This window comes from Culex quinquefasciatus, chromosome 1 (genome assembly GCF_015732765.1).
Source record: "Culex quinquefasciatus strain JHB chromosome 1, VPISU_Cqui_1.0_pri_paternal, whole genome shotgun sequence".
Taxonomy (NCBI): Eukaryota; Metazoa; Arthropoda; class Insecta; order Diptera; family Culicidae; genus Culex; species Culex quinquefasciatus.
The window spans coordinates 101,791,798-101,844,663 of record NC_051861.1 but is presented as its reverse complement, the minus strand read 5'-3'; the positions used below and the strand labels follow the sequence as shown (position 1 = coordinate 101,844,663).

General features: G+C 37.6%; 1 protein-coding gene across 6 annotated transcripts; it reads right to left on the bottom strand.

Annotated features, from left to right (window-relative positions):
- Nucleotides 1-379: 379 nt before the first annotated feature.
- On the bottom strand, nucleotides 380-52,411 carry LOC6042687 (MAP kinase-activating death domain protein). 6 transcript variants are annotated; one of them, XM_038255549.1, is made up of 20 exons: nucleotides 52,078-52,411; nucleotides 28,101-28,702; nucleotides 22,806-23,155; nucleotides 21,882-22,739; nucleotides 21,690-21,816; nucleotides 21,275-21,307; nucleotides 20,213-20,328; nucleotides 18,835-20,149; nucleotides 18,514-18,585; nucleotides 17,622-18,392; nucleotides 17,361-17,561; nucleotides 17,057-17,299; nucleotides 16,553-16,681; nucleotides 15,379-15,888; nucleotides 15,040-15,312; nucleotides 14,806-14,973; nucleotides 10,127-10,135; nucleotides 7,378-7,450; nucleotides 3,842-3,888; nucleotides 380-2,037 (listed from the first exon to the last, which is right to left on the bottom strand). In XM_038255549.1, the coding sequence occupies exons 2-20, from the start codon at nucleotides 28,281-28,283 to the stop codon at nucleotides 1,246-1,248; spliced, it is 6,270 nt and encodes a 2,089-aa protein (XP_038111477.1). In that variant the 5' UTR covers nucleotides 28,284-28,702; nucleotides 52,078-52,411; the 3' UTR covers nucleotides 380-1,245. The 6 variants fall into 6 exon arrangements, with proteins under 6 accessions (XP_038111477.1, XP_038111527.1, XP_038111637.1 ...); XM_038255599.1 differs by having other exon boundaries at nucleotides 21,882-22,730; XM_038255709.1 differs by lacking the exon at nucleotides 18,514-18,585.
- Between the last annotated feature and the right edge of the window lie 455 nt (nucleotides 52,412-52,866).

The following is a 52,866-nucleotide window of genomic DNA, read 5'->3' as shown; positions in this document are numbered from 1 at the left end:
TTTGGATTTTTCTTAGTTAGAATGTTTACTTTCGAGAAAAAAATACCAAAAAATATTTGGAGATGGTCACTTTTTTGAAACTTGGCCACCCAATGTACCATAGTGCAATGGCAGCTGATGGTGCTTGATTGTCTCAATGATAAATAGCACTGAAACGATAACGGTGTACACTTTGTTGGTCAAATATGATACAGTGTTGCGTGTGTGGCCGTCCATAGCTCTGGATAACACAAGGAAGACTAGATTGATTCTATTTTTTGAAATGTCTACGTGACACCACATTTGCGAATCACTTTCTGGTCACGGTTGTAAGAAATGCGGAAGTAATAATTGAGAAGTAAAGTAAATGGGTTTTGTGATATTCAAAAGCAAAACACAGTTTCCTTTTCCAATTGTTTGATATATTTGAATTCATAGTACTTCACTATATTCAATCTCTCTGATTTGTTTCTCGTTTCTTCAATTACATATGCTTCAGTAGCTTTGTCAACAAGTGTGTAATTCTACGCAGTAAGAAGGGGAGGGACCCTTTCCTAAAAAGCCTTCGTTCTTTTCACAGTCTAATAAACTTAAAGCGATTCAACACTGAAGACTCTACAAAAACAGCATCGCCGTGGGTGTGTGTTTAGAAAATAGTGTCTATCATTAAAGCATCTTTCCTGGAGTCTACTAAACCTAACTTTTTTTGTAACTGGTCTAGTTTGCTACTTATAATAAGTACACACGGATACCGGTCGGCAACAGCGAACACAAAAGTACGTTACGTTCTTTGGTCTGAGGTTTGACGATGGGGAAAATCGGAAATAAAGGTGCAAAACGGCATAACATCAATATTGATTTATTTAGTAACAGCTTGATCTTCGTACTATCCAAATACTATTGGTAGGGGTGTTTGTGAGTGTGTGCCATCAGTACTTTACATGTGCTTGATTTGCTTAGTTTTTCTATCTACAGTTTTGTAGTTTGGTTGAAACAGTTGTTTGCGTTTTTTATTTATTTCTGGCAACACCGTCCAGCGATATTTGATACAGAAGTGTGATGGATATGCTAAAGTTGTGTTATTTACAGCCGAAAGCTAACGTTCACATTGATACACAGATTTCGATTGATTTCCAAATTTTCAAAATGTTCGCCAAATTTCGTTGTAGTTGGCATCACTGCCACGCGTGTCGGCCATTTTCTTCAAGATGGCGACGTTTGACGTTTCCAAACAATTCCAAAACAAGCGCAGCTTGCGAACGCTCCTTATGGCTTCCGGAATGTGTTGATGGACCCCTTGGAGTTTTGCCGTTGCTGCAGGTACGCGGCCGCTGCCGAGGGGGGCGACGATTGGTTGGGCGGAGACGCCGCCGATTGTTGACGTTTGAGCTGTCGGCTCATCGAGCTGGAAGGAATCTGCACCGAGCCGGACCGCTGGCCGAGACCGACGCGGGGTGGAATGGCCGGCGGAGGACCCCGGTTGGGCAGCGACTGCTGCTGCGGGAGGCGTCCCGGCGTGGCGGATGGCAACACTGGTGCCTTTATTTTGGGCGGTTCCGACGAGGAGGAGGAGGACGAGGAAGACGAGTTGCTGCTCGGCGTGGACGAAGTGATTGAGGATCCGGACGAGAGAGGTCGCGCCGGCAGAGATGGAGGCTGTTTTGACGTTTGAGCAGCGGCAGGGTTGCCAGCGATGGTCGGGGGCTGCTGGGGGACCGGTTTGCCGATGACGGTCTGCAATTTGGGGGTCGGCTGTTGGGGAAGGTGCGTTTGTTGCACTTTCTGAGCGTTTGATGTCATCGTGGTTGTCGTCGTCGTCGTCGTCGGGGGCGGCTGGACCGGTTGCGTAGCCAGTTTGGCCGCCGGAGGGTGCTGCTGCTGGATTGCATGAGGTTGTTGCTGCTGAGTGATGGTGGCCGTAGTGGTGGTGATGGCCACCTGTTGCGCCCCTTGACCAGTCGGGCCGGCTATCGAGATTGCGGGGTACTTCTTGTGCCACTCTTGCCCGGCGGCCACGTACGAGAAGACGCACAGCACCGAGTAGCAAATGTCATCGGCCTTCGGGAATAAAGATGGCAGACAAAGAAACAACGTTTAACACGCGGCGGTATTTCACAACTTGAGTCGAATTTTCGAGGGCTAAAGTTTAATGAGCATGAATTTGCATTTTGTGTGTCTAAAATTAGCCACGACAAGAATGTCTGACACAATTCTATTTCGAAAACAGGGATTTCATACACGCACCCAAATCTTGATCACCTACGGAGCAGGCCTTAATAATTTGACAATAATTGCATTAAAACGGTGACTACGTAATTTTTGGATGACACTCTAACGACGAACTGTTAATTTAATTGAGATAATTTTGACAGTTTGTAATACCTTAATTTTGACGGAACTTAGATATGCTTTGAATAAAAGCAGTTCAATGTCAATCACTGTTAAGGTAAAGTAACCCGCTAACTGTCAAATTCACACAAAAATAAAAAATAAAAAAGGATAGTTGTGCTAGTGAATGCAGCGCTAGCTGTCACACCATCGAGGTTCTACTGTTTTGGGATTTTTAAAACATGCTCATCAAACCGGAAAGATCGGTGGATCGTTTCGCTACAAAACCAAAATGCACATCATTTCGAAAAGGGCTCAAAAATATAACGAAACTATATACAAGTAGCAGTAAATCAACTCTTAAATCCGTCGCTATTCAAAACCAAACAAAAAACGAAAAATACTAAAAAATGTAAACTTTCAACAACAACTTACTTTCAGCACAGAAGAAGGGACATGGATAGAACACACACACTGACACTGACTCAACAAACACGCTTCCGCACCCACACCCACACACACACACACGCGCGCCCACCTCTTATCATGCAGGATTTCTCCCTCGCTCTCTCCCCCGCTTGTCAGTTGGCCCCAGGGAGTAGCGCTAGCAAAGTGACAGTGTGTGTGTGTGCGTGTGTGCGTGTGAACGCTGTGGCACGCGCGTTTGTTTTGTTTACACAACCACAAGCTGATGTAGTAGGCTAGATATAGGAAGCGCTCACGCACACCAAGACAGATAAGCTTTCGCTATCATCTATTCTACACATGGTAGCAACTGGAGAGTGGTAGTAGTAGTGGTGGTGGCTGTGGTGTTGGTGGAGTCAGCGATTTGGGGCTCCCGCCGGTGGTCCTTCGTGGCGGTGGTCCCGCAGGAGTCTCTGGGCATGGCACACGGAGAAAATTCGATGCAGACAAAGGGCGGCCTCGTTCGCCTTGGAGCGTTACACGGTAAGCAATGGTGTTTTTTGATTTTTACATTATTGTTTGGTAGTAGTAGTAGAAGATAAGTAAATGGTCGAAGTTTTTTTTCGTTTTTTTTTTACATGGAACACGGCGATATATTAAGGTAAGAGTAGGATTAACGTATGTGTTTTTTTTTTTCAATCGGGTACAATCACCAAAGAAAGGGCGCGGAAAGAGAACGAAGGAAAGAAAAGCATGAAAAACAATTTTCAACACACAATTCAGGGTAAAATTTTTGGATCGCCTTCACCGGAGGGGACAGAATTCGGAAACAAACTCGTAGTGTGCCAATTGGGTGAGAGTCGCGCCCTCCTGCAAATTTGTTTAATGTGGCAAATTGAGAGCGAAACAAAAAAATATATATTCAAATAAAAACAACAACAACAACAACTTTCAATCAAATCAACCACGCAAAGTAACGGCAGCACAACATGCAAGGAACTCAAAACGAATCGTCTCGCCTGCTTGTGTTTCGGCATACATCACACGTAACGTAACACATTCCGGTTTAACGAATCAACAAAAGAAAAAAAAGTGTTTGCGAAAAAGCCTGCTAGAAAGATATAATTACCAGATTTGACATGAACTTCCGCTGGATTAGCTGGCGAGTTTTGGGGTCTGAAAGTTGAAAATAGATGCTGTTTATGAAAGGTCGTAACAACTGAAAAATGTTATGAAATACTCTGATTGTACATGATTGTTTAACAGTAGGACACGTTACCCTAACGTACAAAATCCTCATTATTTTAACATCCAACTGCACCCTAATGCCTAAACGTTTTCATAGTGTGCGTGAGCGCCGGTAAAAAGTGACAGTTCGTCACTTGTGAGGTTGATTTTGTCAAACCAAAACGGGGTACAAACTAAACTGTGTCAAACGACCAATGTTCGTGATATTTTTAAAATATTGTTCAACAAAATATCAAAAACATTTTTAGATGCAAAATAAAACCGTTCATTCGAGTGTCCTGTAAAAATAATGTTTTTAGATAATTAAAAGACCTTTCAAATGAACCTAAAACATCGAAGATCTGATAACCCTGCATTGACTAAATGTTATCGCTAGTATGCGATTTTGTAGTTACAGTGTAATATTTGAATGCGACGAAGGCACCAACCACCTAAACTAAAAAAAAAAATCATAAAAGATTCTCGGTAAAAAAGTTTCCATTTTTTATTTAACTTTATTAAGTTAAAGTTGAATTTCCATAAAACATATTTGTTTTATAATCGAAAATAAAAAATGAAAAAATTCGATTTTTGGAAAAATAATCTTTTGGAAAATATCGCAAATCTGTACAAATCAAATATATTTTTTAAGGCAAAAACGAGTAATCAATCGAAAAATGCTTTACATTTTTTGATAAAATGTACCATTTTCAAGTTTATGTAGCTACCGTCATCAAGGGTGACATTGGGTCATACAAATTTCTGCATTTTTGTATGATCCAATCTCACCCCCAGACCCAATGTCATCCCTGATGACGGTACTTTAATTTGCAATTTTACATTTTTAAGGTCTTAACAAAATAATGAAAAATATGTTTGAAGGTTGAAAATGAATATAATTTCCCATATTTATCCTTCTGAAATGTTAAAATAAGTTAATGAGGCTGAGATACAGCCTTACAAAGAATTCACATCGATGAATATGAATGCGTCACCTAAATATGTAGCATGATATTTTTAACAGACGATATCTCGGAAACTATTGATTGTATTTTCAATGTTTCAAATTGAAACCTTTGTGAATTTTTTTTTATCTTTTCTTAAAAAATAATTTAGAACTTTAATATTTTGGTCAAAAAAATTAAAAAGGGAAATAGTAGTTTATGCAACAAGTTGCAAAAAGAGGATTTTTTCAGCACGAGTCGTACATTTATCCAACGAGGTTCACCGAGTTGGATAAATACGAAGAGTACTGAAAAAATCAAGTTTTGCAACGAGTTCCATACAACATTTTTTGCAATTCCAAAAAACACACACTGAGTGAAAATTTAAGTAAAATTTTCATGTATTTTGTCAATACATCGTTTAAATCAAAAAAATGTTGAAAAGTGTTACTTTTCGAAACAAGTGCTGAAAAGTTCAACTTTTCAGCACCCATTTGAGTGCTGTAAAGTAGAACTTTTCAGCATTTATTTTGAAAAGTGTTGCTATTCGATTCTGTTATTTTTGGTACAGAAAAGTAGGCTATTTGGTCGTTCAAGAATGACAGCAAAAGTAAGTAGTTTCACGACGGAATTGCAAAAAATTACTTTTTGCAATTCCATCGTTAAACTACTTACTTTTCCTGTCATTCTTGAACGACCAAATAGCCTACTTTTCTGTACCAAAAATAACAGAATCGAATAGCAACACTTTTCAAAATAAATGATGAAAAGTAACACTTTTCAACATTTTATTGATTTAAACGATTTATTGACAAAATACATGAAAATTTGACATAAAATTTCACTCAGTGTGTGTTTTTTGGAATTGCAAAAAATGTTGTATGGAACTCGTTGCAAAACTTGATTTTTTCAGCACTCTTCGCATTTATCCAACTCGGTGAACCTCGTTGGATAAATGTACGACTCGTGCTGAAAAAATCGTCTTTTTGCAACTTGTTGCATAAACTACTATTTTTTTAAACCTTTTCAACTGTAGTGTTTGATTTAAAAATGTTGATATTATAATTTTTTAATTGATCAGAAAACTTCACAAAAGTTTCGATTTTTAACATTCTAAATAGGCCAATAGTTTTCGAGATAACATAAGTTGAAGATATCTCGTAAGGCTGTATCTCATAAACTAATTGCATGATTTCCAAAAACCCCAGAGAGAAAATTGAAAGAAATTTTAAAAATAAAAGTAAATCGAAAATCTATACCTAAAGGTACAGTCATCCCACATATTCGGAACACCCACAAATTCGGAACACTTACGTGATAATTTGTCAATAGCATGCCAAATGCAGCTTTTCTCTCGACCCTACTATTTTTAGGACCTTTATTTGGACATTCTCTTGCTATTTCACTAGTAAAGTAGTACTTTTTAAACAAAAACTGCATTTCAAGAATATTTTCTTCCGAGCAGCAAAAAACTGCCTCCAAATTGCCTGTTTCATAATTGTGGTTTGTTATTGTGCCTCCCACAATTGTGGAACACCTGAATTTAACTGATATTTTCACAAAAATGTTATCAAACCATGTATAAAACATCACTAAGCTTGAGTTTTATTGGTTGCAGTGTGTGAAGTCATTATTTTGTTACAAATATGTACTCCTGGAGAGATCCAAAGTTTGTTTACATTCGTAAGAAAAAAGTGTTCCGAATTTGTGGATTTCAAGGGTCGAAGTTTTTCTTCAAAACTTGATATAAAAGTTAAAATTTGCAGTTGTTCGATACAGCATTCGATAGATCGCAAGAAAAGCTTTCTTATGAAGGTAAAAGCGAATAATTAAGTTCAATAATCGATTTGCTATGATTTTTTGAACATTGGCCGATCTGTAAACTGTTCCGAATATGAGGGATGACAGTAGTTTAATCTTCAAAAATGTACATTAAAAAAAAAATATTAAGTTTTAGTCGTTTAGAAATATTTTAAACTTTTATGGAATTCCAATTTTAAATGTTCACCGCAAAAACTTTTTTTTTCTCACAAAAATAAAATATTCGTCAATACTTGTAAATGTTGGAAACTTATGATTTCATAACAACTAGGCAGGAGTATAATGCATTTTTGTTGCCCCCCTCGACTTTGATCTGAGTCGAGGGACATAAACTTTAAAAAAATATTTGTCTCGGTCTTACTTAAATTTAAACAAATATTCGAATTAAAAAAACATTTCAATAAATTCCACAAAATTTCAAAATTGTCCTAAAATAGGGTATTTGTCCCTTTTTGGGCCTACTAAGCCGAGCGCACGTTTGATTTGATGCATTCGCAAATGCTGCTATAGGCAGCCTTGCATATATTACATGAATAAGTTAGTTTTCAATGCTAATGCTCATACTTAATCATACGCGAATCTTTCAGACAAGTTTTTCTACAATAATTGTTAAAATTTGACAGGCAATATTCAAAATTTTCTTATACGGTAAGCCTAGAAAGAAAATACTCACTGTACTCCTCCAGTATGAAGACGCCTCCCTTCTGGGTGAAACACTTCCGAATGTGCTCCAGTCGTATGAAGAACTGCATTTAGCGAAAATTAACAGCATGGAAAAAGACAACAGAATTAGTACGAACAAATTCAAATGCACTTCAGCACACTTTTGGCAAGTCAAAGAAAGGGACGGATAGTGTATGTTTCAGTATATTTTTTGGTCATTGTTTTTTTTTTGTGTTGCGGGACAGGAAAGCATATCGTTATCGTTATCAAAAACGGGTTGTGTTTCTACCAGTGTTGAAGTTGTACAAAAGGTGTGGACAAGTTGTCACATTTGCACCGTAAATTGTGTTTTTTTATACGATGAAAATGCAACTTTTTGAGTACCACCCTAATTTAAGTAACATTTTCATGACAGATGACAGCTCGCGTGACTGCTTTGAAACCATCTGTCACGGGCACGGTTCAAGCGGTGTGTGACTTATTTAGAACGGACATTTTCAAAGAGGAAATGAAGTTATCTACACTGCTACAAAGAAAGCTCGGAAAATTACACTTGATCTTAAAAAAAGCACTACAAATAAGGGAGGAAAAGAAGATTATTTGCAAACCAATCGGAAGTAGCACAACAACAAAAGATTTCTAGGTTAAATGTTCTAATTTGAACCAAAATAAAAAATGTCAAGCACATTTTACGCTCAAAAGCTAGATGAAAGCTCAGTGTGTGTTTTGTTGTTGTTCGACAATCACTCGTTTTTGTTTTAATTTGATTTATTTTTCTCTATGGGTGAAGGGGGCAAAACGGGGTAGCATTCGACATTCACACTCGCGTTCTTCCTATCAATGCGTCGAGAGGTTAGGTTTTTCATCGCCGCGGCTCGATCGAAATTGGTAGTTTGAAAATAAAAATAAACAATCACTTGTGAGATGGTCTCTAAACGAAAACGGAAGAATAAGAAATCGATCACAAAAAGGAGATTTTGTTGTTGTTGTGGTTGTAACACGAAGGAGAAAAAGGAAGAGATTGAATGAATGGAAAATTAGTAAAAAGTTAGGGGCGATGAGCAAATCCTAAACAGTGAAACGAAATGGATTTTGAGAAGTTAATTGCATTTTTTTTTGTTTTCCTGATTCTAGGAGGGAGCGAACTTTGAAGACACAGATTTTTGTTAGAGGTTGTCTAATCGAGCATCGTGTCCAACGAATTAAATGGAAAGTACTGCTAAGGAAACTCATAATTTTACAGTAAAACCTGTTTGATTTGTCACCTTCATTGTTTTTGAATGCGACCAATGTCAACATAAATTTGGAATTTGAAAACGCCAGAAAACAAAACATTTTTGTTTAAATCATTCTCACAAACACTACAAAACCAACACCAAAACAAATCAAACAAGAGTGATCGGATCAATGAGAGTTGCTCTCTTGCTTACTGTCTTTCTGCAAGATTCTAGTGCTGTGTCATACAAAAAGGTAGTCCTCACTTTTCCCAACAAGATTCAGATTGGACGATTGCTGATTTGTTTTGCTCGTGGTGTTGGTGAGATCGACTTAAAAGTGACAGCTCCATTCAAATATTTGACAGATGCGTCTAACTGATAGGTGTCAAACAAACGGTATTCCACTGTATCTGTCAACTAATCGTTGAAAATCTCGAAAAAAGGCTAAATTGGTTTCACCCCAAAACAGTTTCGTTCTTCCAAGGATGCAGGATTTCGAACCATGCGCGCTTGCCAAAATAGTACTAACGTAGGACTACGCTGTGAAAAATCATTTGCTAGATTTCTACGCTTTCGAAGGTGGTGCCTAGCATCAAGCTAGTCTAGACCTAGTTTGAATATCATCAAGTCAATAATAAAATCTATTCTCAAATCTACAAGAGTCGCACTAAGGATTTCCAACGGTAACACAAAATAAAATCTAACTAAGAAAGTAGTGGAAAAGTTTAACTAAAAAAAAAACTCGAATAGATTGGACCACTACGGAAGAAAGAGGTGGGAAAAATTCACTGCGCGACCGTAACATGAGTTGCTCTTTGTACAAAAAAACAACCGAAAATCAAACATCTAGCTTCAGGTACTGGGAAAATCAAACCAAAAATTAATGGTGACAAATCTACGCGTTAAACTAAAAATAAATTAAGATAATTCACTATAGTTCAACTACAAACAACTACTATTCAACTATCGAAAAGGAAAGAAAAAGTAAAACAATAAAACTAGAACTTTGGTAGAAGAGAAAACTGTGGCACAAAAGAGGTTTTAAAAAATCAAGAATAAAAAGGAATCTACCATTTGTTAGTTTGCAAAAAATATTGCCGAACTAAAGAGATATATGTCGCAAAGTGTGTGTGTGTGTGTGTTTGTGTGTGTGTGTGTGTGGGTGGAACCGTTCCGGAACTATGCAATCTAGAACAAACAAAATGCGCGTGTATTACTGAGTGAGTGTGTGTTGGTTACGGAATCAACTGTTGGTTCCAATCTAATGTAGTGAAAAATACTTTCAAAGAAACCGAAAACGAGAAACAATAAATTAAGAAGCTTCAGTTCGACACACAAAAGTTTTTTGCAACAACCATTACGCTAAAGATATCGATTGTCAAACGAGTTTTTTTGTTTGTTTTTGGTATCAGGTTTTACAGGATTTATTCATTTCAATACGTTTGCGTTTGTGTGTACGTGTGTGTGTGGTGTTAGTTTCAAGTTACAGCTTCTTTGACTTAAGTATAGGTAAGTAGTAAGTGAAATTAAATTTGACTGTACCTCAAAGTCCTTTTCATCCGCATTTTTTTGCAAAATGTTCAAATGATAGATGGCATTGTTTGTTTTTTTTTTATTGTGCAAGCAATCGATTCAAAATGGCCGCAAGAAGTTCAGTTTTACGACAACAGATGGTGTTGTTTAGGTTTTTTTTTCATTTTATTTATTTTTTTGATTTCGACAGTTAACAGATGGAATAAAAGAGAAAAAGAAAAATGGAAAACATGATTAGTTGCTTGCTGTTTTTTTTTTTTGCGAAACAGTTTCAGCGCGAAGTTTAGGGGCATTTCGCTACAGGAATAAAAGGTAACGAAACGAAACGAAACGAAAGAAAAAGTGAAGAAAGAACAGACAGAACAAGAAAGTGACAGCACTGAGAGAAACTGACAAAACGGAAAAGAAAAGAAAAGAAAGACGGGGAACGGGGGAGCAAACGAAACTCGAAAACAACGGCAAAAATCAACATAAAACAAAACACATAAGGACCATCTCAAAAGTTTATTTGCTTGAAAGTACAGTCGGCGGAGTTTTAAACCTAAAAAATGTTCGTTTCGCTTACGCTACGATGGGTACAAATACCATTACAGACGAGGAAAGTTGTGATTAATGTTGTTAAATTTACAAAATAATGTCATTAAGTCGGTTCTTTTGCTGATATTTAAGGTTTGAAGGAAAAATAAACAAAATAAAGCCAAAATTGAAACGAAAGAAAACTAATTTTGTGACAGAAAGTCTAGCCCAACTCTTCGAAGGGAGGACTTAACCCAAAAGAGCACATTTTTGAAAAAAAAATCTAGATTAATGGATGCTTCACTCAGAGTTCTTGAAGTCTAAGTATTAACGATGTGTCCGCGAAGAATAAGAAACATCAACTAATCTAGGAAAGTCTAAAATGGTATCGAAAAAGAGTTAAAAAATGTTAAGAAGGGGAGATACTATATGGAAAGATATTATTTTAAGGAAATAGACAAAGAGTAATACGGTGAAATGAATTTGACGGAAAAGGGTAAACGGTGAAATAAACATTTAGGGCTATTGTACAAGTTTTGGTTTGTTGGTTTTGGCAACAAACCGAAACTAGTTGGTATCGTTTTTAGTCATGCAAATGAGGGATTGTATTTTAAATGCGGTTAAAACTGTGGTTAAATTTTCCCCAAAAGTAACGGCTCGTTATTGCATCAAGTTGCAGCAATCATTGAATTGATAACACAAATTAATAGAAATTTTACTTTGGTCAACTTAGGCAAGGCAACAAATTTCAATCCTCAAATTATTCATCCTAAGCCATTTTTGAATTTTTGAAAAGAAAATTTTGTGCAGAAATATACGAAAATTACATTTTTCTGGACCACCCTAAGAACGGCGTTTGTCACCTTAATGTCTTATCAAAAAAGGCCAGTTTTGAAAAAGATTTAATTAAGGAATGTTAAAGAAAATAATAAAGTGTCAATTATGCTTAAATAAACGCAATTGATGCTGGGGTTCTTTCAACTTTGCGAATGTCGCAATAAAGTAAACAACAGAAAAAACAAAATTACACCTCTTTTAAACATCATCAACAAACAATTAAACGGCCAATTCGAATGGTCGGAAACTTCACAACCGCTCATTTAAGGGAGCGTTATTTTATTACGTTACGCAAAAATATGATTTTTGGACCCCTTCCCCCTTCCTCGTAACAAAATTTCCACACAAATTTCTATAAATTTGTATGCAGCGTAACATGGCCTCCCCCTCCTCCCTCCTCTTACACTGCGTTACGTAATAAAAGAATGCTTCCTAAGGTCATTTAAGAGTGCGAATTTAACTAAAGCACAAAGTTTAGTGGGATGATATCAGCCATCCTATTTTTTCCTTTATTTTTAAAACTTTTACAAAACTACGTATTGTTGAAAAAAAGTACTGAAAACTTGAGTATATCACAATACAAACTTTTCAAAAGTAAAAATACTTTTTTTGAAAATACTCAAATTTTGCACAAAACTATGTATTATCGAGAAAAAAAAACTCAAAATTGTAATGATTGCACTACTGCCCCTGATCGCATAAATGTCCCATATGCATTATTGATGCTGTTTGGTTCAAAATTGTGTGCTCTTTCAAAAGAGCCTGATGTAATGTAATTGTCTGCTCTACATCTTTGTAGAACATTGTTACACTCTAAAAAATAACCCTGCAAAGTTAGAAAAAACGCGAAATTTTAAAATGAAAATTTTTGTTCTAAATGAAAAAATGACCCTTCTGGGTCAATGTAGATTCGAAAAGTACATTAAATTTCCCATAAAATGACATGTTACAAATTTTTTTACAGTCGAGTAACGGAAAATGGGAGGATTTTCAAAACTTTTTTAGTGTTTTTTCGATGAAAAATACGTTTTTTCGGAATTCTGAGTACGCCATCAAATCGGGCGTCTAATTTTACATAAAAGTCCCTTTGACACCTAATTTCTATCTCATCACCGTTTCAGGCTGCAAATTATTGAAAAACACCTCTTTTTTTGCATGTTCAAAAATGGAAGGGGTCGTACCGCCCCTCCGTCACGAGATATCAAAAAACGAACCTCGGATTCGTGACCTAAATTCTCTAATCTTTAATAATTAATTTTAATAATTTAATAAAGTTTACTAATTTTCTAAAATACGTTTTGCGAATATGTTTAGAATTTTAAGAATAATAATTCTTGGGTCCTTAAATGAAGCTTAAATTTGTGATATTATTGTTTACAACGATAAAGTGTATTTTTCTGAGTACAATGACCCTTTGTACGACCGCAAAGGACTAACAATGGATTTTTAAATCAATTTGAAAAAAAATAGCTTTGGGTTTTAGGACCATATTATAACTTCCGATAGGTATGACACAATCATTTGATGCCCATATTGTCAAAAACTGAAATTTTTATTACTTTTTCAATAATACTGCGTTTTGTGTAATTTTTTGAGCATTTCCAAAAATTGTCTTATCACTTTCGAAATGTATAAATATTCCCGATCATTTGATACTCATAATGTAAAAAAAAACAAAAACTTTGAGTAATTTTTCGATTATACGCAGTTTTCGGAAAATAGTTTTTTTTTTCATATTCATGATGATTTGTAAAAATTTAAGTACTTGAAAATTATTTAAGTTTTGGATTCAATATATTTCATTTGCTCGTAACATTTCTAACTGAAACCAATACAAAACATAAACACAAAAATGTAAATTTTTCGTCTCAGTTTTCAGGATTTAAATATGTATTGAATTTTATTGACAAAATTTCACTGTCATCGCACAAACACGTGTTATTTTTTTAAAATTTAGGCTATAAAACATTACTTGTGACACAGATTATACAGAACCAGGGATGGAATAATCGCAAAAACAATCATTTTCTCTTGCGAACATTCTTCACCCGCGAAAAAGAGAGGAAGCTTATCAGGTAAAAGAAAATTGCTCCCGAACTTCTCCGAGAATATCAATCTGTTGTGGATTTCCTTGTCAGTGCAACTTAAAATTGTTATTTCGCTTTGTTTACAAACATTGCACATCTACAAAAAGTGACTGTGATGTTATACTTGAAAGAGAAGTAGTGAAAAAGATGTTCCACCGGATAATCAAGATGATGATTCTTGGAGATTCCTTTTACCGATTTTTCGTGCGCGAGAGAGGAGAGCCATGCTCCCTACGCATTTTTTCTCTTGATGAACGTCAAAAGATTTTCTTTTGATAAAGATTCTTTTTTGAATTTTTTTGTCAAATTTGACCATATTTCACTGTTAACGAAATTTCTCCCGAAAATCGCGAAACTCATTCTTTGTTTCGACATTTCACAGATAGCTTGCAGAAAAGAGAAAAGAAGCTTCTCTTTCAAGTGCTCTCTCTCAGTGAACGTCGCCTAATAAAAATTCAAAGTGTAAATTTATAAGGATTGATCTGAGACGAGACAAACAAATGGAAGTAAAGTTATTGTCAAACTAAATCACCCGCACCCAACTATCAAACCTAAACCAGATCAAGAAAATTTTAATCGAATTTGGGTACTGAAGCCCTATGTAAATTTTTATTTACAGCGGTAAACAAAACACGATTAAAAACCATTTCTGATCACTTTCTTTTTTTCATTTTAATGCAAAAAAAGGATTGACAAGACAACATTTTTTCGATGGATCAACTATGGTAGGAACTTTTCTGTCAAGAAGGACCGTGAAGTTATTTTTTTAAAATTGAATTAAAAATCCATTTCAATCCTTTGCGGTCGTTCAAAGGTCATTGTACTCAGAAAAATGAGCTTTATCGTTGTGAACAATAATATCACAAATTTAAGCTTAATTTTAGGACCCAATTGTTTTTACCGCTGTACATACAAATTTACATAGGGCTTTAGTACCCTATTTCAAGCTGATTGTTGGTGATGAATACTTGTTGAACATAAAGAATACATCTTTCCATTTGTCTCGACTCAGGGATTGGACTTTGTTGATCTGTTTCATGCGTTCGTCACCACTTTTTTTGTGTTGAAATCTGATGATCTCAAAATTTAAGGTTAAAAAGTTAAACGATAGACACAGTTACCACTTATATAAAAAATAAACAAAACAACGAATAGCAATAATAAGTTATAAATATTGAAATATAAAAAAATACGAAGAGAGAGAGAGATTTTAAAAAAGAAAGGATTTCAAAATGCGTTCCATCTCACCTTGCTGTTGGCAAACAGTAGTCCAACTCCTTCCAGACAGATCTGCATCAGCCCTCCCTCGCCCGTGTTCAGATCTTGCACCGGAAACTCACCCCCCAGCTCCGGTCCTTGCCCGGTACAACCTCCGCGCTCCATGGCCTCCTTGATCGCCGTGTACAGCTCCTTGCACTGAAAAAAATCGATTGGTTGATTTTATCCTGCTTCCGCTACAAATTTTGCGTCAATCCAACTCACCTTCCGGGTGTAGTATTTGTGCAGTTGCGTTTGACCTCCGTTGCGGCGCCACAGACAGAGGACGCGCGTCTTCGGCGAGTAGGTCATGTTGACCAACCGCTCGAACCACCACCGCTCGACGATGGTTCCATTGACGGATCGCAGCACCAGCCCGTCGTCGCGGACCTCCATGAAACGCAACGGTCCGGTGGCGTCAACGCCCTGATGCACGGTGAAACTCTGTCGGTGCAGAAGCCGTGACCCGAGAGGTTTCAGGTCGATGTCGTTACCGTGCTGTTGGGGGAGGGAGGGTTGTTTTTAGCTGATGCTGAACGTATTGTGTCTGTGACCAAATCTTACCAGATTGTTCACTTGGTCCAGCAGCAGGTTGACCTCCTGCGAGTAGATAAACCCGATGTGGCTCTTACCGAGCAGCCGCCGGATCTTCCGCTTGATCTCCAGCTTGTTGCAGTTCAGCATAACCAAGGTCGCCGTCAGATTGTAGAGCATCGTCGACAGAAGCCGATCTTCATCGTGCTCCAGTCGCTTCCGCTCCGAGTCCGACAACGACTTGTACCGTTCCATCATCTCTCCGGGCCCTTGGTCCATCCCGATCATGTCCCGTTCCTGGCTAACGGCATCTAGGAAGGCATCCTCCCAGAACTGCATCTGGTCCCACACGTTGGAGCGCTCGCGTCCCAGCAGGCCCTCGAACAGATACACCCGGGGAGCGTCCGGCGACGGGGAGTTCGACGTGGGGATCAAGCTGCCGCCGGTGTACCGGAAGCCGGCGCTGAGCGATGACTTGCCGGTGAACAGACCGCCGGCCATCTTTTTGGCGTCCTTCAGCGTTGAAGATCCCTTTGGATGCTAGGGAAGGGGGAAGGTTTTGGGTTAGGGATGCCGATCTTGTACCGGAGAGATCTTTTAAAGTTGAAAGGGAGCTTGAGAGCTGCTTTGTATGCTATATAAGTTCAATTATTACAGATAACGTTGCATGTTTTTGGACATATCCAGAATCAATCTAGATCTGCAAGCTCAGAACAAGGACAGACATAAGCAGACACAAACGTAGACGCACTAATCAGAAGAAACAGATGAACTTCTTATTATTATTTTTTTTTTTTTTTTGTTAATTCGATGGTAGTAATCATGCACAAAACAAGTAAACCAAGTTCACCGTGTATGCAGAGAGAACTGGCAGTCGAGCGAACGAACGAGAGTGGAAGAAAAATGTCAAACGTTCAGTTGAATTGGGATTGTAGCATCGATCGGACGTGTTGTCGGAGTGATGATCCTTAACCAGCTTGACTGATTTTTTGACGGTTTAGATACATTTTAATGTTTTGTTTTGCCTCGATTCAGAATTAAAGTTCAACGAATTATCTGTGCGGTAAACTTTACGCAGTAGGGCTGGCCGCTTTCCTTTATAAAGGAAGTTCATCTGCTTCTTCACAAGTTCTTCATACATAAAAGCAGCTTATTCCCGTAGCTCCAAAAGCATGACTTGACTTCTATGCGTGAACACACTTACTTTTTCGTACTCCGTGTCGGAGACGGTCGACCGACAGGAGATCGACGGTATCAACGGGCCGCCGGTATGCTGCTGCGGTAGCACATCACTGGCCACGGACAGCGTGCCGGACGAGCCGTGAACTCCGGGCTGCTCGCAGAGCGCGCACATCCGGACGGAAAAAAAACACAAACATTCAAGAAAAATACACACATTTACAAGAATTTAGATCACTCGCTAGAGAGAGAGAGAGGTTGGAGGAGTAGGATGGGATGACTCAAAAGTAGGCAAAGAGAACTGTCAAAATCACCGAGATCCATCAATTTAAGGGTTATATAAATGTCTCTGTTTTGACAGCTCTCTTGGATCAATGATTTTCGTTAGGAAAGGGAGTTGGTATTAAAGTGGAAGGAGGAGCAAACTAACAACGAACACAAGAAGCCTAATTTTGACGCATCCAACTCAAACTCAGTAACGCTTATTTACAGAAAGGGAAGTTTGTAAAAGTCAACATTCGTTACTCACCTCCGAATCGAACGAGGTCAGCTTGCTCAGCAGCATGTTCCGCTTCTGGGTGAGCATGTCCTTGAACATCTCCGTGGTGGACTGGTTCTCGTCCTCGCGCTCCGATGCCCGCCGCGATATCACCGGCTCGTGCAGCACGGACGAGGAGTTCTTGCGCGAGCCAACCACCGAGCTCCAGTCGGCCGGTTCCGACGGGCTCTGCGGAGAGCGCAGATTCTCCCGGCTGCCCATCGGGCTGACCGACTGTAACGGCAACGCTGTTTAAACACAAGGTTGTTGAGTTTAGAGCAACGGAGAAACTTACCCGGCTTGATAGCAGACTCGCCGACAGATCCGTCGTGTTGTCCGTCAGATCCTTGCTCCAGTAGTGCGTGTGGGCAATCTCCATCATCTGGAACACGGACGCCATCCCGCCGAGCCCGAAGTTGGAGACCGTGTGCTCCAGCCCGTGGGTGATCGCGAGCAGGCACTTGAGCGCCCCCTTGTACACCGGCTTGGAGATGCACTGAAAGCAGAGAATGATTGTTAAAACATCGTTTTAAGAAGTTGAGTTCAGAAGACTCACCACGTCGTCGATGTGATCGTCCGGTCCGATCTTGCGCTCCAGCGTTTTGTTCAGCTTGCCGAGCACCAGCATCCGGTACGACTCATCCTCCATCAGCTTCTTCAACCGATTCAGCTTGAGCCAACCTACGCCCTCGCCCGCGAGGACCTGCTGCACCAGATCCTTCAAAAAAGTCTGGTTCTCGGAGTTGCTTGACGAGCGCTCGGCGTTCTGCAACCGCTGGATCTCCTCCTGCGTTTGCTTCGGGCCCGAGTGCTTGATGAGCGGCGTGCGCTCCACCAGACCCTTGCGCCCGTGGAACGGATCAAAGGACAGCTTGTCCTTGAGCTTGTTCTGCGCCGACTGGGTCTGGCTGGGCTGCAGATTACCGGCGGCCGAGCGGGTCTGCTGACCGGCCCCCGCTGGTTTGCTCTGCTTGCTGCCAAACAAGTCCGAGAACATACTAGACGTAGACTGAGCGATTCCGTTGAAGTCGCTGGTGATTGAGGAGAATAGGGACTGGTTGGTCGTCGCTATGGCGCTTCCACCGCTTCCGCCACTCCCTGACGGGGATGGGATTTGTGGGTTTTGCAGGTTCTGCTGACTGCCCTGCTGGAGCAGTCCCTTCTTGGCGGCTGCCTCTTTGGCGGTCTTGGTCAGGTCACCCAAGGTTGATTTGCCAACGTACGTAAGATCATCCAGGGTGTTCTTGCTGACTCCTGCAGCCTGTTTGGAAGCCTCCAGCGCTTGTTTGGAGGCTTCCTCAGCCGCTTTCTTTGCCTGAAGGGTTAGCTGTAATCGAAAAGATCGCATGAGTATCGCGCCAAGACACCGACGATCAGCGAATTACGACATCTAGACTGCGGATATTGTTGGTTCAAGCAAAAATAAATAACGATCGTGTCCTACAAACCTGTTCCAGCGGAGCAAGTATCTTAATCTCTTCTTCGGCATGCTCTTTCAGCTCCTTGGCTTGCTCTTTCAACTGTGATTCGTTCGTGTCGTGTTGTTGTTGTTGTTCGTGAAAGGTTCGTGTTCGTGGTGTTGTTCAGGCAACAAAATAACCGAAAACATCGAGAATATGGGGGTTTGTATTGAGAGAGGGTTGAGGTTTGAAAGAAAAAGAAAAGAATACGGTATCTCGTGTAGAAAACAGACATCAAATAGACAATCAAGAGGGACAAGGGGGACAGAATACCATGCTGTAATGGACACGGGTGGTCCGTGATCCTACCTTATCGACATGCGCCAACAGTCCGTCCTGGCTGCTTTGGCGAGTGGTCTCGCGGACGAGTTCCTTCGCTTGCGAGGTTAGCACCTCGAACAGTGATCCCTGGGAGCTCTGCCGTTGAGATCCTGCCGATCCCAGTGACGGAGGATGTCCGCTGGACCCGGTTGATCCCGAGCTGGAGGTTCTTGCCAAGATATTGCTTCCGCTTTGCTGGCGAGCCAAGTTGGGTGACAACGGCGGTGGAATCTTCCCCATGCGCGTTCGTCGACCGCCGTCCGCATCCAGCGAACCTGCGCTCTCCTTAGACATTATGGTCTTCGGAGTGGTAGTGGAGTTAGAGTCGGACTCGTTCTCGAAGCTTCCCTGCTCCAGCTCCTTCGCGGGTTTGACGACGATCTGAGCCTCAGCACGAGCCTTCGGGTTGAACTCAAACTCGGAGTCCCGGTTGAAGCTAGGACTGCTCAAATCAGACCGGCTGGATGAGGTCGACGCCGGTGAATCGGGCCGCTCAGCGTCATCCGCTGCCTCAGCTTTAGGCGGTTTCATACCGTCGGGATAGCGCAGCGAGCTCGGCGGTCGATACACCAGCTTTGGATCGAGATTGGAAGACATGGTTTTCGGTGCAATGTGCACGTGGTGTTGGTTACCGTAGACATCGTGTAAACTCGGTGACAAATCAGAAGACGCCATCTCTGACACAAAGTCACTCAACGAAGAGTACGACGAACTCGTGCTCTCCGCCCCCTCCGAATCCGAGCCACTTTCATCCGTCGGTTGCGTCTCCAGCTGCTTCATCCCCTTGAGCGCGACATTCAACGAGCTGTTGTCGTCCCAAACCGGGAACTTGATCGGGGTCAACGTGTGCGCGTACCACTTCGGCTTATCCCCAACCTGGGACGGATCCAGCACGCCCGTCTGAACCCGCAAAAACGCCACATTGGTCGGCGTAAGCGACCACTCCGCCAACCACTCGACGGCCTGGGTTCGCGCGAACCGGTTCAAGAACGCCGACGCCCTCGGCCGCGACCGCAGAAAGCTGTTGATCTGGAAGGCCACCACCGGCCGCGGGTACAGCCGCAGCGTGCGCGTATGCTCGGTAAAGTTGGCCAGCGTGTTCTGCGAGTTGAAGAACCGCACCATGGCGACCCGAGTCGCCACGTCCACCGAGTCCACGTCCGAGCCGTACAGAAAGGGGTTCGGCGGGGGAGGACCCACCGGCGAGGGTTGCCTGGTGGTTCCGCCGCCGCCGGCCACCCCCGAGAACGAACTCCGCTGACTATTGCTTCCTGATCCGGGCACTTGTAAAGGCTGGGCAAAGCTGTAACGGAGAGATGCTGAAGCGTTAGACAACGGTCGGGGTGAAGAATCAGAATTTGCTTACTTTTGAGGCGTAGTGTTTGGTCCGCTAAAGCTCTCGCGGTTCGACCCCGGCTGGGACACATTGCTGAGCAGTGGTCCTGGAGTTTGTTGATTGCTTGATGTCATGGAACTCAGAGCCTGAAGTTAGGAGTGTGATTGTTAGTATTGGACAAAATGTTTTGAAATTTAAGCTAACGCTAATGTGAATGTCTAAGAACGATTAGGTAGCTACTTCTGATTTAGTCGATATTATTTAGTTAACATTTGTCTTTAAAAATGATTCAGGTACCTTTCTAAATTATAACACGAAACAATCTTAAAAATAACGGTTTAAAATACTCTTCACAATCCTATAAAATAAATTGATCAAGTCATCTAGTTTATTTACAACGAATCGCTTCTAAAATTTACAATAAGTATTTTTATTGCTACACTCAAACCAATCACCACTGCAATTCAGTGATGATAAAGCTACTGACATTCATTTGCAGCTCTACTGCAAAGCAGTGATGAACTGCACTCAAACGAGAGCGGCCAAACCCTCTGGCAAATTTCACCGACTTGTGGTCAAAACAAATGGGTGTTAGTAAACAACGCTCTGATATCCAATCGAGTAATTAAAAGTGCAACATGGAGTTAAACTTTCTGTCAAGCTGCTGTGAAGTTTACCATGACAGCTGCGAAAGTTTCACTGCATGTTACCGGCTCACATCTCTCTTTTTAATTTCTCATTCGAGAATTCTTTGTTTTTGCTGTCCGCACTTTTTTTTTTTTGAGTGTGAGTGTGAGAGTGAATGGTTATCGCGAAGTTCGATTAACTGCCGCTAGTGTCGCTTCAGTTTTGATACCTGTTTTTTGCGAAAGTTTAACCACGAGTTTAACGTTGTTTTAAAGTATTTTTTTAAGTTTTTAATAACAACCAAAGTTATTTAACATTAATTCAAACATATTTAATAGTAAACGAACTATTCTAAACGCTAACAAAGCTAATAAAATAGAAACAAAATTTTAAAATGAACCAACATAGAATGCTAAGGCTAAACGAAACTAGTTCGAACATAAATCGAAAAGAAAGGATATTTACACCAACTCCTGCCTGATCGATTAGCTGCATTGCCTGTGTTTTTTTGTTGTAAGTGTGTCGCAATCATATGTATGTGTGTGGGTGTGTGGCAACATGATGGAAAAGATTGGCGGAAGATGCAAGATGGCGGAATCCAGGATAAAAAGCGAATTTTTAGTTCGGGTGCCGTAGACGTAATTTCGAATATGGTTTTGATGGGGTAAGATTGGTGGTTTCAGGATGAGAGAGAAGTTTGAGTTAAGGAAGAGAAAGAAAGAAAGAGAGAGAGAAAGAGAAGATTGAGCGTCTCAGAGAGATTGGTAGGTACGTTAAAGGGGTGCACTCGATGACCAGCGGTGCTGATACAACGTGATGCCATGGATGACGGTGGACGGAGGGGTGCTAGTCTGGGTTTATTGACTACGAGATTGGTTACCTGCTTCAAGTGGTTCTTGAGTATGGTCCCTTCGGGCTCCGGCAGGGGAGGAATCTGTTCGGGTTCGCCCGATGTTGGCGTTAGCCGGTTGGAGTCTAGATCGACGAGCCAAATGTCGTCTGGAAGTCTGCAATTTGGAAGAGGGAGAGTTGAAGAGTTTGGAAATGACTTCTAGTTGAGATGGTTTCTTACCTGAAATTCTTCTTGTACATCAAGAACGTCGCTGGTAGACCGATGATGTATGGCGTTGGTGCCAGGAGCAACTGTTCGGCGCTTGCCATGCAGGTCGGCAGCATCGGAATCACCGGGAACATGTACTCCAGCGGGTAGATCAAGTACACCAGCGCCATGACGGACATCGAGAGTGCGTTGTAGTCCCGCGACTGGATGATGATCTTGTACTCCAGCAGGATCAGGGTCAACACCTTGAGGCACGTCTCGACTCCCAGAAGTTCCAGCGGAAGATGCAACGGGAAGTCTACCAGCGAGAAGCGCGTATGATCCGGAAGGGCAAACACCAGCGGTTGATGAATCAACGGTGACAAGGCTTCAACCTCGACCCGGGTAGAGCCCGGAATCGGAACCGGTGCCGACAGCAACCTCAGAATCCACGTCTCAATCGCCTTGACGTCGTGCAGCACGAGGGAGGGCGTTGATTCGGTCACCTGACTGGTCAGCACATTCCACACGCTGTCGCGACTGCTCTGCCGCGAGGCACCGACCCGCTTGGGACTGGAAGAGTCGTTGCACGCGTCGATCAGCTTCTTCAGGATGAACAAACACTCCCGGAACGTCGACAGGAACGGATGATGCGACAGAATGCAGAGCGACGTAAGCGAATGACTCCGAATCTTGGACCGCTTGCGGGATGCTCGCGGAGACGGCGAATGGCTTCCACCGGACTCCGAGTCCGCCGAGGGACCCGTAACGCCCAGTCGAACCTGCTGCTGCGGTCCTCCGTAGTACGACGAATTCGGCGGATCCGAATCCCTCCGACTTGGACAGTCCCGGTCCGACGAATCACTCGGGGCCACGTTACTTCTGTAGTCACTAGGATGCAGTTCAAAGGTCAGTCAGTTACCCCAGCCAAACCCCCCTCCTCCCCCAAAAACTCACCTCGAAAACGCCGAATCCGAGCTTTTCTCCATGCTCTTGCGCCAGCTCTCCCGCCGGAACGTCGAGTTGCGTCCCTTGCGGGCGTTCGCCGAGCTCTGCCCGCCACCTCCAACCCCCGCCACGTACTTCTCCACGGGGCGGTAAAAGTTGACGCAAATGCCGTACCGCGTCTTGCCCGAGTCCTTGTCGGTGAGGGCGAACACGAACGAGGTCGCGTCCCGGACGGCCGACCCGGTGCGGCGCGGCCCCACGCTGACGCAACCCTCCGGCTGGCAGAAGTACACCATGTCCAGCGGAAGTGGGAAGTCGGCGTGGTCCGTTGGGGGGTAGCGGCGGAGTAGTTCGGGGATCTGGGATTGAAAGGGAAACGAGTTAATTTGGTGTTTTGGTAATACTAGTATATTTTCAAAAGTATTAAATGTAAATTAATTATATTCTGTCAACTACGATGATTTTTACAAAGAAATTCTCTACGAAATCAGTATTTTTTTAATTTTAATTTTTGTATTTTTTTAATCCGGCTGAAACATTTTTGGTGCCTTTGGTATGCGCAAAGAAGCCATTTTGCATCATTAGTTTGTCCATATAATTTTCCATACAAATTTGGCAGCTGTCCGTACAAAAAATGACTCTCTATCTTTTGAAGGAATTTTTTGATCGATTTAGTGACTACATTGAAAAAAAAATTGTGATTTTTAATTTCACTTTTTATTACTAAAAATTGATTTGTTAAAAACATTTTTTTTATTTTCTCGGACTTTTCACAAATTTCCAGTACGGGCAAAAAAATCTTTGACCGAGTTATGAATTTTTGAATCCACACTGAATTTCTTCAAAAAAAAAAAAAATACTGGTAAAAATAAATAAATGTAAAATCAAATGTGCAATAAATAAGTACTTTAGAGAAATTTTGATGAAGTGCACCGTTCTCAAGTAATAGTCATTTTCAGGTATTTTTTTTTTGAAAATAGTCGCAGCTATTCATTTTTTTTTAATTACTGTCCATGTTTGTCAATTTTTGAAAAAAAAAAACAGTTTTTGAATCCACACTGAATTTCTTCAAAAAAAAAAAGTACTGGTAAAAATAAATAAATGTAAAATCAAATGTGCAATAAATAAGTACTTTAGAGAAATTTTGATGAAGTGCACCGTTCTCAAGTAATAGTCATTTTCAGGTATTTTGTTTTTTGAAAATAGTCGCAGCTATTCATTTTTTTTAATTACTGTCCATGTTTGTCAATTTTTGAAAAAAAAACAGTTTTTTGAAATACCGAGAAAATTTTCTATATTTTGCTCTTTTGAACTTGATTCGACCTTTACTGCCGCTCCAATCTAGTCCGTCCCATATGTATTTTTGTCGATTTTGAGATAAACCTGACAAAAGTCTTGTTATAACATCTACTTCAAGCCTATTTAATAAAATAGTCATGTTTGTTCTAAAAATTCCAAAATAAAAATGACTATTGTGCTGTCCCATATGCAAAATAAAGGCAAGCCAGTTCTTGTATAGAAATGTCTCTCAAATCGATCATATAAATATTTAATAATTTAAATAATACACAGACTATGTCTCTAAGAGCCTGTTGAACTTAAAAAAAACTAAAATTGTTGATAATTAATTAATGTTTAAGAATTTTGAGGCGCAAAATAAGTTACCTATTTTGCATTTTTCTCATGCGAGGGACAACCACGGCCAGAAAAGAAACTACATACCATTGTAACTAATATTTAAAAAAACAGTTCTGTTACAGTCATCCCACATATTCGGAACACCCACAAATTCGGAACACTTTTGTGGTAATTTGTCAATGACATGGCTTATGCAACTTTTCTGTCGACCCTACTATGTTTAGGACCTTTATTAGGACATTCTCTTGCAATTTCACTAGTAAAAATAGTACTTTTTGAACGAAAAACCTCATTTCAAGACTATTTTATCCAGAGCATCAAAACTCTGCCTCCAAAATGCCTGTTCCATGATTGTGGGATGTTTATGCCTCCCACAATTGTGGAACACCTGAATTTGACTGATATTTTCACAAAAAAAGTTATCAGACCATTCCTAAAACATAACTAAGCTTGAGTTTCGTTGGTTTCAGTGCGTGAAGTCATTATTTTGTAAAAAATATTTACTCATGGAGTGAACCAAAGTTTGTTTACATCCGTAAGAAAAAAATGTTCCGAATTTGTGGATTTCAAGGGTCAAAGTTTTTCTTCAAAAACTTGATATAAAAGTTAAAATTTTCAGTTGTTCGATACAGCATTCGAAAGATCGCAAGAAAAGCTTTCAAATGAAGGTAAAAGCGAATAATTTAGTTCAATTATCGATTTTCTATGATTTTTTGAACATTGGCCGATCTGTAAACTGTTCCGAATATGAGGGATGACTGTACTTCTTGGTTGAATTCCCTTGATCCCGGTTCTGGATGAGATTGCCTTCCAACGCAGATTGTGGATAACTCAATTTCATGGGTTCCATATGCTGAGACTTGCATTCAAATATTTTCCACTTTGCAGCAAAAGAAATTGCTTGTCTCGTCGCCGTTTAAAGTTTCATACATAGGAATTTTACTAAAACTATTCGTCAATAAGATTAACCTGAAACAAACAAACTTTTAGATCATTTAATAAAAATTACTTGAAAATCCACCAAAACAAACCAACAAATGACAGGTAAATTTCTGTTGTAAATGTTCAAGCCTTGATACCATCACTGCCTTGCCTTTATTTATGGACAAATAAAGTCAAGTCGGTCTCTTGCTGAAAATTTCACGAATTTACCTCCAAATTTTAAGTTTTAAAAATCAAATTTATGGTAATGGTATTCTTTAGACTGATATTGAAATAACTGTTTAAAATAAATTATGGAAATTGTTTGTTTAGAATGGGAAAAATGGTAGACTTTTTTTTGGGGCTTCTCACAGCGTTATCTCAGCACTCACTTTTTACATATGGGACGGACTAGATTGGAGCGGCAGTTTAGTTGCTGAGATATTGCCATGCAAAAATTTAAAAACAAGAAAATTGATGTTTTCTGAGTCTCAGCCAAACAACTCCACCATTTTCTTCCCTATATCTCAGCAATTATTGGTCCGATTTTCAATGTTAAAATATGAAACATTCGTAAAATTTTCCGATCTTTCCGAAAACAATGTTTTTTTTTTTCAAAGAAATCAAGACTAACATTTCAAAGGGGCGTAATATTGAATGTTTGACCCTTTTGGAATGTTGGTCTTTATATAATAATTACACTCTTCGGCTAAGTTATTCCCTGGAACGCGGACTATGAGCTCATGATAGAGCGTCCAATTTCCCGTCCCGGGAAAAAAATTCCCGGGAATTCCCGGGATTTCCCGAAAAAAAATATTTCCCGTTTCCCGGGAAATTTGTAAATTTCCCGGGAATTCCCGAAATTCAAGCGGAAGTATACACTTTCTTAAATTTTTGGAACTATTTTTTGAAATTACTCTGAAAAAATATTAAATGAACAAACTCAACATGATTTTGTTCAATTAAATGTATTGTTTGGTTTATATATAATTATTCAGATTATCAGAAATTTTGATATCATAATTATTTCTGATTATATTTATTTTTGGATGGTATTTGGATGGTTTTTGGTATAAAATTATTACAATTAGGTAAGCTTTTAACAAATTGATGTTATTTCATCAAAACATTATCAACTCCTTAAATTAAAATTGAGTTTTTTTTACGTTTTTGTTTACCATGATCAAATGAGATGAAAATCGAATTTGTGCAAAAAGAATTAATTCAATTGGTTGAATACCTAGTACTAAAGAAATTATAATTTGATGTAAAAGAATTATGGAGCACTGGAGCAACTACAGGTGTTAGAGGATTAAATGTGAAAAATAGAATACTTTTTGTGGAATGATGTTAATTTATCGTATAATTTAAATCATGTTGCATAATAATACAAAAAAATCATTGAAAAATTACTTTCTATTGTTTGTTCTCAAAAAATGCAAAATTATATTCAAAGCTTGATTCAAATATTTGAAAACATTGGGTTGTTTAGAGTAAAACCAACACTAAAAAGCTTTACCATTTGTTCAAGAGCTGAAACCAGTATTTGTCATGAAAAACGCTATTTCTGCATGTTTTTTTCTCAGTTCAATAAACTGGTCACAGAGGCAAGTTTAAAATTTCTCATCAAAAAATGCCAAAAAACATTTTCTTATAGTTGAATGATTTTTTGCAGGCAGTCAAGCTGTTAATTGATCTTCACACTTATTTAAACCATTAATGTTGGTGTCATATATAATTTTGTTGCATAATATCAATTAACACCAAGATCATAACAATTTTCAATAAATTTAAAATTTCCCGGGAATTCCCGGGATTTCCCGGGAAATTGGCTGAAAATTTCCCGTTTCCCGGGAAATTTGTAACCCCGGGAAATTGGACGCTCTAGCTCATGAGGTTTTTGAAAAATGCAAAAATCGTTAAGGGGCTCAAAACTGGCAAAAAGCAAAATGTACCGATTTTACGGGTTAAATCCAATTTAAACTTCAAAGTCAAAGCGCCAGGTCCTGTCGCAACCAATCTGAAACTCATTGTTTATTTTATGAAAATTGGGCTTGCACTTTGGAATTAAGTCTTTTTATAACTTTTCCGATTAACTTTGCAAAAGACAAACGAATTGAGCCTGAGTGGTTGAAACTACTGATTTGTGGGTGCCAATTGATAATTGTTCCCCGTGTACCATTGATAACTATCCTAACCTAATACTATTTTGCATTACACTAAAAGATGTATAAAGTGCAAATACGTAGAAGGGTTATGTCCACCGCTTCTCGTTAGGACGTTGAATCGACCCTGGATTACTTTTTTTCTCACAAATCCGCGCGTGGGAGGAAGGCTTCTAAAAAGTGGATTAATTATGGAAGACGTCATACACCGAACACGCCAGCGAGATCGTTTCATTTTTCTTTTTTTTATAATTTTTTGTTGGCTCGGATGAGAATTCTAAAATTGGATTTTGATACCGAGATTGCTGCAAACTTATTTATTTTTATCACCTTGTTTTTTTTGTTATTGGCTCTAGTCATGATGACGTAGATACAGGACCAAAAAAGTCACGAACAGAATTAGATAAAATTTGCACGCTTTACAAAAATTAGCTACATCCACAACAGACGACCAACGGATTAGAGTGGCAGCGAAAAACAGAGACAAGCTGTATCAGCATAACCCAAGTTGGATACAGATTATACTTTCCATATTTTCATAATATCAAAAAATAAGATGCTTTTGACTATCATAACTCACCTGAACCGGTGGCGGCGAGTTCGGCCCGGCCGGTTGCAACCCTCCAGGCGGGCCACCGCCGGCACCTCCCCCTGTTGCCACATTGGCCGGCGGTCGGCTGACCACGGCAGCCCGGGCGCCCACGATGGCCAGATAGTCGATCAACCGTGGACATAACGAGTCCCGCTGCTGCTGTTCGGCCATTCTGCTTAGTGGGAGTTGTTGTTGTTGTGGAGTGGTTTCGAGTCAAGTCAATTGGTCCAATCAAGGGGCGGCGCCCCAGCAGTCGTCCCGGGATGAGCTCCTTGATGGTTCCTCGAACTCAGCAGTCGCGGTAACTAGGTTGCTCTGCACCGCCGGAAGCACGTCGACTCGACATCCTTTGGTGTCTCTTTCTAGTTTGGGGTTTTCTTACGAAACTGCTGATTGATTTATCTCCTTGGTTTTGATGTGGGTGTGACTGTGAGTGTGTGTTCTAGGCGGGGGTGTAAGCAGTTTTCGTTATTTTGCTCTCCTTTTTACTTCAGGAGATGGGTTCTTTGTTAGCCTTAATTGTTTTCCCTGTTGGTTCGCTGGTGGGTGGTAGTTTATGCTCGTTGAACGTCCGGTTTATTGCATTGTTACTGGGAAGCAGAAATAAAGAGAAAAGACACAAAGGATTGTCAGTTTGAACGGGTTCATTGGTTGGTTTGAAATAATGAAATGTCTCAATTAATAATGCCATTGCAAGTAGTTTTCGCCAAAATGCATAATAACCAGCGTTTTTCCAAAGATCTTCATTGTTTCGAAGGTTTTATTATTCCCTCTTCAAACTAGCAGAACCCAAATCTAGAGAGCTTTAATTTGGCTCAGATTTGGCCTGGGAGTTTTGTTCTTAATTTTTGTTGCGATGGTAAAAAATCAGTTTTTTACGATTTTTGCAAAAAAAAAACACCCTTAAACATTCATATCTCCTGAACGATTCAACCAGTTACTAAAAAAGACAACAAAGTACCTTTCTTCTCCATAGACATAAGTTAATAGTACATTTTAGTGGAGACGCGTGGTGCTTTAACTTCCGTCAATGAACAAAATTGTGATATATTTTCTACCTCATCTCAGAGTACTTTTAATAGCTTTTAATGAATATTACCGATAGAAATATTGTTATCGTGATTATTAAAATTCGATTATTTTAATCGACGATATCAAACGATAACTTTTAACAATGAACTAAACCCCCCCCCCCCCCACCTTCAAAGTCGGTTCGAAAAATCAGGCGGCAAAAAAAATATTTTTCTAAAAAAAAAACAACAATAAAAATCTCCTAACCAACTGAAAACAATTAGAAAAGCATTTTTTTTTGCGTTTAAAATCATATTTGGCATGTACAGCACCGGAAAAGAATTTGTTCGGCGAAAAAAAAATCTTTTCAATTCTTAAATATTTTTAAAATTAATGATTGCAAAACAACTGGGCAGGTGTAAAATGCACTCTTAAACACTTTTTTTATTTAAATGATGAGAGCATGGCTTGTTGTTTCAATTTTCATATATTTTGTTTTATTTTAATGCCCCCTACCCCCTCATAAACTTCTAAAAAATATTTGCAACGGCCTTATTCAAGAATAAATATTTAGGCTTTAAAAGCAATGAAATAATAGAGCAATTCCAGCTCAAATCAGGATTTTTTCTGGTACTTTTGTACCCGACCCTCTCCGATTTCAATGAAACTTTGTAGACATGTTATCCCAGGACTATATTAGTCATTTTTGTGTATATGGAGCCAATAGGACTCGAGAATAACGTTTGAGAAGGGCTTAAGGTATTTAAATATTTTAGTATTTTTCAATTTAAAAATTACTGTATCTCGAAGCCGTTGCATCGTAGCAAAAAGTGGTCAAAGACAAACTTGTAGGAAATTGGACGGGCTTTCTGATAAAAATACACTGAAACAAAAATACACGCCACTTTTATGTCATTTTTCAATTTTTAAGTTTAAAAGTTAAATTTGAAGGTGATGTCACGATTTTTTTCGCTCAAAATTTTTGAGAAAATACCCTAAGATGTTACCAAAGGACTGACGAAAAATGCAGGATGGTATTTCTCTCCTAAAAAAATACAAAAATCATTTACTAAAACTGTTTTTTTGAAAAAAGGTCTAAACGTCAAAATTTTTAAAAACCGGTAGTGGGAATCGATTTTCCAGACAATTTTACATAATAGTCTCCATATTGACCATTGTCCTATGTCCAATCCTTGGGAAGATACAGCGGTTTTAAAAATGAAAATGTTGAAAAAAACGGGATTTTTGGTGGTTTTTGGCATTTTCTATATGACAAACTTGGTTTTTCAGTCTCGTAAATATTTTTACCGGAAAGCTCGTCCAATTTCCCATAAGTTTGCCTTTGACAGCTTTTTGATTTATATCGTTTTTATGTTTACGTAATCAAATTTACTGTACTGGTTTCTACCACACTGAAAAAAATATTCTATTTTCAGTTATAAGCAATGTAATTAAGCTTATATCTGTAAGCCCTTACATCCAATTGAAATGCTGTCAAAGGCAAACTTATGGGAAATTGGACGAGCTTTCTGTTAAAAATATTTACGAGACTGAAAAACCAAGTCTGTCATATAAAAATTGTCAAAAACCACAAAAAATCCCGTTTTTTCAACATTTTTATTTTTAAAACCGCTGTATCTTCCCAAGGATTGGACATAGGACAATGGTCAATATGGAGACTTTTATGTAAAATTATCTGGATAATCGATTCCCACTACCGGTTTTTAAAAAATTTGACGTTTAGACCACTTTTCAAAAAAAAAAACAGTTTTAGTAAATGATTTTTGTATTTTTTTTTAGGAGAGACATACCATCCTGCATTTTTCGTCAGTCTTTTAGTAACATTTTAGGCTATTTCCTCAAAAATTTTGAACGAAAAAAAATCGTGACATCACCTTCAAATTTAAGTTTTAGACTTAAAAATCATAAAATCTCATGGATGTGGCGTGTATTTTTGTTTCAGTGTATTTTTTTCAGAAAGCCCGTCTGATTTCCTACAAGTTTGTCTTTGACCACGTTTTGATACAACGCAACGGCTTCGAGATACAGTAATTTTTAAATTACAGAATACAAAAATATTTAAACACCTTACGCCCTTCTCAAATGTTATTCTCGAGTACTATTTGCTCCATATGCACAACAATGGCTTATATAGGCCTAGGATAACATGTCTACAAAGTTTCATTGAAATCGGAGAGGGTCGGGTACAAAAGTACCAGAAAAATTCCTGATTTGAGCTGGAATTGCTCAATAGTATCTTTTTTTTGTTAAATTAATATATTTGAAATTATGAGTATTCAATATTTTTTAGCACAACTTACAATTTTCTGAAAATACTAAAATTTTCTGAATTTGCAAAATTGATATCAAACTATGCGAAAATTGGTAGCGATGTTACCTCCATCATAATGTTTAAGTGTAAAATATTGAAATTTTAGTGAGTATTTAAATCATTTTTTTGTTTTCCCATAATACACAATTTTGCGTCATTTGACAAACATATTTTTTTCTAAAAGCATGCGGTAGATTTGAAAATTTAAACGTGTCATTTTAAACCCATACTGCAAATATTGAACAATTTAGATTTTTTTCAAACACGATATTTTGTGATGTTTTAAGTATTTTGTACTTAAAATGTAACATAGTCTAATTTTACACGAATACAAATATTTAAGTTTTTTTATGTAAAAAAATCAAAAATAAAAAAACTGTATTTTTATCCATTTTTCTATCAATTGTCATACAGTAAAAACTATACAGAATCATGCGGCATTTGACTAATATTAAAAGTTATGAAAATTTGATTATTTTCCAAAAGAACTTTCTATTTTTAAAAATTTCGTTAGAAACTCATATAAGGCTTTCTCGGCCCAGTGAATAAAATATAATTTAACCCAAAAATGACGAACTCCTTGTCACAGTGTCCTGATACAAACAAAGATCGAGCTCGAGCTGTCACATACAACGTTGCCAGATTATTTGATGGGAGATCTGTATTTTCTTGAAAATAAATCTGTATTTTATCTGTATATTGTCGAATTCGAAGCAATAGAAGACATTTAAAAATTTTAACAACAGATTTAAGCTTTTTGATCATAATAAAGCAAACATTAATTACTGAATTGTTGAAACTTTCAAATATAACCATTTAAAAAAAAATCTGTACATACAGATTTTTGGAATTTTTGGGATCGAAAAATCTGTAAAATACAGATTTATCTGTATATCTGGCATGGCTGGTCACATATCGGGCGGTCAATTAAAAAAAAAACCAGCTAGAAGTCGCCTTACAAACAACTTATGCTAGAAAGAGATAGGAGATCTGATGCAAACAAACTTTGAATGTGTTGGTAAATTTCTGTCTAGAAAGCCTTATAGCAAATTACGAAAACTTAAGTATTATCATAAAAAATACGGTATTTTGTAAAAGTTTCAATATTTTACACTAAGAAATGTATTTTTTTTTAAATTTTACTGTTTTAAAAAAAATATGTAATTATAGAAATTTACACTTCCAATTATAATACAGTTAAAATATACACCCAATTTTGCGTGGTTTCATTTTGAATATTAGAAAAACGATAATTTCAGGAAATTTCAATATTAAAGCTAGCTAAATTATTCAAAATTATATGGTTTTAGTCAATACCTGGGTTTTTTTTTTTTTTTTTGAAATGGTCCAATAAACCAAATTTTCAGTTTTTTTATTCAATACCCCTGACTTAAGGCGGTTTCAAAAACACCCAAAAAGCAAAATCTAGAAATTTGGTTTATTGGACATTTTCCAAAAAAAAAACTCCAGATGCTTTCAAAATTTTAGACGATTTTTGCTGAGCAAGTTTAATTTAGAAAATCACTTTAAATGAGTTATCGTCGGTTACTTTTATTTTGATAACGATGTTACTAAATTACTCATCTAGTTTCTTTCGCAGAGGAATGCATTTTTCTTAAATTAATTTTGAAATATTTGCCCCCTGACTTTTCCGACATTTTTGAAGCTTGGAGGAATGACAATATTTGCTGAAACAATAAGCCAAAAAACTAAAAGTTTCGTAAACTGAAGTGATGGGTCAATTAAGGTACATATGTTCTATTGATAATGATCTCATTGAATGTTAATCAAAAGTGAATAAAAAGCTTTAATTAAAAGACTCAGATGTTAATCGCCTTAAACTTACTGAAAAGACAGTAAATCTATTAACTTTGTCCACTCTGTCATAATTCGCTTCGCAACCTTGCCTCATAAATTACGCCATAATCCTGCCGTGCCGTGCGTAGAAATAATGATTAATATTAAAAATAAACTTCCCTCACCCCCACGTGGAACCTAACCTAGCCAAGCCAAGAGCACTTTTGCACCAACACTGCTGTGCAGTAGAAGCAGCAGTGGCACTAATGTCATTAAACCATTAAGCTTTCCCTTCGTTGCGTTGCTGTGACTCTACTAAATATACGCGCAAGGTTGCCCTTTGTAGCTTTAATCTTCATGCCGCTGGCAGGTCAATCTCTGTCACAATGCATTTCCCTGCACAAACACACCAAAACAGAAATACGAGGGAAATTCCTGCCGAAGGGCATCCCGGGTTATCACAATAAGATAAGATAACCCACCCGTCGATGTACGTCATTAGCCCCCGACAGGAAAAAAGCCTGTTTTCCCAGATTTCTGGCTCCCACAAAAGGGGTACAGTGAAACCTTGGTAGTTTGACACTATTTGAATTCGACTGTGTCAAAATGGAAGCTGTCAAACGCCCGAAGTTATACTATACTGCAAGGCGTGCAGAAGCCTAGGGCGGTGGAACGGAAAATTAAATAATCGATAATACAGCACAATCTGAGCTCAGCTGCAAATGCTGTCAGTGTAATATAAAGGTGACAGCTTGCCGCAACAAGACAAGGCAGCTTCCAAAGGAAGCTGCAGCACAGAAAAAGTGCAATTTTTGCTTTCTGGGTTTGCTTTTTTGCAAAACAGGCACAAATCCGTGGAAGTCTATTCAAATCTGCTTTTGACAAATATAATCCAGTTTTTCGAAGAAAGTGACAGCTTTTGTCCGTAACTGCCATAATGGCGGCGCTTGCTCGTAATATATTTGACAATCATGATCGCAAAAGTTGGCACGACCAAATAATGCTTAAAACTTTTGCAACCGCACGTGCACACACACACAGACCACTTTGATAGGAAACTTTCAAACAAGCCGTAAATCCCGCGGAAAACTTTCCAACAATCAACAGCTAAAATCTAGCATCAAGTTCTTCAACTAAGTTATGAACTACCGAGGTTCGAGCTTCAAACGCGTGGCGTCGTTGTGCACTTTTGTCACATTTACATGCAACGTTTCACTTGAGTGCAAAAATAAACAAAAGATGTTGAGGTTATGTTCAACTAACATTATTAATTTTCTGTGGGTTTTTCTCACAGAAAATCTTCAGAATTCATGAGATAAATCAATCTTGTTTAGACTATTTCACTTAAATTCATGTAAGACGACTTGTGGCTATGTTGTTGTTAATTACTTTATTTCCGGCAGCTTTAACCTTTCGGTCATTCGCTGCCCCAACTTGTGGCTATGGTTTACGCAGTAATTATTTTTCTTTTGTAAACGTCAAAACCCGCTTTCTGACAAGCAAGCACAACGGCGACCGGATCCCTTGCGCGTTCCAGATAAGCTCTGCAAATATAACCATCATCGTTGTGCCCGCCTGCAGACTCCTCCTAAAAGGATGAGGACCTACTTGGAAAGATAGAATTTCTGCCGCGCGCCAGCAAGTTCAATGTTTGAGCTGGGGCAACATCATCCCGTCCCGTCCCCCGGGGAGCTTTCGCTCCTCCAAGCCAAGTCTGCAGGGATGGGGGGGTACATCACATTTATCGATTAAATTCCAAGGTCGCTGCTTCGCGAAACTCCAACGTCTGCAGATTTTTGTTCTCGTTTTTTTTGTCCCGCGGAAAAATCCGACGGCAATTTTTGTTTTACATTCTTTGTGGAAAATGATGAAGGAAATTACGTCCCTACTCATCTTTTTGCCTTCAAAATGGGATTATTTTGGGGAAATTTTAATCCAACAGGTGGTTTGGGTTGTAGATAAGGCAAAAGATAAAATATCTCAAAGATGAACTTTTAACGTGTAATTAAATTTGAGATTCGCTTACGTCGAAACATTTTTGAAATCGGTATTTCCACCTCAATCAAACATAAAAAAGTTCAACATGAAAATCAAATGAATTTGTTAACTTTATGAATTACTGCAAATTTCAAAGTTTGATATTACGGGAACTACTAATTGACGCTGTCATTTCAACGTTCCGAGAAAAATGTTTGACCTTGAAAAAAAACGAGAACGCACTCAATGTAAACAATAACAAACACGTTTTGTTTGGTTGATAAATCTGTGTCCCGAAGTTTAGTTGAATTTGGTTGTCGGAGTCCCGGCTCGTACGTGTGCCAAACGCGTGCTGACCCGAAAACCCTTTGGCCAGTTGTCGCACTTACATCAATTTTCAGGGTATGTCAAGATAGCATGACAAGATTAAAACTTCTTTCATATGAAAAGTGACAACAATGCACGGAGTTTTTTTTCGGTTTTTATTGAATATCTCAGGTTTGAAATCGAATTTTGGGGATCTGTGAAGGTCAAAAGGTGAGGTATTGTGAGCTGCACAACATGATTTCTGAAAAATTTTGCCATTCTGGAGCATGGGGTCGCAGAAGATTTGCTTTTGGCTTGATTGAAAATTAGGATGATTGACGATTAGGGTGTTAAAAAAACCTAACTTTTCTGGAATATTTTTAGATTTTTTTTTTCTCTGCTAGATATTGTTGGGCGTGACAATTCAAGCTACTTTGTGGAAGACACCAAAATTTTATCCTAGAATTTACGCATTCTACGACCAAATTATGAGAATGCATCTGAGATACCTTCAGAAATTCGTTATTTGAATGTAGCGATTCACGGTTAAGCTTCGGAAAAAAAACTGCATTTGTATAACCTTTCGTGTATAACCTGCCGCTAAAAAAGTGACAGTCGCTTCTTCGAGATATTTGAGTTTTGAAATTGCATCATTTTAACCTGAAAATGGCTTTAACTTTTGACTGGTTCTGGAGTTTGTGACAGTCCATGTAAAATACGTGACAGGGGGAGGAGTCTGAAATCTCCAAAATCTCTGAACGTAATGTTTAGGGTTAGTGAAATTTCACGATTTCGCGGACAGCGTGAAATCCGTGAAATTTGGCTTTTCCGTGAAATCCCTTGAAATTTTATGTTTGTGTGAAACTGTAACATTATTTCTTATAATAATTTATCAAACTCAAATAGGAATGAAAATAATCTTATGAACTACTGTTGAATTACGCGAGTGAATACCCTGGTTTAATTACTAATATAAGGTATTTTTGACGATTTTGTTGACGGCGTGAAATTCGTGAAATTTATCAATTTCCTCAAATCATTTTTTTAAATAACAACATCATTATATCATCCATAAAGACATATTAAAGTAAATTTAATTACATTTCAATTGAAAAGCATGCTACGTATCATCTAAAGAATTGTTCAGTTTTTTCAGTTTCTTTTAGAAACTAACTAAATTTATTAATATCTTCATTCGCTGCAATACAAATTTTACTGCTATTTTATTTGAAACGAAAAAAATTAAATAAAAAAATGAAGAGTATTTTTTAAAACTTTTAAAAACATTTCAGATTGTTGTTCTGAGTCCTGTTTAATTTTAACGATATTTGCTTTAACGGTATTTGTTAAAAAATACTACATTTTATGTTTTCTGTTCCTATTTGGAATAAAAATTTGGACTTCGTTGCAAATCACATTATTTTGGCCTATTGACTTAAAATTTAATTTTTGATAAGTTAGATGAAAACTTTAAAAATTATTTTTTATGTGCTAAATGTCGCTGAAAATTAAAATTATTTTACTCTTTATGGCTGGACAAGATTTTTAAATCTTGGTTTGATATGAAATTTAAAAAAAATGTAAAATGATAAAACAGAAGCAAATCAGCAAAAAAAAATTAGCAGTTAAGCAGTTCAGTAAATGAGAATACGCATGCCCTAGATTTTGTTTCAAAAAACATATAGAGCTCATCCATAAACCAGAATAACATATAATGAAGCATAAAATATAGTTTTTGTGATTTAAACACAAGATTATCAGAGTTATTTTGACTTTTTCCACGTTCCGTGAAATTTGCGTGAAATTTGGTGTTTTGAAATTGAGGTCCCCGTGAAATTTGCTATTTTCAAGCGTGAAAAATCACTAAGCCTAGTAATGTTCGAACAATCCCTTGGAAATCCAGCACGCCACTAGTCGAAACCCATCACCTTCCGCTTACAAGGCGAAACCCGTATCCTCACGGCTACGGAATCTCGGCAAAATAAACTTCAAAGTTTGATAAATACAAAAATTCACTAACATTCACCATAATAATGTATTCTAAGGCATATTTTTGCTGATTCTAAATAACACTTTTCAACGCAATTATCACTTGATTATGGGTCATTCCAGGTCGGCTGGGATCACTTTTGGACTCAACATCACCGATTTGGACCAAACTTGGAGGGAACGTTCATCTATCGATAGTTAACAGAAATCCCAAGTTTCGTCCTGTTTGGCACATCACTCTATTTTTGGCACATCACTCTTTTTTGATAATTTTCTACATTTTTTTTCTTCTTTTGATCATAACTTTGCAACTATTTGAAAAAAAAAATACTTTCTTCAGGTTGCATTTTATAGAAAATTGTCCAAAAAATTCGATAAAAATAAATGCTCCCTAATATAAATAATAATAAAAATAAATGCTCCCTAATATTATATTTTAACGTTTTAAGTAGTTTTGACCGCTACATAAAATCGCTGTATCTCGCCAATAGTTCATTTTAGTTTGAGGTTTACATTGATTATCATGTAAAATTGTTCGGGGAACACGATGGTGATAAAAAAAAATATAAGGAATTGGTCAAAACTGAGTTTTAATACTTAAAACGCTAAAATATAATATTAGGGGGCATTAAAGGCTTAACATTTTATTTTTATCGAATTCTTTGGACAATTTTCTATAAAATGCATCCTGAAGAAATTTTTTTTTTAAATAGTTGTAAAGTTATGATTAAAAGAAAAAAAAGTTTTTTAGAAAATCGTCAAAAAAAGAGGGCGACGCCAAAAACAGAGGGATGATCCAATCAGGACCAAACTTGGGATTTCTGTTAACTATCGATAGATGAACGTTCCCTCCAAGTTTGGTCCAAATCGGTGAAGGTCAAGTCCAAAAGTGTACCCAGTTGACCTGGAATGAGCCTTATACAAACTGGAAAAGGTAGTTGAAGACTATTTCCGACTTTATTTCGAGGTCTAAAAAACGAAATTCTTCAAAATGTTGGCAAAAATGTTGGCAAAAATGCCAAATATATTTTTACCCATTTAATGATATAGGGGAAATATACCCATTTTAATCACACTAAGCCATTCAACCAATTCTCATCACTTTTGCCGTTTTCCGCTATTAAATCCACATTTTCAGATGTATCAACAATGAAGAGTTGCTTGCTCACTTTTATTTGAGCTATTTATTGCTTTGAAACAGTCAAAAACACTTTATTTTAGCTGTAATTCATGACCAAAGTGCTGATAGGCCGATAATAGAAATAGGCTGAGAAAGGGTATAGTTCCCCTAGCTCATGGAATTTTTCATTTTTGATAATCCAAAACATATCCTATTTCCATTGAATTTTTTTTTTTTTTTTGAAAAAAAAAATTTTTTTGCCCCTCGATTTTACGGACCTATTTTAAAGGGACGGCGACAAAATCAAAAAAAAATCAAACCATCCACATTAACGACCCCCGGGTCTTTTGTAGTCTCTATTGCAAGTTTCTGCTCGAACCTAGGAGTCCGAAGGCTTGAATGGGGAGAACACCCAAAACTCTTTTTACTCCAAGGAACCTTCCACCCCAGTGTTTGAACTGACGACCTTTGGATTTGCGAGTCCAACCGTCGCCAGCGATTCCACCGGAGTAGGCTTGGTTTGGTGTGTTGTTTGTACTTATGGCATGGAGAGAACTCCTACACCTGGAATGACTTATCGGCCTAACAACCAAGGCCGTGACCGACATTTTACTTCCTCATCCGATGGAAGGTTGCAGCAGATGGGAATCGAACCCAGAATCATCCGCTTACAAAGCGGACAGCGTAACCATTCGGCCACGCACTGCCACGGCGACGCGGGACGGCGACATAAACTTTGAAAAATATTTGCGGCCTAACTATGTAGAAAAAAACACATTAATACATAAATAATAAATGCATTTATAATTATATTAATCAGGGCTCGTAAAAAAAGTGTTTTTTAATGAAATTCCAATGTAAAGCACCGCTAAAAAAAATTGAGCGAAAAGTAAAAGACTCTTGGTTCATAGAAAAAGAACTCACAAGGCTTTAGTCAAACAGAAAAAAAATTATTTAAAGAATTATTCATTCTTTGGAGAATTGATGTATGACAGAGGTGCTAAAAGTTTTTGGAGAAATTACGTTATTTAAATATATAAAACTAGAAAATACATCTAATAGCTGAAGTTTTTTTAACATTCCTGATATTCTTTCAACATTTTCGTTAATTAAAAATAATAGAAAACACAAAATGGCAGTTTTGCCTTTCTTACTAAAGAAAGGTATAGGGTTTGCTTTTGGCTCCGACGCCAATTCAAGCTTCGTTCCCAAATCATTTCTCGAGAAATATTCATTCGAAAAATCTGCAAAAATCATGGACGATCGATTTTCGACGCCTCGTCGACAAGTTGTCAAGTTGAGCTTCACATGCAGACGCGAGCAATGCTGGCGCGTATAGAGTTTTGATACTAGATTAACCCCTTTTAGGGCAAGTTGCTTTATCGATTGCTCGTTCAACACACATCGCCTATCATTATTTTCTATGCTAAGCTTCAGTGAACGCAAACTTGACGCAAGCAGCTATCTGTTCTGAAGCCTCATGCTCATTCTTTTGCCTTTCTTTTTTGTTTTGCTCATTCTCTGATCGAACTCTGAGCGAACGAATTTCTGGGAAACGTCTAAGCTTCCCATGTGCCAGTGACAACGCACATCGCGGGTTTGGTTTTCTAGCTTCGGTACTAGCCTTTTTGTGTATTAGTATTTTTGTTCATCGTACCAGCGCACCAAGGTGGTTTATTCGGTACGTTTGCGTTTGTCGTAGTGAAGTCCCACCGAGCGCTCAGTCGTTGTATGCTTCCCAATCCCAAAAACGCCTAAATGCTTGCTTATTGAAAGCTCACAATTTTGCCTAACGCCTAAATGACAGTTTAGTGAATTACAGTAGGCGTTTCAAAGCTTTCAAGAACATTTATGCGGCTTTACCGTTACATCGTTGTTTACAACACGGCAAATTCTCGGGTGTTGAAACACTTTCTGCCAGTCATTTTGTAACCACTTTAACGCATTGGAGCAAGACGGAATTATTTTGTTTTCTCGTTAATTTTAAATATTTTGAAAAGTGCGAAAAAACACTCAGAGAATACGAACAATTTAGCGATATGCAGAAAACATTACGAACATCGCAAATTGTGAGCTAATTCTCTGCCTCAAAAATAATTTGTTCTGATTTTAAAAATCGAAAATGCTTGTGTGCGAGCACAGCTTACAACCGGCCATGGCAAATGGGGCAAAAACCAGCGCTTTATAAGTTATGTGAAAAAATAAGGTTGAGTTTAGAATTGTATTATGAATGGACCATTCATTCTTTATTTTGCTATTTCTTTGAAAAAAAATAATCAACTGCCGTTAACTTCCTTTTGTAAGAAAGGCTCTATCTCACCCCAGGTGGGATTAAATCGGGTTTTTATAAATATTGTTGACTTCATTGTTTTACTGCCGCTCTAATCTAGTCCGTCCCATATGTAAAAAGTGAGTGCTGAGATAACGCTGTGAGAAGCCCAAAAAAAGTTTCACAATTTTTCTCATTCTAAACCAAAATTTTCGATCTAATTTTTTATACAGTTATTTCGATATCAGTCTAAAAAACACCACTATCATAAATATGACCAGCAACGACACCAGAAATTTTTAAAATAATGCAGAGGCAAATGACATAGGGATGCAAATCTCAACTGCTTAACCCATCGAAATTAATTACAAAAAATCCGCTTTTCGGAGGTGGAATCTTTTCCAGAACCAGGATCAAGCCTATTCATTCAAGACAAAATAGAACTAATTGTATGATGTAGATATCAGCCATAACGGTATGCATTTTATTTTTTCTATTCGTGGTTTTTACTTGAAAAAGAAAGAAAGCGAAAAGGTTTGGATTATTTCGTTTTCAATATTCAAATATTTCTTCAGAAATGAACAGTTAATGATATTTTCAAGCTTTACGTATTCATAAAGACATACTCTGTAAAATTTAAACAATTCTGCATCCACTCAGACGATTTGCGAGGCATTATAGATGAGGAACTGATTTGCATATATTTTGCATATGGGAAAGAACGAAAGTCATATTTATTTTGGAATTTTTAGAACAAACATGCCTTGTTTATTCGATAGGCGAAAATAATATGTAAAAACAAGACTATTGTGAAGTTTATCTCATTTTTAACAAAAATACATATGGGACGGACTAGATTGGAGCGGCAGTTTAGGTAGGTATTTAAAAAAAATGTTTTTTTTAAATGTTTTTTTTTATGTTTCGAAAATGCTGACATGTAGTCTGCCTAATTTATGTTACGGCGTAATTTTATCTTTATTTAAGTGTGACTACTAAAAAATCGTTAAGAGTTAAAATTTCAACATTTCAACAAAAAAATGTAAGAAAATGTTTAAGCACCCTTAATGTTGAATTGCAATCATTATGTTAAAAAAAAATATAATGACAAAAAAAAAACATTTAAGCGAAAAAACAATTATTCATCGAAAATTTACCAAAATTCATTTTTCTAATAAGCCATGAACATGCTCGATATGATTCTTAACGCAAAGGAATGCATTTTTAATTGATTTCAACTGATTGCACTTAAAATTCTATGGATATTTTGAAAACTATTTTTGCCCATGATATTTCGAGCCAATTTTTAATCATGGTGGGGGGATGAGGGTTGTCGAAAAAAGCATTTAAAAAAACTTGCAACAGTCTTATTCCTCTGATTTCAACATGTATTTTGCCTTAATCCTGAAAGTTTTAATTCCAAAATAGTTTGATAAACATTTACTAGGTTCACTCAGTTTGAAACTTGTGGAACTCTGTTCTTAAATATGGATTAATACATTAATAAATCATTAGTGTTTTATCAACAAGATATTAAAAAGATTAGCATAATTTTTTTTTAAATAAACCTTAATTTAAAAAAGTAAGTGTTACAAGTGACCAACGGGCCATTTTATATGCTTATTCAAAATGAGTCATAACTTTGTTTTTTTCAAAACTAAAATTAGATTTTTATTACACTTCTAGTTTGACACCCCTTTCACACGGAGTTTGTTTTGATAGTGTGCGTGAGGGCGGTGTAAAAAGTGACAGTTCGTCACTTTTTAGTTTGACTTTGACCAACCAACGGGGTACAAACTAAAAAAGTGACCAACCACCGGGGATTGAGTGTTTCAACTCAGAATCGAAAACTGAATAAATTTCTGTGTGTGTATGTGTGTCTAGATGTATGTTTGTGCCAAAATTGTCACTCATTTTTCTCAGCACATGGTTAACAGATTTTGTTATAATTTATATAAAGTTTTTCAAAACTGAAATTAGATTTTTTTTAAATGACTCTCTTTTCATATGTTACTATCAAACAATTTAGAGTCTTGGGATTAATTCCTACAAAAACTCACGTTCAGTACCCTTGCTATAAACCTCACTATTAACTATCTTGTTTTACTCCATCAAACACCTGTTGCTTGCCAAGGGATTAATTCCGCAGCTCGGGGCGTATCTTTATGCTCAACATAGTAAAAGTTTTTCACGACTTTTGGTCAAAGCTCGCTCACATTTTCCCACACCCCCACGTTCGGGGAACTGTCGTTTGGGGCGATACCGATAAAAGTCCCGTCCCAAATATGGCGTTACGTGAGCATGTCGGGGGAAGAAATATTGACAGAACGTCGTAACCCGATGCGAAAATTGAATTCCTCGGGCAAATAGGATTACCGCTTTTGATTGTACGGGAATGGAATCGAAAAAACGCTGCTTTTTTGATTCTGTGGAAAATGTTTTCGCTAGAGAAGAAAAGCTTTTCGCTGTATGCCAATCAAGTGAACAGCTTATTTTGAGGCTTATTTGTTCAGAGTTCGACGGAAATCAAAACATCAATTGAGAAGTGGCATTGGGAAAAGATTTCCGAACATTTCCGATGAAAAGAGTCTCCAAATTTCTCGAAAAGACCATTTGATTTTCACGAGAATTTCACTAAATTCCATTGCACAGAGCGTATCACTGACAGACCAGCTCGTTAGCCAAAATGGTCAACAGCTGAAAGCGCCTTGACCGCAAACATACTTGGCGCACAGACAACTAGAGTAAAAGTGATTTGAGAGTGACGCCAAATAAATAACTGTCAGTTTAAGCAAGTCGTAGTTGGGCGACTAACCGCATTTGACACTTGTGGCGCCACCATCGCTTGGTTTTATTTTGCGTTGTTTGAGTAGCTCATAGATCCATTCATACTTGTCTGTGGTTGGCATATTTCATCCCAACAAACTCTGCGTAACCTTGGGCCGAGGACCTCGTCCTCGGCATCACAAATAATCACAAATCATCCCCCCTATCGCATAACTTCCATGCCAGCCTTTTCAGCATGGTGGAGGCCGAGAAAAGCGCACAAAAAAACGGTGAAAGTTATGTAATTTGGACCAGCAGCGAGTCGAGAGCTGCGTGTGCGGAATTTTGCGGAAAGTTGATCCCTGGCGATGATGCTCCTGGTCCAGCTGCGACCTAGGGACCGTCTAACGGCAGAACAAAGAGGTCGAGGCTGCGGGACAGGATTATGCGAGCTGATAAGGATCACGGGGGAGAGTTTCGTCGGAATGTTATGCACCAGGTCCAGCTTTGCTCGTATAATACGGTTTTATTGGAATTTTCATCATTATCATTCTTAATGCTGTTATCAGATGGATTCCAGAACAACATTCCCCGGAAAATAAGAGGATTCATGGGTAGGGAGAAGATTTTATCTCAAGGACAGTTGCTTTTAATAATTAAATTTATTAATTCTTTGAAGTTTCTCATCAAATTTGCATTGCCAACAAAACCAAATTTGCTATCCCGTATTTTTCTCTAATACATAACCAAACTGCATGACATTTTAAAAAGAACAGCTCAAAACGGCGGGGTTTCTGGGAATGGTTGGACGTCCTCCTACAACAAAGCGCGATGGAAAAGTGATTTTTTATGTACCTAGCCTGAGGGGGTCATACTTTTTTGGCAGCGAAGCGAAAGGGTACGGAAAAGTCGCTTTCGTAATCGTGTCGCATTTTGTGTCATGTGAAGTCATTCAGCACTTTTGTGAAAGGTCGCGTGTTTTTTTTTTTTTTTGGAGACCTTGTCACGAATTGTTAACCGAAAAACGTGGAGCAAAAGTATCAAAGTCATTCAAAAGTTAATTTATACACTACTATTTTGAATACTTAAGTAAGAAAATATTACAGCAACTGTTATTTCTATTTTTCTAAATGCGTCTTCATGCATCATTAAATAAGATTTTTTTGTCAAATAAACTGCTAGATTTAAAATCTCATACCAATATTACTTCATTATTTAAATTTGAAAATGACTAGATTATTCATTTTTGCCTTCCTCACCTTACTGATGAAAGGCTATAAAATCACTCGAAAAATGAACTTTTTGATTAGACCTCCTAGACCTACCGTCATTTATACATATCGACTCAGAATCACCAGCTGAGCAAATGTCTGTGTGTTTGGCTGTATGCAGACATGTGTACCGAATCAATGTCACTGGAATAACTCGTCACTGACTCAGCCGATTTTGACCGTATTGGCCTCATTCAATTCGTCTTGGGGTCCCATGAGCCCCTATTGAAATGTATAAGATTTCGTAATGTACATAAAAAGTTATGCTTAAAAAACTGCTCCATATAAATTTCACAATTTGCAAAAAAGGGTGGTTTTTTCATGAAAACCTGTCATATTATATATTTTTAGAAAGGTTCTGATATGACCTTTCTTGTGGATTGAGAATTTTCAAGATCTGACTTACCTATCAAAACTTACAAGCAGTTTAAAAAATGGCCTGAATTTACATAACCTCAAATGGTCGGGTCTGATCGCCACGAAAAAGCCGTGTAGAGGGATGCCATTTTCCTCAAAGGCGGTGTCTGTATAATCTTGACAAAAAGTCTGTAGGTAGTCTGTTTTTTCTACTCATCACTTATTTTTATTAGGACCTCGATCACGTTAGCGGAGATCCATAAACAATGTGGACACTTTAGGGGGTTTGAATTACTCTATAAATGAGAGGAAGGCACCAACCACCTAAAGGTGGATTAAGTAACGTTTTTATAATTGAAGTTGACTAAATCGTCTGGAAAAAAATATAATACCTCAGTTTTACAATTTTTCCAGTTCCATTTTACGTATTTAATTTCCGAAGAACAACTCTTTGCTGTGCTTTAAATCGAGTTTTCTCCAATATTCAAAACATCTTCAAACATGTCAAAAATAATCATCAATTATATTCAATGCTAACAAAAATTTTTGATGTTTCTTAAAAAAACTTGTCTTCCGGCAGTTTTTAAGGGGTTGCGACGTGAACCGTATAAATTTTTTTTTAGATGGTTGCCGTTTAATTAAAATTTAGAAAAATGGTTACACTCTTATAAAAGTACAGTTTTTTAACCTTTTCTTTTTTTTACTTTTGATTATGGTTTATTTAACATTTTCAATAGCTCAAAAACGAATTATTATTTAATACAAAGCTGAAATAATCTCAAAAATTCCGTAATTTACATTCTCCAAGTATTTTAATGAAGTATTTCATTTTCAAGTTAATGACATTTGCGGTTTTTCTAAACCACACTAATGTCCATTATTGTTTCTCTTAAAAAATATATATTTCCAATATGATCAGAAATTAGACTTTTGAAAGCACATCAAACATTTGAAAATAGCTTGTTACTTAGATATAAGCCCTTTAGTGAAATTAAACATGAAATTTATAAATTTATATTTTTTTTTTCAAGGAGATGATAAAATTTCACAAAATATTTCTCGCATCATCCCCTCCTTGATTTACTGGAAAAAGTCACTTTTTTGAACAAATTTTCTAAAATCGCGTGGAATCAATACAAAAACTGTTTCAATCAGGTGTGTATTTTTTCAAACGATAGTTTTGCCTTCCTCACCTTACTGAGGAAAGGCTATAAAATCACTCGAAAAATGAACTTCTTAATTCGACCTCGTATACCTATCGACTCAGAATCAAATTCTGAGCAAATGTCTGTGCGTGTGTATGTCTGTAAGTCCGTGCACCGAAAAAAAATGCACTCGATTATCTCCGGACTGGCTGAACCGATTTGGGCCGTTCTGGTCTCATTCGATCCGTCTTAGGGTCCCACAAGACTATAGGTCTATAACTATTATGAAGTATTGTTAAGTATTTCAAAAGTTATGCTAAAAAAACGATTCTGGCTAAAGTTTGAAAGATTGTATAAAGGGTGGTTTTTGTAAGAAAACCCGTCTGATCATACATTTTTAGAAAGGTATTTGAAAGACCTTTCTAATGAGCCCAAAACATTGAAGATCTGATAACCCTATCAAAAGTTATGAGCACTTTAGTGTCATTTGTACACATTTTAGAGGCCGGATCTCAAATATGTTAATGAAATAGTTGTCCGGATCTATCATGCGACCCATCGTTGGATAGGTAATCAAAAGACCTTTCCAACAAGCCCAAAAGATTGAAGATCGAATAACCATATCAAAAGTTATGAGCACCTAAGTGGCATTTGTACACATTTTAGAGGCCGGATCTCAAATATGATAATGAAAAAGTTGTCCGGATCTATCATGCGACCCATCGTTGGATAGGTAATCAAAATACCTTTCCAACAAGCCCAAAACATTGAAGATCTGATAACCCTATCAAAAGTTATGAGCACTTTAGTGTCATTTGTACACATTTTAGAGGCCGGATCTCAAATATGTTGGTAAAAAAGTTGTCCGGATCTATTATGCGACCCATCGTTGGATAGGTAATCAAAAGACCTTTCCAACAAGCCCAAAAGATTGAAGATCGAATAACCCTATCAAAAGTTATGAGCACCTAAGTGTCATTTGTACACATTTTAGAGGCCGGATCTCAAATATGATAATGAAAAAGTTGTCCGGATCTATCATGCGACCCATCGTTGGATAGGTAATCAAAATACCTTTCCAACAAGCCCAAAAGATTGAAGATCGAATAACCCTATCAAAAGTTATGAGCACCTAAGTGTCATTTGTACACATTTCAGAGGCCGGATCTCAAATATTTTGATAAATAAGTTGTTCGGATGTAGGGGAGATGGGGGTAAGACGGCCACCCTAAGGTAAAAACTCATTTCAAATCAAAATAAACCATTATTTTCAACCCCAACTTAGTACAGGTCCTAGTTGGATGTCACATTTAAAGAAATTACCTAACTTGTGTCTTTAAAATAAACTTTTCTTTACTTTTTATTGATTAAAAAAAAATGTGCTTTTTCGATCCTTCCTCCTCTTGCGGGGGTAAGACGGCCACCGTATTTTGCAACTTAGATAACTATGATAAAAATGCATAAAAATCTAATGTTTGTATCTGATACTGTTAAGGACATTATCACCATGACTGCGAAATGAAAAGCTTTTAGTAATATGCATTAAAATGTTTTTAAAACAGTTTATATTCAAAGAACTTTTTTCAAATGATAAATATTACGACACACTGGTGATTACGGCATTTTTTTCTTAATTATCAAAATTTTGTTTACAAACCACTATTTAGTTTTGCAAAAAGTGGCTCAAAGTAACTTATTTAGCCTAAGGTACAATATCATTAGATATTTGGGTAACTTTTATCATGTTTAGTAGTAAAACAAGCGCATGGCCGTCTTACCCCGCCTGGCCGTCTTACCCCCACCTCCCCTATCCGGAGAACTGGCTCCCGGGATTTTGTTGATTTGAAACTCCCGGGAAAAATGAACAGATATATTTTTTTACTGCCTTAAGGCTTAAAAAACTTTTAAGTATTATAACTATTGAAAGTGAACAATTTTCATGAAACAACCCCGTAGGTGTTATTCTAATATTACGTCCAATGATTTTTGGGATTCTAGATCCCATACTCCATGTAGATATGTTGTAAGAAGTAAAATTTAGATAAAATTTGTAGTTTTGACATTCTTACTACAGAAACAAATATGTACATAATTGTGAGGAAGGCACCAACCACCATCGGTGGATTAAGTAACGTTTTTTGTCCATAGATTAAGATGCACTATCGATATTGGACCAAAATCGAAGTTTTTGGTCTCTCCCAGGCGGAATTATCTTGAATAAATCGCATTTTTTTGAAACTTTTTCCAGAAAAGCTCATTTAATTTAGGGTTGCCTGCTTTTCTCAGTAAAACCAATACATGCAGGGGCAGCGAATGACCGAAAGGTTAAAGCTGCCAGAAATAAATTAAATAACAACAACAACAATACATGCAGCTTGTAGAAAATTTCACGGCAAACATTTTTCCCTCTGAGTAAATGCAATTTTGACCCTCCAGTGTCGAGATATTTGAGTTTTAGTGAGAAAAAAGTGACAATTTTCGAAGTTTCTCAGAATTCAGAAGCAAGGCTTACTAATTACAAGACGTTGCAAGCATATGTTTTAAAGGTCAGGGTATGGTTTCTTATAGTAATTTTGGCCGCTGTATCCGAATCTAGAGTCTAATTTCATGTAAACAGTGATGTTTTGCAGCTACGCCCATTTGGAATGTTATTTGCGTGTTTTAATCGCTGTAATTTAAATCGCTTGCAAGTTCGGTCATACTTTACTCCCGGGTTTCATTCCACTTTGATTGATATTTACTAGCAGAACTTTTTTTGGTTATTGGTTTTTCACGTTCCCCTAAATTAAAAGAGCAATTTAAAATACATTCTCCTGAGTTTAGAATAATTTAAGCATGTTTGGGTTTATTCAAAAATCTTTTGAATTTTGTAGCATTCTAGATATACAAATTAAACAGTTTTTGAATGCATGTAATTGCAAAACAACTGAACTAGTGCAAAATGTATTTAAAAAAACTTTTTTTATTCAAATGTTGAGACCTTGAGGTTGAGCCTTAAGGTTTTCTAAGCCTAGTGAAAAAAAATATAATTTAACTCACAAACAAAGATCAAGCTCGAACTGTCACAGTTCGTGTTGGCTGACATATCGGGCGGTCAGCCAATAAAACCAGCTAGAAGTCGCATGACAAAAAAAGCTTTGCTAGAAAGAGATAGCAGTTTTGAGGCAAACAACCCCGCAGCTGCCATGGCTCGAAATTGTTGAAGTTGATGTCAGATTTGGGCTTTTTCAACAAACTCCAATGGACGGAAATTAATTTTATTATAAATATATACAATCAAAACGCATGGTTGCTTGAGTGGATTCCATTGCATTTAGGGCAGTGAATGGACAATAAGGTTAACGTTGCAAAAAATAAATGAACTAAGGGGTTACATACATGTAAATCGTCAAAATTGTACGAGATTGGTGTGAGCACACATTTAAACTATTTTTTATCTTTTGGCAAATTATTTAAATGTACATTTTCATCTATTAACGAAACAAATATGAAGACGTTTGGATGTACCATTACCGAGATATAACTATTTTAAGTTAGCAATTTCAAAAAACGGGTGCCACGATATCTCAACACTGCCTTAACCAAATCAGCTCAACATTTGGTGAAGACTCGTTAAACCGGTCCTGTGTGCATGACGAAGGCCGATTTTCAAAAACTTAAGTTTAAAAAAAGATAAAAATATTTTTATGTTTTTCATACAAAAAAACGCCAGTTTTTGATAATTGTATTTTTTAAAAGAGCAAAATTTAAAAATCGGGCTTCGTCATGCACACGGGAAAGGTCTTGAGAGTCTTCAGCCCAAATTTCAGCCAAGAGATATCGTAGCACCCGTAAATCAACTCTTTGTATAGAGAAAAAAAAATCACAAAGTTTGACAGTTCGCTTTGCGCATGGCAAAATGGTAAACTTTAATCGTCGCTTACTCAGTTCAGTCATGAAATATCTTCATGAAACTTTCAGAAGTGATTGAAAATATTTTTTTAGTAAATTTAGTGAATTTTCTGTAATATGAAATTTTGTGTTTTTCTACATGTATGTAACACCTTAACCCATTCTCGCCCAGAGCAAAATCGAGATTTTTTTCATTTTTCTTCATTACTCGTAAGTTACGAGCACCACAATTTTTTGTCTTCAAAATTAAATTTCTCTGCAACCTTGTAATTTTTTCAACCTGGTTTAACATGCATTAGTTTATATAGAATGTTAACTTATCACCATTAACATTTCATCCAATTTCATCCTATTTGGTGCATCCAGTTACGAGTTGTAACTGGATGCACCAAATTGGATGAGATGTTAATTGTGATAAGTTAACATTCTATATAAACTAATGCATGTTAAACCAGGTTGAAAAAATTACAAGGTTGCAGAGAAATTTAATTTTGAAGACAAAATTGTGGTGCTCTGGAGTAACCATGGTCGTGAGAGGGTTAACAACAACATCCCTAGCCTTTATACCTGAAATTTACAATTTTAAGGGAGCCCAAATATATTATACCTTGACGAAATTCAAGAATAACTGACATCAGCTTAAACAAAAGGACAAGTTTGTAATTAAAAAAGGATACAGTTTTTAAGAATTAAACTTTTTTTTCTGAGAAAATGATGTGAAAAATAAGGTCTTATTTTGAATTTCAAGAAATGTTTACAAACAATTCCAAAAAATTAATCACGAAAAATCAGCAATCAACAACAATGGTCTACACTTTGAAAGTTAATGTCGATAACTACTGATTTTTATCATGATCACGATGACGAAAAATCAGCATTTATTGCAATTGACTTAAAAAATGGCGAGCTGTTCTGTGGATCATTTTTAGAGCCTTATTTTTTGTTTTTAACTGATTTGACAAAAGAAAAGCAATAAAATTGTTCAGCACAACACAGGCATCTTTAATTATTTTGTATTTCAAGTTGATGAAAAGTCCAAAAATTGGTTACTAAATCTAGGAATATTGACGTATTCTTAACAGAAATCATTTTTCATTCAGACTCAGTTTCAGGTTTCATTTTCATTTCAATTTTAGCTTGACTGTCTTTTTTCAACGACTCCCACCAAATTTCCATTTCCCGCAAAAGCTTCCAGCTCACATGACGCTGCAACATTTAGCACAAAACCCGCATCATGCAAATTGCCAGCCCACCCAAGCGTGTCACTCTTCTTGGAGAAGGAGAAGAGGCCGCCCGTAATTTGTCAGCTGTCTAGCGCACGCAAGGCACTCCAATTTGCCACATTGCCACCAACGCGTCTAAGAATGTTCCGATTCGGATGCTCTGTACATGGAGCCTGTGTGCAGTTCAAGGACATTCTCGTGTCCAGCAATCATAAAAAAGGAGGAAATCTTGGTCATGCATAGTACGCTATACTCTCTAGTGTAAGTGTGGATCGTTCTGACAGAGAGAGACACAGACACATGGTGGCCAACAGTGAGAATATCGATTTTTCCCTGGTTCGGAAAAGTCGAAGTTTCCCCTTTCTGGATGGGCGGCCATCATGAATATTTTTGGAGAAGGCAATTTTGTCTTGTACTGGTTGGATTACTCATTGAGTATTGTAGTTTAGTATGAGCCCACCCACGCGAAATTAAGTTAGTTCAACTACTGATAAGAATTTGTGTTTAAACTTACCTGTGTGGTGAAATAAAACTGGCACTACTTTGTCTTGGTGTGACGCCCTGCTCGAACAAAGTGCAAATTTTCTTCTAAAAACAAAACTTTTATAACCAACATTCACCATAAACTAACTTAGTACTCAGTTGACTACTTAAATCTCCCGAAAAATCTCAATTTTCCACGCTTCAAGCCACAAAACTGTCCTTTTTCACTTTGCACCCATTATGTAAGGGAGTTGGGGAGACCCTCCAGCAAAAGCTAGCAGAGAGCTTTTCCGGTGAGCTTTGGAGCTTTTCCTCTTTCTAAACTGCTCTGGTCGGGATCCTGTGAAAGACTGAAATTTTCCGACCAGCTCCAGTCGGTACGAACCCTCTCGTGTAGAAAGTCCCCCCGCGACGACGACGCCACCACCCCCAATCGTAATCGACCCAGCCGACCCACTTGTCGGACGTGGCTACGATGCTAACAACATACAACTGATAAGGGCAGTCAAAAGTCACGTGCTAGAATACGCCTGCGCATAGGCTTTGTTTTGGTGTCGAGCGAGCAAAAGCAGCATGCGCTAGTGGCCGCTGGAAGGTGAGTGGCGCTGGGGTGAGTGGAAATCGCGGCTCGGTTGAACAGGGCAGCGGATAAGCATTTTGACAGTTTCTGGAGTTTTTTTTGAAAAGGTCCTATAAACCAAATTTTTATTTTTTGCTTTTTGGGTGTTTTTAGAACCGCCTTGAGTCAGAGGTATTCAAAAACACCCAAAAGCAAAAGATGAAAATTTGGTTTATAGGACCTTTTCAAAAAACACTCCAG

Coding starts and splice junctions, on each gene's coding strand:
- LOC6042687 (XM_038255549.1), bottom strand. CDS start 28,283: ATGGCCGAACAGCAGCAGCGGGACTCGTTATGTCCACGGTTGATCGAC. Junction 18,393..18,513: donor TACTTGCTCCGCTGGAACAG/GTTTGTAGGACA, acceptor TTTCGATTACAG/CTAACCCTTCAGGCAAAGAA. Junction 17,562..17,621: donor ACGATCACATCGACGACGTG/GTGAGTCTTCTG, acceptor CTCTGCTTTCAG/TGCATCTCCAAGCCGGTGTA.